Raw genomic sequence first — 71,033 nt, 5'->3', positions numbered from 1 at the left:
TATAATCTACATATATCCTAAGTTTATTTCCCTTTTTAGGTACGAGGAATATGTTAGCTAGCCAATCCGGGTATTTGACTTCTCGAATGGAACCAATTTTTAAAAGTTTAGATACATCGTCCTTGATGAATGTGTATTTAACCTCGGACTGTGGCCTCCTCTTCTGTTTAACCGGATGGAAGCTTGGATCCAAACTCAATTTGTGAGTCATTATCTCCGGTGGGATTCCTGTCATATCTAAGTGGGACCAGGAAAAACAATCAGCATTAGCTTAAGAAAATCAATGAGTTTTGTCCTGAGCTTGGGGGTTAACCTCGTACCCATGTATACCTTTCTATCCGGCAGATGTTCGAATAATATGACTTGTTCTAGTTCCTCGATTGTTGAATTGGTGGCATTAGCGTCATCAGGTTCTATGAAGGATCTTGGGACCCTGAAGTCATCTTCCTCATCTGTTAGATGTTCCTCCCATTTTTCTGGCTCGATCAAGGCTGAGACCTGTGATTGCTATTTAGTGCTTTTCTCTTCGATCAGTCCCTTATCTTTTGATGTCGTGATCACGGTATTGGGATCTCTTCTTCGACGGCGAACATCTCCTTTGCAGCCGGTTGTTCCCCGTAGACCGTTTTGATTCCACCTGGGGTTGGAAATTTCAACGCTTGGTGCAAGATCGAGGGTACCACCCTCTTGCTATGAACCCACGGTCACCCAAACAAGGCATTGTACCTTATGTCCCCCTCGATCACATTGAACTTTGTTTGTTAAGTGGTTCCACCCGTGTTGACCAGTAGGGTGATTTCACCCTTCTTTGTCTCGCGCACCATATAAAACCCGTTAAGTACTCGAACTGCTAGTACGATCTGATCCAACAACCCCCAATTTTCGACAACTCTCCATCGGATGATGTTGACCGAGCTACATAAATCAACTAACATGCACATAACTCAAGATTTATTAATAAGTACAGACATTACTAGTGCATCATTGTGAGGTTAAATGACGGCCTCAACATCCTCGTAACTAAACGAGATGGATCCTTCCGGAACATAATCTCGAGTTTATTTTTATCTCGTGATGGAGACTTTGGTGCGTTTTATCATTGGTCCTTGGGGAACATCTACTCCTCCGGTATCATTTTAATCACATGTTGGGTTTCCTCCTACTGGACCTGCTTGTTAGCGTCCCTGTTCTTGAAATAGTTTTTGGCCTGCTCACTTAGGAATTCTCGAAGATGACCATTATTGAACAAACGAGGCACTTCTTCCTTTAACTGCCAAAACTCCTCGGTTCTATGCCCGTGAGTACCATGATATTTGCATATAAAATTGTGATCCCTCTATGCCGAATTGGACTAGAGTGATCTCGGCTATTTGGTCTCCCTGATGCGACCGATGGCCGATATTATACTCGCTGTATCTACGTTGAAGTTATATTCTGATAGCCTCGAGGCATCTCTACCTCTAGTTGATCTGTCAAACCCATTTCTATTCATTAACCCTCGATTGCTTGGACCCTGATCATTCCTTCTTTCGTTCTTGGTCGGATAGCGACTGGGTTGGTTTCCCCTTCTATTTGAGTTGTATGGCTGGTATCGATCTTGGGGTGGCCTCGACTCCTGATCCATTACTCTTTTAGACTTGTTGTTCGCTCTACTAGGATAAACTGACCTCGAGGGGGTCCCTAATTGGTCGTCCTCGACTCTGATCTTTGACTGATACCTGTTGTGGACATCGGCCAAGGTAACCGCTGGATACTTTACCAAATGTTGCTTCAGTTGTTGAGACGCAACCAAACATCGGGGGTTGAGCCCCTGAATAAATGCTTGAACGGCCCAATCATCTGCAACCGGTGGCAGATCGATCTGTTCCATTTGGAATCTCGACACGAATTTCCTAAGCATCTCGTTATCCCTCTTCTTAACTTTGAATAGGTTCGACTTCCTCGTTCAACTTTAATGGCCCCAGCGTGAGCCTTAACAAAGGTATCTGTAGGCATAACAAATGAATCAATAGAGTTTTGAGCGTTGACGACCAATTTTGACCCTCTCTTTTTAAATTAATTTATTTATACTTAATAATTTATAATAAAAATATATAAAGTATTTTCTAGTAACAAATACTTATTTTTACAAATTAATTAAGTATTAGTTTTTAAAATCAATCGCGTAGTATTAACATTATGTAATTGCAAATGTATTCACTTTTTTAAGATTATTAAAATAATTCTTATATATACATTACATAGTTCCTATAATTAATTTGATAAATTACTCTTTAATTTCTAGTTGATTATATTATTATGTGAAATTCGAAATTAGTGTTGTAATTTAGGAAAAATAAAGTGTTTTACAAATAGTTAATTAAATAATTAGTAGTATATCTAGTATTATAATGTTTACCACATTTATTAAAATTTTTTAAGTTTATTTAAATTAAATTCAAGAAGGGATTAAAATACAAAAGGGCCACAATTGCAATTCTCAAACCAAAGGCAAAGTGGTCATTCATTAAATTATTTTTGGCACAATTAACAAGCCCAGTCTGAAAATACACCCAACCCGAACGCCCAACTCTTTCCACTTTGGCAATCCATGCCACCCTCTCTAAACCAATCAAATTGTGCCATGTCACTCTCTAATCCCATTCACAAAACAAATACAAGCAATCTTGGACGTCGATTCACACCAACAACGGACCTGGTTTAATCCTTCTTTTCTCATTATTTTAAACCACCGCAAGATTTTATCTTAACCGTTGGATCACAAGGATCCAACGGTCTCTATTTTTCCTTATTAAAACCCATTAAACCCCTAAATACCAGAACTGTTGATCTAAAAGATCAACGACCTTGATCTCTTCCCTAAACTTTAACCTCAGAGACCAACCCCTATCTCTCAAACCTTAAAACATTTTCCCCCTCACTCGGCCGCCCTAGTTTCCCAAAATGCTCTTTACTCTCCTCATGCCCTAACCCACCAGTCTCCAAAACCTTACACAAAATTGTGCAAGGTCATCTCAATCAAAGCCTGAAACGCCTATACGCCCCCTACTATACGCGAATCCTGCTATTCTTTCTCATTTTCGCCGATAGAATTCAAAATCCAAATCAAACCCTAAGACCCCAAATTGTGTTGTTGAGCTCGCCTGTTTCTTCCTTTGTGTTTTCAAATCCATGACATGCATGGTCGAATTTCTGCAGCACCATCATCATTATTCTTGTCCAGATGTCAAACGCAGTGACCTCTGGAAATTAGAGTTTTAATCACCAGTCCAAAGCCTTCAACGGTTGACCCTCCTCTCAGGTAAAATCAACATTGTTTTTTCCCTCTGTTTCTTTATGATTTTACTCAATCTTACTATCATCACCCACTATGCATCACCCTCCACTATTAATTTGAATTTGTGAAATCCTAGAGCCTTAAATGGCACTATAAAAAGGGCCTTTAATATTCTCACCAAACACACGAAAAACACACACCTAACATTGAAGAAAAACAATTACATTATCCTCTAAGAGTAATTCTGATTTTTTGAAACCTAGGTTTCTTACTGAATCCTTTTCTTTGTTTTTGAGTACTATCGCTGCTTCGAGCTTGAAGTCTATGAGGTCTTAAGCAACTAAGAGATATCCCTGTTTGGTGTGTTGCCCTCAAAAAGGTCAGTACATTTCTCATTTCTCTATTTTGCTCATCTTATCTCAACGCTATAAATGTGCTAGTTATCTTCTGAGAATTACAGTAGTTTATGATATTTGTAATTAGTATGGGAATGTTTATGTTCAGGTGATGATAGTATATTATCTGCTTGTGATCATTTCTCATGCCTTTTGAGTCTTTAATTAATGATTAATTAAGTTATTAAATGATTCTTGATGATTTTTCGTTTCTGAGTTCTAACAGTCTACATGTTTAAGTTGTAATGTACCATGAGTGACTGATCATGTCTTACTTGAACTTCATAATCTCATTGATGACTCTACTATGATCTTCACCTCTACCTATTATTTTCCATGTGTTCTGTTTGTCATGTGATTGAGTCTATGATTCAATAGTCCTAATTGAGATAAACTTGAAGGTTCCTAAGTTCAAATTATCTACCATTTAACCTAAGCATGAAAATATAAGTGTTTATATGCCCTTCTTCTCTATACTTGTATTTGTTAACTGTGAAAGCAACTTCTGGGTTATCACCATGGCATTCTTATGATCTCATCTAATTATTGGTTGCGTATGTTAACCCAGTCTTGTTTGAATTAAACTTTCTCCCTTTCATGAATACCAATAGCTCTACTGTACACATTTTGTTAAGATGGAGTTATCCTTTTCTTCATAGAATGAGTCATTATCCTGTATTGTTATAAGTAATTAATAATTATTGTTAAGCTAAACTCGGTTGTCTCATGATTAGTTAAAATCTTTAGTTACGTGTTTAATTCAAAAGTTACTTGGTGTAGTACTTCCTTGTGTTTAATCTCTTTTAACTACTGCTGACTTTGTGAAGCTCACGTGCATCTATCTTTAAGATTATCTTCCATAAATATAGGACTTAGTTATTCTATTATAATCAAGTGAAAATCTTTAAAAGCTGAAGCATGACTACTTCACATTTAGATATTAAGCTAGACTATATGTCTGAGTTAAACGTGTTTTGATACAATACCTTCTTTATCTGTAACTCTCTCTCTTCATGACATGTTTAACTTGATCCTGTAATGTGCAAAGCTCCCTTGTCTATATGAAGTCATAACCTAACTTGATGTGTTCATATATAACTGACTGAATATTGTATGTCCCTGTTTGATTCCTGATTTCATGCTTTGTTCTGAACCACCCCACCTCTTATTATTGTCAATCTGAAACTGAACCTGATCCTTAAACCTTGTGAGAAGCCCTTTTGTTGATACTGTCTGACCATGATGGCTTGTTTGGGATAATACCGTTAAGGATATGACTATGTTGACCCCTTAGGGATTTCATGTTTAAATCTGTGAACTTGTATTCATGTTGAGAGTTCAATCCTATTTCTGATATTTTCTGTAAAAGTGGCCAGTCATAACTGTTTTGCCTGAATATTTATTGATGACCCTTAAAGTGATAAGTAGTATTATCAACCCATGTATGTGCTAGAAGCAAACTAATCGGTTCACAGTTGGTTTGCCAGAGGCAGGAGCATCTGTATCTTTGTGTTGTTGCATATATGAACCCTATATAGCTTGCCTTCCCTTTGAGTGTGCTCTTCTCTAATGATCATACCTTTAACATTATGCTTATGATATTTTTGCTCCTCTCATGTGTGTGTTCGAAAGTCATACCTTTAAAGTCACTTGATATGTATTCTTTTATTTGGTATCAAATGTAGACTGTGTGTTCTTATGTTAGGAGGAAAAGTATATTTTGTGATAAGTAATACTATAGCATTTAGTTTACATTGAAAGGGCCTCATTGGCACTTAAACCCATAAGGAAAATAAGTCGTTAGTGGTTAAGGGTATTTGGGAGAGGAGTTTAGCTCTAGGTTGGGCTGCCCTCCCCGTCACAAGCATTGCCCCAGGCCTCGAGTCCCTTGGGAACTTTGAAGTGTTGGGGGATTCAAAAGGGGCATCGACCTTGAGTTGAACTTCCTTCTTAGCCTTTAATTCATTAACACTTTCTGTTCTTTAGGGGTTTAGTGTTTAATGACAACAAAAAGTTTTTAATATAAATTATTTTCCATATATAACTACAACATTAGTATAATTTCCCATAGTATTTGAATATTGATAATTTCTTGTTCCAATCGTTTGTTTATGTTTCATACATGTTTGGATATGTTGAATATATGGGGCATATATCTAACGACTTTATTTCTCTTTTGGGCATATACACATTTGGGCTTGGTGAGTTCCTAAGGAACTCAGACCCAAGTCCCAAGCCTTGTCGCATTTTTCTGGAGAGTCCGGTCAGTTGTTGCCGCATCTTTCAATTGATGGGCCTACCTTCTTGAGGCCCAACCATAAGAGTCTAGTCTTCTTTCCCTCATTTTCTTCGTTATTATTTTTTGCTTTATTAATCTAGCTTACTGCTTCATTACTTTTACCTATTGCCTTGTCATTTTATCGTATTTTATTATCATGTATTTAACACTCATATATTAGATTACGTATTTTATCTTCATGCTTTAATATCATATGAAACATAGGCAAGCTTTAAATAATATAGGATTTAAAAGGAATTAGTTGGTAACTAATCCTCATTTCGCTAATTCTAATCTGCATCGCTCACTTGCTTTTTCTTAAAGATTTTTGAAGCCCAAAATTTAGTCAAAACAATGCCCCGTTTATCATAAAGGAAATTTGAAAAGAATCGCCGGTTTTACTAACAAAAGGTAAATCAAATTTTTGTAAAACAGTAAAGCAGTGTCGCCAAAATGGATTTTTCAAAAGATCGCTCCTTTTCAGATTTTAAAAATCAAGGTACATTTAGGCTCACCTTCTTACAAATACCTTTCAGAGTTATATGAACAATATTCCCTAAATCAACAACTTCCATAACTTAATCTCATTTTACAAGCCTTATAATATAAACTACTTTCAGAACTCTTTTAACCTATCTCTAGACTCTTTTATAATTTCACATCCCTCTTAAGTCTTACATCCCTCTTAGATACCCTCCCTTAAATATATATAGTAAGCCGTGCTTTGAATTGTAATTGAGCATAGTATAAATAACTGATCCCTTAAAATTAGTCTAAGTCCTATGGAGCTACCTCACGTAGAATTTAAGGGGTGCCAAACACCTTTCCCTTAGAAGAACAAGAACCCTTACCCATAATCTCACCGGTTAGCAGACCAATAAAAAAATATGACTTATTAATTAAATAGGTACCCTAGTATACCTTTTAATATTAGGTGGCAACTCTTTTCATCAACAATAGAGAAATCACAAGTTGAATCTTGTCTTGACTAGTGCAAAAATAGAGAAACCACAAGTTGAATCCTGTCTTGACTAGTACAAAATAGAGAAACAATAAGTTGAATCCTAAAACTTATGCCTCGATTGCCGAGCCTCTAATACACCTAATTGAAGGAAGGGTTCTTGAACATCCCTCAAAGTATTTTGATGCCACTAAAATATGCGTGTACCATTCCAATGTACCTGGTCATGATACTGAAGATTGTTTTAAGCTGAAAAATGAAATTGAAACCCTGATCAAGAGCGGAGCCATTCAGTGCACTCCGGCACCGCCCAATGTGAATCGCAATCCGCTGCCAAATCATCAAAATCAGGGAGCTAACATGATCCGATTGGATGAAGAGTATGACCTAAAGGGAACGATTGTAACTATAGGAAATGTAGAAGCCGCCAGGATTCCTCCCTAAAAGGCTCTGATTATTACAGTACAACTGAGACCTACAGTAACGGTTCAGACTTATTCACAGCAACCTGCCGCTGCTACAGGAATACAAAACTGTCCCATGGACGTACCAGCAAAAGGGAAAGGCCAAAATGACAGACTCCTCACATGGTATGACTAGGTCTAGGAGATGCTACGCTCCTGAAGATGTCAATCGAGGAAATCCAGGGAGAGAACAAATTTGAAGGAGGAATATAACAGACTCAAAAGCCGCCAAGTTTTGGAAAAGAATATCAAGCAAATAGTATTCTGTGGAGGAGCAGCTGAAGAAAACTCCAGCATAGATATCAATCATGGATCTATTAATGAGTTCTGACAGTCATAAGGACGCCCTGTTGAAAGTACTAAGTGGGGCAAGTATACCAAGTAACACAACCGGTGAAGTGTTGGCCGCGACAATTGGGAAAATGATCAAAGCAAACATGATCACCTTCAGAAGAGACGAACTTCGTGTCGAAGGCGCAAGTGAGAACAAGGCTCTTCACATCACTATCAAATGCGAGGACAAAGTGGTGTCCCGGGTGCTGGTCGATGGAGGGTCAGGAGTCAACATTTGTCCACTCTCTACCCTACGAGAGTTAGGAATTCATTTGAGGGAAGTCAAGAAAAATAACGTAAGGGCGAGAGCCTTTGATGGTTCGCAAAAGGATGTTATTGGAGAAATTTATTTGGCCTTGCGGATCGGGCCGGTCGATTTTCCGGTGTTGTTTCAAGTAACGGATATCTCCTCTTCTTACAACTTATTATTGGGCAGGCCCTGGATACATATGGTAGGGGCTGTGCCATCCACTTTGCACCAATGCATAAAATTTGAGTGGGGATGTCAGGAGATCGTGGTTCATGGTGAGTGGGGTCATTCCGCCTATTTGGAGTATGATGTTCCGTTCATTGAAGGGCTAGACAGAGTTTTTTTCCATGCGGTGGAAATCATGCAGACTACCGAGATGGAGAAGAATGAACAAAACTTGGGAATGTAGTCACTCTATAGATCCAAGATAGCGATGAGGGAGATGATGAAATATGGATACAGGCAAGGAATAGGGTTGAGAGTTAAGTTAGATGGAATCACATAGCCAATTGAACATAATGGGCAGAAAGGAAGGGCTGGCATATGATATCAACCTCTGGAAGGGAAAGCTCGTACTGTTAGCTCTGGGAAAAAGGTTTTTGTGCCAGAGCATATTGCAAGTCTGGGACAGAGTTCAGTACCCGAAGATAATATCATTGACGGGATGGGAAAGCTATTCGTGAATATGATTGAAGAATACTGTGAAGGGACTGACATCAAGACACCGACTATTAGGGATGCCGAACTAGGGGAAGAGCTACGGAATTGGATTGCCAGTCAATCTTTGGTTCGTCGGGAGTCTTGGTAGTATGGAACTGTAAAATTTTTCTTTTGAAAAGTGCATGGTTAATTGAGGCATGCACCGTGTCTGTACCTTTTTGTCATTTGCCTCTTGTGAACGCTTTAGACGTTCCCTTTTTGATGAAATAAAAAGAATTATTTTCTCAAATATTGCAACTTTATTTACTGCTTTATTTTTAGTTAGCTTTTCTTTTCAGTAATCAACCTGCTAAAAACCCGCATTTCGCGATTATGACATGTAACGAAACCGCTGAGCACAACGACTCGTATTATGAGTAGTATGATGAGAGCATGATGCCCGACAATCTCCGGTAGGAGATTGAGTAGTTGGAGAGTCAGAAAAATCCCAACCTCGAAGATCTGAAAGTGGTCAATCTTGGAAGTGAAGAAGATGTAAAAGAAACCAGAATCAGCATTCACATAGAAGTCGAGCAGAAGAAAAAACTGATTAATCTCCTCTGACAGTACATCGATGTTTTCGCATATCCCTATGACGACATGCCCGGATTAAGTACTGACATTGTCTCACATCGACTACCCACCAATTCTACTAGACCGCCGGCCAAGCAGAAACCCAGAATGTTCAAACCTGATTTAAGTTTGAAGATAAAGGAAGAAGTGACCAAACAGATAGAAGCGAATGTAGTACGGGTCACTAACTATCCAAGCTGGTTGGCAAACATCGTCCCAGTACCCAAGAAAGAATCAGAATATGTGTGGACTACCGAGATCTCAACAAAGCTATTCTAAAAGATAATTTCCCTTTACCAAATATCCACATCCTCATCAACAACTGTGCGAAGCACGAACTACAGTCATTTGTAGATTGTTTCGTTGGGTACCATCAAATCTTGATGTACGAGGAAGATTCAGAGAAGACGTCTTTCACCATACCTTGGGAAGTCTACTGTTATAAAGTTATGCTGTTCAGTCTCAAGAACGTCGGCGCCACCTACATGAGGGTCATGCCGACCCTCTTTCACAATATGATTCATAAGGAGATCAAAGTGTATGTGGATGATGTCATCATAAAGTCTCAAAATAGTTCGGAGCACTTGGACGACTTGAGGAAATTTTTCGAAAGCCTGCGAAGGTACAGTTTGAAGTTGAAACCAACAAAGTATGTGTTCGGAGTTCCCGCTAGAAAATTATTAGGATTCATTGTAAGCAGGAAGGGGATAGAGCTAAACATATCAAAAATCAAGGCCATTCAGGAATTACCGCCACCGAAGAGCAAGAAAGATGTCATGAGTTTCCTGGGCAGATTGAATTACATTATTCATTTCATAGCCCAGTCCACGGTAATCTGTGAACCCATTTTCAAACTGTTGAGGAAAGATGCTGCCACAAAATGGACAAAAGAGTGCTAGAAAGCCTTCGACAGAGTCAAGGAGTATCTCTCAAACCCACTAGTGTTGGTTCCCCCCGAACAAGGAAAGCTATTGTTGCTCAATTTGTTAGTCTTGGATAATGCCTTCGGCTGTGTGTTGGGGCAGCTTGACGAAAACTGGGAGAAAGGAGCAGGCCATCTACTACTTAAGTAAGAAGTTCATGCCATGCGAGGCCAAGTATACCCTGATAAAACGCACTCGTTGTGCTCTGACTTGGATTTCTCATAAGCTAAGGCATTACATGTTAGCATACACTATGCATCTGATATCTCGGCTCGACCTGCTCAAGTACATTTTCTAGAAGCCAATGCCTACCGGAAAGCTAGCTAAATGGAAAATGATCCCCAGTGAATTTGACATTGTGTACTAACTCAAAAGGTTATCAAAGGGCAAACTTTAGCCAACCACCTCGCAGAGAATCCAGTGGATGGGGATTACGAACAACTTACCACTTATTTTCCCGATGAAGAAGTATTATTTGTTGGAGAAGATATTGCAGAATCATACGCTGGGTAGAGAATGTTTTTCGATGGAGCAACAAACTTCAAAGGAGTCGGAATTTGGGCAGTTCGGATTTCGGAATTTGGACAGCATTATCCAGCCACAACAAAGATAATCCCTTTCACCAATAATATGGCTGAATACGAAGCATGCATCCTTGGGATCAGAATGGCAGTCGACATGAACATCAAAGAACTTTTGGTCATAGGAGATTCCGATCTGTTGATACAACAAGTCCAAGGAGAATGGTCCACGAAGAATGTCAGGATACTTCCATACATGCACTACATTAAAGAGTTGTGCAAGAAGTTCACAAAGATTGAGTTCAAGCACATCCCCAGGATTCAGCACGAGTTCGCCGATGCGCTTGTAACCTTATCATCTATGATCCAGCATCCAGACAAGAACTACATCGACCCTATCGAGGTAGAGATCAGGGATCAACAAATACCTTTCACATTTATATGAACACCATTCCCTAAATCAGCTGCTTCCATAACTTAAATCTCATTTTACAAGCCTTATAAAATATGGACTACTTCCAGAACTCTTTTAACCTATCTCTAGACTCTTTTATAATTATATAGATATATATATATATATATATATATATGGTAAGATACACTCTTTGAACACTAGTTAAATCATAGTACAAACAATTAGTCTCAAATTTAGTCTGAGTCCTATGGAGCTACCTCAGGTAGATTTTAAGGAGTGCCTAACACCTTCCCCTTAGAAGAACAAGAACCCTTACCTATAATCTTACCGGTTAGCAGACTAATAAAAAATACGACTTAGTCATTAAATAGGTACCCTAGTATACCTTTAAATATAAGGTGGCGACTCTTTTCATTAACAACAGAGAAACCAAAAGTTGGATCCTGTCTTGACTAGTGCAAAATAAGGTGCAACATTGAGGTAATTAAATTGTGATACCATATTATCACTCCCTTGGAGAAGGTTTCCCCGAATTTCTTCATCAATAGTGACTCAATCTCATCATCCTTGAGGTCGTTGCCTTTTATTACACATATGTAGGAAGTCACATGCTCGTTTGGATCTGTGGTCCCATTTATTTGTGAATATCGGGCAATCAGAACCTTTTTGAAATAGGCTTTGTTGTCGCGCTCGGGGGGGAAAGGCTTCTGAATGAACTTTTTGGAATCCGATCCGTTCACTATCGGATGTGCCCCCGGGATCTGATTGACCCTCTAATTGTAAGTTTGCACTTTCTTATCGTTTGCCTCTATCTTCGTTTAGCCGGATTCTACCCATTTTGTCAGCGCCTCAAGCATTTTTATCACCTCAGAAGTTTCTCTTGGTCCGAACCCGTCGGGTTCTGTGACAATCCGTGCTTCCCTCCGAGTGCCTTCTCCAATCGGTTCGGGTTCATCCGCGTTGTGTGCGTGATTTTGATTCTGCAACTGTGCTATTTTAATTTGCTGAGCTTGAAACATCTCAAAAATTAAATGTAAGCTAACTCCATCGCCTCCCCCTTCTGGTGCCTCACGAGCCGATGGCCGAGGTGACCCGTGAATGCTGTTATTGGGATCAGTCAGTAGGTTTATATAGATAGCAACCTGTGAATTGGCATCGAATGGATCAGCGATTGGAACGACATTAGGGTCAACAAGGGGTACATTGTTGCTCGGCACCATGTTGTTATTTTCACTGTGATAGTCTGATTTGGCGTCAACACTTAAGTGAGCAGATTGAGAATCTGACATATTGAATAATCCTGAAATAGAATTTCAAAGAACAAGTGTAAAATAGAGTGTGTTATCAAGATTCGTATTACATCACCACTATTATCTTTGGCCCCACGGTGGACGCCAAACTGTTTACCCTTAAAATATAACAATTAAATTTATATGTGGATTAAAGGATACGTGATTTAATTTAATACAAATGATCAAAGAGTAGTAAATAATTCAATTGAAATTAGATAATACGATCAAACTAATGTGGCAAAATAATTAAACCTTGCGTTATGTTTAAACGTAAACGATCGGTTTCAATCAATCCCTCGAGATGGAGCTCGGGTCCAGCTAAATGAGTGAACAATTAAAGAACACTTAGAACAATTACTAAGAACCAAAATGAGTTCTATTGCCTTGATCTGCATGCAAAACACAACGTCAAAAAATAAAGGGGTCCTCCTCTTTATATAGTAGAGGAGTTTTAGCCCTAATACAAGTCTAAATAAGGTTAAAATCTTTCCCTTCCTTTTCTCCCACAAAATTATGATCCACAATCAGTACCAAGCATGATCCTAGCCATATTATCCGACTGATGGCGGATATTTTGGCTCCCTATTTATCTTCTTTAACCGGCTTTCCTTCATCATCGATTCTTCATCTCACTCGAGCTTGATTCTCCACGGGTTTGGCCGTGATTGAGACCTGATGTATCATTTATCTGCTTCTGGTTCTGATCTGTGGGTATCTTTGGTCTCACTCGGGCCTATAACAAGTAACGTCATTCCTCGCCTCACAATAGGAAATCGGAGGTAATTCTATCCTCGATTTTACCTGTATACAAACATATATAGTATGTCATTATATTGTTAAATTAAATGGATTACAATAATTAATTATGTTAGTTTTTAAACGATAATGTGTCATCCACTTTAATTTAATATGAAAGTAGTGGCATAGCCGCATACATTGAAGGATGATCAATCGAACACCCTTTATCGAAAAATAATATTGTATATATATAAACTTTTACTGTGTATATGGGTCAAAAATTATTTTATATATATGTATATTAAATTTTGAATACCTTTCGTGAAATTTTTGACTTCGCCACTAGATGAAAGTTGTACTAACTGATAACGACGTTTGACATAGATCGAAACGAAGTAATGGATCGATATGGAAAATTTAGTACATGTTTACCCGTAAAATGGTACAATTGAATTTATAATGTGATTTATAGACAAGTGAATCGATTTGATCCCAAAATGATAAATAAATTAAATAAAATACAAGACTTAGCGTTGAAAATGATATAAGACAACAATTAGCATGGTCCCGGGAGAAGAGCTTCTGAAGGCAGCAATATGAATATCAATGAAAAAGAAATGAAATGTTATTAAGCTTTTGAATAGTATATAGCATAAGATTGTCAGAAAATTCATGTCCTTTACATGGCTGTTGAAATCACTACTTATAGTTGCACCTAGAGAACAATGTCCTAGGATCAAACCCCTCTTAAATGAAAATTATGGGGGCCATTGAAGAATGTTTAACGGCAGGCTATGAATGTCAAAATTCTCTATAATGGACTGTGTATTTAATACTGCATAATATTCTTCATTTAATGCTATCGGGTGGCAGGCATTCATTTGTCTTCATTAGTAATATTCCCTTCGGGGGCTTCCTGGTGCCAACCGAAGTTGCTGCCCCCAGTCTTAGTTTCCACCTGTCTCGCTTTCTGTTTGTCTTCGGTTCCACGTGTTGCTCTATTATACAAGAATTTAATACGAACTGATTTTACCCTATACATATAGTTCCCCTACTTTCCGATGGCACATCTTTGTGTCATCAGGAAGTTGGTGAAGATACCTTTCTTCGCGGAATTTTTTTTGATCTCCTCTGAAAAGTTTTTGATGCTTGATTAGACACATGTTTCTTCATATTTAATGCCCCAAACACGCGTCACTCCATTATTTATCGGTTCTCGAGGTAATCACGGCCATGATTTTAGCCGGCTATTTCTTTACTTGTATGTCTCATTCTTCTTCTTTTACATTTCACAATTTTTCAAACTCTTTCAACTTTTCTTAGTCAACTCTCTCTTGCTTTTACTTTTCTTTAACCTTCTTCAAAGAATTCTTACTTCCTTCTACTACGATGAGCACCATTATTCCCATAAGGCTGAGTACCGCCAAGGATTTTGAAAAGAAGTTTCCTTCTGCTAACTCCCACACATGAGCTGGTGGTGTGTACCGTTCTTTCGTCCGTCCTTCTAGTATCCCTGCTGTGAAGGAAGACTGTGGCTGCCATGATTTGAACAGCATTTCTCCCGATCTGACGGAGCAAGTAACCTTCCCTAAGAAGGGTTTTACATATGTTTACACGTATCCGTTCACTTTGGGTCCATTCTCATTGAGTGGGGGACTTGACCCCCTAATCTTGTAGTTTTGCTATTGGTATCAAGTCTACTTGGCACAGGTAAGCCCCTCTGTGTGGCGGACGGTAGCATGTCTACGGCGGCTATGCCAGGAGACGGGGGAAGATCTCTCCTTGGCCCGCATGATGAATCTTTACTCTCCCAAGATCTTTCGTGGGGGAGTAATAAACTTCAGCAAACGTGGTCACCATACTTTGCTCACCAGCATGGATGATGACAATGACCGTGGATGGATGGAGCGGTTCGTTGTAGTTTCCACCAGGGACAGCATCTCGACCACAACTTCATCTTTTCCCAAGTCATGGACTTTTACACGTAAGTTCAACGTATGTATTTTCCCCAACTAAAGGTTATTTCAAGTTGTTACTAATCCTTCTCTTTTCACTATTTTAGCAACTCGGTGGACACCACCAAGGGTTGAAGGCTTCGTCCAGTGGGTGGAAGGCCTAAAGCCTACCGGTGGAAAGAACTGGCCCTTAAATATGGGTGGAAGGCCAAAAATTATGGTAAGGTGATTCTCGAACTAATCTTGTTTTTACCTCACGTATAAGATAATTGGCTAACTTCACTTTTCATTGAATTTAGGTCTTCTGCAGGGCTCTATTACCATCCCCGAGGAGGACATTTTAGATGATCCCATAGATGCGGCGAGGTTCCTGTAGGAGGCTTTCACCCGAACGAGCGCAATCGAACCTACTTCTGGTGTCAGTGCTTCTTCTCGGAGTTCCCGGTCGGAGAACAAGCAAACACAAGGTAATGTTCCTCTATGGCCGAGAGTAAAAATAAAAGGGTAAAGAACGTCGCGCCCGAGCCAGCCACAACCACTGTGGTGTTTGATGATGATGGGGGAGCCAGTGATGAAGGGGCTTCCCTAAAGAGGAGACGGCGACCTTCATCAGCTCAACAAAATGCTCAATCTGAAGAGCTAATAACACTAATCTAGGACGACGTCCAAGCACTCTAGGGAGAGTGATATAATGGAGGATTCCAATTCTCGCTTCCGAGCCCCAATCGTTGCTCCCGGTACTGTAAGGCTAGGTATCGGGCCTCTTCCGTCTTTGGTTGATGAGCAACAAATAACTAGCACTGCTTTTGCTGCAGCTTCTTCTCAACCCATAATACCATCAGCTTCATCTCCTTCTTCGCCAGCCATGCCTTCACCACCAAGAACCGTTACATCATCCCCACCATACATAGATACCTGAGGGCAGGATGTTCCCCCTCCCTAGTCCCCAGACCATGGGAATTTGGGGCATAACTATTCGCCCCCTATGCAGATCCTCAAAGGAGGAGGAAAGTGCCCCTCTTTGTCTCTACCGAGTGCCATATGATGTCTCGTCTGGTGGAATTAACAATTCATTGAATCCGCTGGCTTCAGAGAAAGATGAGAAAAAAATACACTCTCTTTCGGGGGGTGGGGTGTATGGTGAACAATGCCATGCATAACACAGCAACGGTATGATATTTGTTCTTTTTATTGATTTTTCTTTTCTTGTTATGACATGATTTCTGATTTGAGTTTTTGCTTTGTAGGCTAACTTCTTTGCTTTTAAGGTCCTTCAGAAGTTGATCCTTGATAAAGAAAAACTCACGTATAAGCGAGATCAACTGTTGGCCAAGCGGGATAAAATTGCTGCTCACCTCCTGGCACTGGAAGCACAAGCTGTCGAAGCCATTGAGTTGGAGGTTCAGTTGCATTGGAGTGAGCAGTAGGTGATGACCCTTACCCAAGAGGCCGTCCTGTTAAAGGTACAATTTCAAGGGGCCAAGGAAAAATGGTCTGAGGTCCAAGATGTTATTCTTGCTGTTACCAAGCGCGAGGTCGTCTCTATTGAGATGTTGAATAATTTGAAGGCAACCTTGAACTCCAAAGTTGAAGAGGCTGCAGCTACTGAGGAGAAGCGTGCCCAAATGGATAAAAAGTATAAGGGGGTCATGGAGCACAATAAAGTTTATAACTTCATTATCCGTGACCCACATCTTAGCCTTCAGGCCACAAGATCCGAGCAGAATAGCCTTTCGACCGAGGTTGATCGGCTTAAGTCAGAGCTTCAGCGCCAAGCGGATTCCCTCATTGTTGAAAAAATATATTCTATGTAGAGTATGAGGAGAAAAACCTTGGAATAGGCCAAAGCAGGCGTCATTGATTTTGATGCCGAGATCGCCAAAGCCTGTGAGCTGGAGTCAACTGCTCGAAGGAGCTTCCCGGTTCAACCTGATGCAACTGACTCTTCTGGTTCTGGTTCCGCTTTCTTGGGAACTGAGGAGGAACTTGAAGGGGATGATGATGAAGGCCAAGGCCTTGAGTCAGCGGCAGATCCGCCTTCTTCTTCTAGGGGCGCAAACGTTCTCTTCCCCCAAGTTATGGGGATGCAGTAGTTTAGTTTTTTTACTTTTTTTTTCCTTTTTTTTTCTTTTCATACTTTTGTATTTGTGGTGCTTGGCACGTTTGTTATATACAAATTCTTTTTCGTTTAAGCATTGCACATATTTTACTTTTTTGCGTCGAGTTATGCAAGGCTTCATGTGCATTTTTCCTCGATGGCATTTCGATTCCGGACATAAATTCTTTTAGAACCAACCCTTTACTGTGAGGGTTTCATAAGAGAGTGTCCTCTTATTTTTACCTTTCTCTTGAAGAGAACGTTGCATGTTCATTCCGGCACTAGCATTTGAAGTACTTGATTAACTTTCAAATGATAAAATTAATTCATCGTTCGGACAAGAAACAAGATAAAAATAAAAGGACTTTACTTTATTCCTTCCATTTTCAAAAGTACATAAGCATGCATTATGCTAAAATGAAATTGACATTACTTGTGGCTAATTTGTACAACTTGTTTCTACGGGGATGGCCGCGCAGTCCCCAGTTCCGATGATACAACTTTGTTCCCAGATTCTTAGTCCCGATTTATGTGCCAGCCAGGTTGTCGTATTCTCATATCAACCCCCCCCCCCCCCCACAGTGTTCGAACGCGAATAATACGAATTAGAACACCGGAAGTTTTGCTACTTTGATGATTCCACTAGTGAATGTTTAGATAATCTTTAGTCCGATAGAAAGCTTCATTTCCCGTTAGGAACTTTGCTATCGAGAAAAAGATTTTCTGACCACCCCCTAGTGGTAAAGGGACACTCGTGAACGGTCGGGTAGCCTTTTGTCCGATAGCAAGCTTTGTTTCCCGTTAGAAACTTTGCTATCGGGCAAAAGACTATCTAACCATCCCGTAGTGGTTCATTATTTCCATGCCTTGTCGTTTAAAGGTATTATTTCTACGGATGGTGCTTCCCTCGTAGTATGCTTTCCGTTGCTGCTTCATTAAAAACCTTCCCAAAAAAACCCAATTGGGACAAAAACTAGACGAAGAGAAAAAGAGTGCATCACATACTTTCAGTATAGGCGGTGCTCATCAACAATAATACCTTTTGAGGTATGCCACATTCCAGTTGCTCGGCAATTTTACTCTTTCTTGATTTTTCAATTCATATGATCCTTTCCCGATAACAACTGAAACCCGATAGGGGCCTTTCCACGTTGGACCCAACTTTCTTGCGTTGAGCTCTATGGTATTTTGAGTCACTTTCATTAAAACCAAGTCTCCCCCTTTGAAATAACAGAGACTGTCTCTTCGATTATAATAACTTTCCATTCTTTGTTTATGGACTGCCATCCTTATATGCGCCAAGTCCCTGCGTTCGTCGAGCAGCTCCAATCTGACTAACAATGTTTTGTTGTTTGCTTCTTCGTCTGCCCGGAAGTATCTCATGGTAGGCTCTCCTACTTCCACCGGGATCAGAGTTTCTACTCCGTATACGAGAGAGAAAGTTGTTGTTTGACATGGTCGTTGTTTGGTATGCCTATAACACTCCCGGTAAATCTTTGGGCCATTTGCCTTTGGCTGCTTCCAATCTCTTTTTGAGATTTTGAATGATCATTTTGTTTGTCGATTCCTCTTGGCCGTTTGCGCTTGGATGGTATGGCGAAGATGTGATTACTTTGATTTTCAAGTCTTCAAGGAATTTTGTGACCTTTGCGCCTATAAATTGTAGCTCGTTGTCACAGGTTATCCCAAACCTGCAAATTATGTTATCCCACAGGAAATCGACCATTTCGCGCTCACAGATTTTCTGGTAAGGACCTGTTTCGACCCACTTAGAAAAATAATCAGTTAAAATCAAAAGAAATCTTAACTTACCGAGAGCCGACAATAGCGGACCAACTATGTCCATCCTCTATTTCATGAATGGCCAGGGCGACAATACTTAATGCCATAGTTCTGCTGGTTGATGCACCAACGGTGCGTGGCACTGACACTTGTCTCATTTATGAACAAATATCTTAGCGTATTGTTCCATACGGGGCCGGTAGTATCCTACCCTAACTAACTTTAGCACTACTGAGTCCGCACTAGAGTGATTCCCCCAGATTCTTTCGTAGACTTCTCTTATGACGTAATTAGCCTCGGAGGCTCCTAAGCATCGGGCCAACGAGCCTTGTAAATACTTTCTATACAATTGGCCTCCCCTGAAGAAGTAACATGCTAGTTTAGTGTGTAGCGCCCGAGATGCCTTGGGATCTTTGGGTAGTTTGCCGTGCTCAATATAGTCAATGATCTCATTTCTCCAGTCCCAGACCAAATTGGAAGTGTTTACTTCATAATAACCGTCCATATCCAATACCAAATGTATAAGCCGCACGACCGTACCGGAGTTTGATCCTTTTATTTCCATGGACAAGCCTAGATTAGCCGGTGTGTTTGCTTACGCGTATTATTCTCTTGGGATATGGATGATTGACCATTCCCTAAACTGTATGAGCAGACTCTAGGTTTTCTACATATTGTTGTACGCACTCCACTTTAATGTCGAAGATCCCGTATACCTGATTTACTACCAATTGGGAAGCACATTTGATTTCTATGACGTCGGAGTCCTGTAACGACCCGACTTGTCATTTTGAGAATTAGTATCTCGTTCAATGGATTAAGGACCTAAGTAACTTCATAATATGTGTTATAACTTGCGCACCAGGTCGAGTTCGATTTTTGGATGATTCAGGATCAATTTGGAAGGACAATTCTTATTTTAGAAGTTTAAGTGAAAAGAGTTGATCTGAGTTTCACTTTTGTGTAGACGACTCCGGAGTGGAGTTTTGATGATTCCAATGGCTCCGTATGGCGATTTTAGACTTAGGCGTACGCCCGGGTTTGTATTTAGAAATCCGTAATATAATTCGGTGCATTTTGGCAAAAATTTGAAAAGTTGAAGTTTTGGAAGGTTGAGATGTTTGACTGGGAGTTGACATTTTAGATGTCGGGTTCGTATTTCGATTCCGAAAGTTGTAATAAGTCCGTACTGCCATTTATGACTTGTGTGCAAAATTTGAGATCATTCCGAGGTGTTTAGGCTTGTTGGCCGTCAGTTTTGAATTTTAAAAGTTTATTAGTTCATTAAGCTTGACTTGAGGTGTGATTCATGATTTTGATATTGTTAAGTGATATTTAAAATATCAAGTAGGTTTGAGTTATGATTTGGAACTTGCCTGCAAAATTGAGGGTCGTTCGGAGTTGGTTTGATAGCATTCAGACACTTGGTTGCAATTCTAGAAGTTCTTGAGTACTCCCTTCAAATTTCATGCGTGTTGATATCCGATTCATGATTTTGGATATTATTTTGGTGATTTGATCGTGCGAACAAGTTCGCATTATGTTTCTAGACTTATGTAGATGTTTGGCGTGGAGCCCCGAGGGCTCGGGTGAGTTTCGGGGTGATTTCGGGCCATTTTTAGGCCATTTTCAGCTGCTGGTCTTTTGGCTATAGGGGTGTGCATCGCGATCTCGAACATTTGGTCGCGTTCGCGAAGAGCAAACTGCAGTTTGGGGCCTTGTGAATCGCGATAACGTAAGCCTTTTCGCGATCGCGTAGGAGAAAATTTCTGCTGCACAAGGTTGACTTTGAAAGCTTATATCTTGCAATCTATAAGGAATTTGGAGATGATCTAAGCATGAAAGTTGTAGCCCTTCGTGTAAAGTTTTCAGAAAATTAAACCATTTAGCACTTGGAGTTTTGTAGAAAAGGTTATGGTGGATATACTACAGGCTATCTGGGAAGAGTTCGGAAATCGCTATTGAAGAATTTGTTCATCGCGGTCGCGAAGAAGGAAGCCTGGCCAGTGGATTTAATGTACAATTTCGGACCTTTGAGCCATTTATCCATATTTTGAGTTGGAGATCTCGAGATTTAGCGATTTTTAGATGATTTGCACCATATGGATTGGGTTAAGTGGTTCATACTCAATTTTCATTATATTTCATGATTCCGTGATTATTTTCATCCCTAATTAGTGAATCAAATGGAACAAATTGGAAAAATTGTAAAATCTTTCGAAATTGTAAAATTAAGATTTGAAGGGCGATTCGATACCGGAATTTGATGAATTTGGTATGGTTAGACTCGTATTGGAATGGGTGTTAAGATTTCGTGAATTTTTGTCAGATTTCGAGGTGCGGGCACTGGGTTGACTTTCGAGTTGACTTTTTAGAATAAAATTAAAAGTCGACGTTTTATTATTCAAAATTATTTCATATGAGTTTTAATTATTTTATGAAATTAATTTGGCTATATTTGAGCCGTTCGGAGGTCGTTTCCCGCGAGAAGGCCATTTTAAAGTATCGGCCTAACTTCGTTAAGGTAAGTATCTTGCCTAACCTTGTGTGGGGGAATTACCCCTTAGGTTTTTGATTGATGGTACTACTTGAATTATGTGGAAGGCATGTACATAAGGTGACGAGTATGTACATAGACTTATATGTGGTATTTGATTGGATTAGACCATTGGGCTTCTTTCATGCAATTAATTATAGCTATCGTTTCATGTTATATCTTCTGTCGTTAGGATTGTTCTTACGTGCTTTACTTGAAGTTGTTAGTACATGTTCCATCTCTTGTTGTCAAGTTCATCCTTATATGCTAATTGTTAAATTATAATTGCTTGTTGAATTCATGCTTTATCTCCTACATGCCTTAATTGTTAATTGATTCTCGAAAATTGTGTCTTGGTTTATGGATTGTCATTCCTTGCTATTTGATTTCGTGAGTTATCGCGTAACTTTTTCATCAGTTGTGATTTCTTTGTGTAGCCTCGTTATTCCTTTTGATTTTGTGGTACACCATAGTTGGTTGTAAATTATTTTCTTAATTTATATTGTTCGGGGAGCGGGTTGCACGCCGCAATAGTAATGAAAATGATGATATGTTGTGTTGCTTCAATATGCTAAATTTGTGCCTATGTTATTTATTGATAAATTGATCGTCAAGGTGAATATATGTGCACGGGGTCATTAGCTTATATCCGATTGAGTTGTTGGTAATTTAGTGGATTTAAATGAAAGAGTTCTTGAGGTGTTTCACTTGTGCGTCTTTCAAAAATAAAACTCGTATCTCATTCGGCATCTTACTAATTTAAATGGTTATTACACATTTACTTTAATTGATTTTCTAAATTTACTCATCACCTTATTGTTGTGTAATTTACTTTAAAATAGTTGTCACGTTTTATTTTAACAAATTCTATATTTAACTCGCTAAATTTAATTGATGTTTTACTTTGCTTAAATACGATATTGTGCTTCATCTCATTTATTTTCTAAAACTAAGTTTATCTCTTACTTTATTTGCACAATCTCTCCTTTATTTTACTTTATTTGAATCCTAAATTAGGCTTAATATCTCATTTGACGCTTAACTGTATTCAAGTTTGATTTGTGCTTAATTGTGTTTAAATTATTCATCGATCATCTTAGTTGATACTGACACAGATACTATATACATAGTAGTATGTGGATATTGCCGTGCGAAAGTGATTTGAAAAATGTGGGCACAAGGGGCCATGTGTGTAAGGTTTGGAAGTTGTGACTTATAATAAGAGATTACGAGATGTGGTACTTGGGGTAATTCTTGTTGAAATTCGTGCATTAGGAATGATTTGATTGACTAAGTTGTCATTGACTTCCCTTACTTGAACACATTCATATTTTATCTATACTCCTGACTATGTTATTGCTTAATTACTTGAGTGTTCTCGTTGCCATACGTGCTCCCCTTATTTTCATTGTTGATGGTGATTTGAAATCTTTCTGCTTGTGGCCTTATATTGATATTCCTTCCTTGTTAGTTTTATGTCATATCCTGCACAAGTTTTCATGTCCGGTAGGTATCTTGACCTGGCCTCGTCACTACTCTACCGAGGTTAGGCTTGATACTTACTGGGTACCGCTGTGGTGTACTCATGCTACACTTATGCATATTTTTATACAGATCCAGGTACTTATGATCGAATTGGTTTAAGACTTATGTCTGTGCTCCTGGATACTTCATGGTATACCTGTTCGACGTTCGCAGGCCCCGAAGTCACCTTCCGTTGTATTTTATTTCCATTGTCTTCTATTATTCTGTAACAATGACTTACTCCTTATTTATAGTTACTCTTAGAAAGGCTTGTGACTTGTACTATCGGTTTTGGGATTATGTAACTGAAGTTGGTTTGACTATGTTGTTACGGAATTTTCTTTTTAAATTATTGTAGTTAATTTAGTTGAATTCCACTAGTGATTAGTATATGTTAGGCTTACCTAGTCTTAGATACTAGGTGCCATCATGACTTCCTTGGACAAGTCCAGTCCCCGAGCCAGCTCAAGTCCTGCAATCAAAGCCTCATACTCGACTTCATTCTTAGTCAAGAGAACAATTCATATGGCCTGACTCAGGGTTTCTCCCGAGGGCGTAATTAGTACTACCCCGAGCCCGGACCCTTTCATGTTGGAAGCTCCATTCATTAACAAGGTCCAGACTCCCGATGTCGATTCTGACACCATCACCGCTTCTTTGGTGGCCAAAGACAGTAGTCCAGGACTAAAATCGGCCACGAAGTCGGCCAAAACTTGTGATTTGATCGCAGTGCTAGGTTTATACTCTATGTCAAATTTATTTATTTTGATTGCCCATTTGGCCAGTCGAACTGGAAGTTCAGGTTTGTGAAGGATATTCTGCAGGGGAAAGGTTGTCACCACGGCTATCGGGTGGCATTGAAAATAAGTCCTAGGCTTTCGAGCGGCGACTACGATAGCTAAGGCTAATTTTTGAGGTGTGGGTAGTGAGTTTCCGCTCCCGTTAAAATTTTACTAACATAATAGATAGGAGATTGCGTACATTCATCTTTACAGACTAAAATGACACTTATTGCTACCTCCAAGACTGCTAAATAAATCAACGATTGTTCACCTTTCTCCGGTTTTGATAGTAACGTAGGGCTCGATAAATACCTTTTCAAATCTTTCAAAGCCTGTTGGCATTCTGGAGTCCATTCAAAGTTGTTCTTCTTTTTCAGAAGTGAGAAGAAGTGATGATATTTTTCTGAAGACCGGTAAATGAATCTTCTTAAAGCGGCCAGTCTTCCTGTTAACCTCTGAACCTCTATCACATTTGATAGATGGTCGGGAATGTCCTCGATAGCTTTAATTTTATCGTGATTGACTTCGATCCTCCTTTTTTACACCAGGAACCCCAAGAACTTACCAGAGCTGACTTTGAATGCACATTTTTCGGGGTTAAGCTTCATGTCGTGCTTCTTTAGGATGTCAAAGTTTTCTTGGAGGTGTTTAAAATGATCACCTGCATTCAAAGACTTAACCAACAAATCATCTATGTAAACTTCCACTATTTTCCCTATTTGTTTTTCAAACATTTTGTTCACAAGCCTCTGAAAGGCATCACATTGTAGCAATGTGTGCCAAAGTTCGTTATGAACGAAGTCTTTTCCTAATCGTCCGGGTTCATTTTTATTTGGTTGCACCCGAAATAGGCATCGAGGAAACTCATCAACTCGTGCCCGGCCGTCGCATTAATCATTTGATCAATATTTGGAAATGGGAACGAGTCTTTTGATCACGCCTTATTTAGATCCTTATAACCCACGCACATGCGAAATTTATTATTCTTTTTTGGAACTACTACTACATTAGCTAGCCAGTCAGGATACTTTACCTCTTGGATTAAACCGATATCAAGAAATCGAATTACCTCTTCTTTAACAAACTTATTTCTGACCTTGGTAATAGGGCATTTCTTCTGCCTTACCGGAGGAATGTTAGGATCCAGGCTTAACTTGTGCATGGCCACCTCTAGTGGGATACATGTCATATCCGCATGTGACCACGCAAAGAAATCAATATTAAATTCAAGAAATTCTATAAATCTTGACCTGAGCTCGGGGTTTAGTCTTGTCCCCAAGTTGAATTTCCTCTCTAAGAATTTTTCGAACAATGTGACTTGTTCGAGTTCTTCTGCTGTGGATTTGGTTGCGTCTGCTTCTTCTAGTACCTGAAAATATCTTAGCACCTGATAGGACTCCGACGACTCCTCCCCCTTGTTGACTTCGTTTAGCTCCTGTAATTTCTAAGCCGCATGTTCCTTCCCTTTACTATAGGAAACCGAGATCGCATTCATCTCCCTTGTAGCCGTTTGATCTCCTCTTATTTATTTAAATCCCTCTAGAATTGGGAATTTCAGAAGTTGATGGTATGTTGACGGCACAACCTTCATCCCGTGTAGCCATGGTCTTCCAAGAATAATGTTGTAGCACATATCACCGTCTACTACTTCAAACATGGTCGTCTTTATTACCTCTTCGGCATTCGTGGGCAGCAGAATCTTCCCTAGGGTTTTCACGCTTGCTAAGTTGAATCCGATGAGGAGCTTTGTGGACGAAATGATGTTTTCAGTTAGCTTGGCTTTTTCCAGCACTCTCCATTGGATAATATTGGTTGAACTCCCTGAGTCCACTAAAATATATTAAATTTTAAAATCTAAAATATTAAGAGAAATTAATAGGGCATCATTGTGTGGTAGTAGTAGTCCATCTGCGTCCTCCTTCGTGAAGGTGATATCATTCTTGGCGACTTTTCGGAGTCCCAAAAATTATGTTTATCGTTAGACGATGAGGATTTTATCCTGATTTTGAGGGTTCCGTGTTATCCCAGTTACGGCCGTATTTATTCTTAGCCCAGTCGCTTAAGAACTCTCTGAGATTGCCATTTTTCAATAATATCGCCACCTCCTCGTGCAGATGTTGGCAGTCCCCAGTCCGGTAGCCGTTAGTCCCATGATACTCACAGTATAGATTAGGATCCCTATGACTGGGATCGGATCTCATCGGCCTCGGGAATCATGCTTCCTTAATGTTTCTCATCGTCGATACCAGTTCCATTATGCTGACATTAAAGTTATACTCGGACAATCTAGGGTAGGTAGAATCCTGGGAGCCCGATACCTCTTTATCCTACAATGATCTGTTGTTCCAGCCACGATCAGATCTCCTATCGATAGCGAACCTATCCGTAGATCGTAAACCTCTGCCGCGTTCTTTGGCCCTTTCGTAAGGCAAAACCCGACCTCTAGAAGACCGTCGATTTGCGTCGAAATCATCCTACAATTTTTCCTAATTCTTTTCTCGGTCCCGACCCTTGGTTGATGCCGGGAAACTGAGCTAGTCATCCTCTATTATAATCTTCGATTCATAGCGGTTGTGGATATCTGCCCATGTTGTTTCCTGGAACTCGAGCAGACTTTCTTTCAATTTCTGAGAAGCATCTGAACTCCTAGGATTCAGCCCTTTAGTAAATGCCTAAGCTGCCCATTCGTTTGGCACGGCTGGTAGCAACATCCTTTCCTTCTGAAATCTGGTCACAAACTCCCGCAGTAATCCGGACTCTCTTTGCGCAATTATGAATATGTCGGCCTTTCGGGCTTGTACCTTCCTGGCCCCAGCATGGGCCTTGATAAAAGAATTTGCGATCATCTCAAAAGAATCTATTGAGTTCTCGGGTAGAAGTGATATCATGTTAGGGCCCCCTTTGTGAGGGTCTCTCCAAACTTCTTCAGCAAGAATGACTCAATCTCGTGCAGAGCTAAGTCGTTTCCTTTCACCGCCGTTGTGTAAGTGTAATGTGCTCCTCAGGATCTGAAGTTCCATCATATTTTGCACGTCTGACATTTTGAACTGCTTCAGAATTAACTCTGGTGTCGTACTTGGTTTGAAAGGCAACTAGGTGTACTTCTTTGAGTCCGGTCCTTTTAACATTGGCGGTGCACCCGGGATTTGATCCATTCTGATATTTATTTCTCTCATAAACCGCATGAGTTCGATTTTAAAGGGATCATTCCCGTCATTGTTACCAGATCCACTGTCATTCCCCCCAGCCCCATCAGAGCCGACCTCACCCATCGGGTTGTTGTTATCAACCCTTTGTGTTGTTTGGTTTGCGGGAGCACCGAGAGGAATCGGACCTCTTCCATTCGCGTTTTTGGAAGCACCCGACAACACTTGCTTCAACTCTAACATGACCTGATCTTGTCGCGAGAGATGGCCCATAATAGCCTTTAGTTTCTCCCTTAGGATTCTCATTGTTTCCACAACGTGCTCGTCTTCAGCATCATCAGAAATTGCTTCTCGAACATGTCGTGGATATTGCCCGCCATGGACCGGCGTGGCTACGTCTTCCTCGTTGTGGCTATCACTGATCTAATCTTCGTGTCGAGGCGTATTTCCTTGTGCCTCAACGTTGTGTATAATGTTGACATCATCATCTGCCATGTTCTTACGATTTTTCGTTAAGAAACAAAGAATTAAACATGTTAGGAATAGATGCGGGGATCAATTCAATTACACAACTGTCTAAGCCACACAGTGAGCGCCGAATTGTTTATCCGTAAAACGGTACAGTTAAATTTATAACATGATTTATAGACAAGCGGATCGATTTGATCCCAAAATGATAAATAAATTAAGTAAAATGCAAGACTAAGCGTTGAAAACGATATAAGACAGCAATTAGCTTGGTCCCGGGAGTAGAGCTTCCGAAGGCAGCAATATGAATATCAATAAACAAGAAATGAAATGTTATTGAGCTTTTGAATAGTATATCGTATAAGTTTGTTAGAAAATTCGAGTCCTTACAATGGCTGTTGAAATCACTACTTATAGTTGCACCTAGGGAACAAGGTCCTAGGATCAAGCCTCTCTTAAATGACAATTATAGGGGTCATTGAAGAATATGTTACGACAGGCTATGAAAGCCAAAATTCTCTATAACGGACTGTGTATTTAAACGGGTGGCAGGCACTCGTTTGTCTTCATTAGTAATACTCCCTTCGGGGGCTTCCCAATGCCAACCGAAGTTGCTGCCCCCGGTCTTAGTTTCCACCTGTTTCGTTTTCCATCTGTCTCCGATTTCACGTGTCGCTCTATTATACGAGAATTTAATACGAATCGATTTTACCCGTACAGTGAAACTTTAATTTGTAGAGGTCTTCGGACTCTGGGAGTCGGTCGTTCTTGATAACCAAATTAAGTACTTCTGGACTGTTTTGCTTTGTGGCCGAGGCTACGTGTTTATATATACTTTACAGGGAATATGGTTATGAAAATGTGCATGTCTTGTACTAGAAGCTAAGAATTACATTATAATACATCAGAAAAAATAAATAAGTCTTTGATTTACTATGTTGTGTACTTAATAAACTATGTGAATAACATATCCTAGTAATTACACAACCTATAGCTAGTAATATTCGACGGTGTCAAAAAACATACTAAGGCTTGACTTCATTTTATCTATTAGCTTTGATAGGTTGCATTCTTTTTTCTCCTTTTTTTTAATATATCGAATCCACTTTCTATGTGTTTTTTGGGGGAGGTGTAGATGAAACTCAACCGCTCATCACATGAGATGACCCAAAATGTCATCTTTAAATTTAATTATTAATTCTGTGTTCTAAGACCTCAAAAAATATTATTTATTATTCCTCGACTCACGTACGCAGTCCGTACAATTTTCCGGAAAGTTTTTATGTGAAAAATGGATTAAAATGTGAAATAGAGCTTTAAAACTCAACTGAGTTGACTTTGGTCAACATTTTGAGAAAACGGACCCAGATCAGTATTTTGACAATTCCGGTAGGTCCGTATCGTGATTTGGGACTTGGGCGTATGCCCGGAATCGAATTTCGAGGTCCCTAGCCCGAGATATGAAATTTTGATGAAAAATTAAAAGCTTGAAAGCTTAATAATTTTTAAGAAATTACTGATGTTGGATTTATTGACCCCGGGTCTATATTTTAGTTTCGGAGCCCGGTATAGGTCCACTATAATATTTATGACTTTTCTGCCGAATTTGGTGCGAATCGGAGTTGATTTGACGTGATTCGGACGTCCGGTTGTGAAAATATAAGTTTTAAAATTTTCTTGAAAACTTCCTTTGATTTGATGTCCGATTCGTAGTTCTAGGTGTTATTTTGGCGATTTGATCGCGCGAACAAGTTCGTATGATATTTTGGAACTTGGGTGCATGTTTGGTTTGGAGCCCCGAGAGCTCGGGTGAGTTTCGGATAGGATACAGGATGATTTTGAACTTAGAAAAATCTGATTTTCTGCAACTTCAGGCTTCTGGTATTTCCTTCATCGCGTTCGCGAATGTACTCTCGCGAACGCGAAGAGCAAACTAGGTTGGTTGAATTTTCCTTCTTCGCGAACGCGAGGATTGGGTCGCAAACGCGAAACTATGGGGACTTTACCCTTCGCGAACGCGACCAGCTCAACGCGAATGCGAAGCTTTAGAGGCCTGGGGGAGGGGTCAGTTGTCCTTCTACGTGAGCGCGAGCACTGGCACGCGAACGCGAAGGCCAGGGGGGAAAAGCCTTCATGAACGCGAAGGAGGACTCGCGAACGCAAAATCCACGGGCTGCTACTCATTGCGAACGCGACAGGCCCTTCGCGAACGCGAAGAAGGCCTGACGCATGTGACTTAAAACAGAACCAAACTGGGAGTTTTCCCATTTTTCACAAACCCTCAATTAGAACTCGGTTTAGGGGCGATTTCAAAGGAGTTTTTCACGATTTCGAACTGGATAAGTGTTCTTTATAATATAGTGATTGTATTTCATAAATCTAAGTCTATATTTATCATTTATTTCAGATTTAGATGGAAGAAATTGGAATTTTTATAAAATCTTCCAAAAATAAAAATTTAAGATTTGAAGGTCCATTTGACATCGGAATTGGATAAATTTTGTATGGTTGAACTCGTATCGGAACGGGTGTTCGGATTTCGTAAGTTTTTTTGGGATTTGAAATGTGGGTCCCACTGTCGCATATTTAAATAAATTTCGAATTTTTATCCGGAAAATTAGTAAATTCATACGGAATTAATTCCTATGATTCGTATTGAGTATATCGAATTGTTTGTGAATAGATTTGAAACTTTTGGAGACAAATTTAAAAGGAAAAGTTGTGGTCGAGTAATTGATTGAAATTTGCAAAGCGAGGTAAGTGTCGTGGTTAACCTTGACTTGAGGGAATAGAACCCTTAAACTATTTGTTATGTGAAATGCATGGGAACGACGTATAGGCGAGGTGACGAGTGTCTATACGTCGCCAAATTAATTGTTTGCATAATTAATTTAAAAAATCATAAGTCGCTTTAAATTATGAATTAATTATTATAATAATTATTTCTCTCCTATTCTTTATCAAATATTAATTCTTGAATTCCTGCATTAATTGTTACATGCTATTTGAATTATGTGTCTTAATTGTTATTTGACATTTAGCATATTAAATATTAAACTGCTTATTTTCTCCCTCATTTTTATAATAATTTGCTATTTGTCATTGTTTATTTCATATTTAAATCATAATTATTGTATGCTTGTTGTCTTATAATTTTATATTAATTATTGTATTTATTGAAAAAATTTCTTCTATAAGAATTGGTAAATGGATATATTGGAAGATCGGGTTGCACGCCGCAACAGACTTATTAAAAAGTCCATATTGGAGGACCGGGTTACACGCCGTAACAGACTTATTAAAAGTCAATATTTGGGGGATCGGATTGCACGCCGCAATAGACTTATTTAAAAGTTAATATATATACATGATTAAAAATAATTATATGAGAGGATTGAAAATGAATATATTGTGAGAGCGGGTTGCATGCTGCAACAGAATTGAATGTGAATATATTGTGAGAGCGGGTTGCACGCTGCAACAGAATTGATGAAAATGATAATTGGTTATGACTGTTGAGTTGGCTTCAATTATTATAAATGAGTTACCCGATTTATTTCTATTATTGTTGTTGTTACTAATATTGCGTACAGATTAATGTAAGTGACCTGCCTTAGCCTCGTCACTACTTCGTCGAGGTTAGGCTCAACACTTACCAGAGGAGACTTGAGATATACACTGCACGGCATTCGCAGTTCTGAAGTCCCCGTCTACTTTACTTTAGCTGTGTGTTTATTTCCAGACAGCTTTATTTTATTAAGATCTTTATTTGTATTATTCTAGAAGCTCTTCCACTTGTGACACCAATTCTGGGATGGTATTTAGACACCGTTGATTTTATGAATTATTCACTATATTTCAGAATTTACTTTCGCAATTGTTCTTTGTTATTAATAAATTTAAAAATTATTTTAAAAATTGATAATATTATTCTAACGTTGGATTGCCTAACAAGTGAAATGTTAGGCGCCATCACGGTCCGAAGGTGGGAATTTCGGGTCGTGACATCACCTCATCATTAATAGCAATGGCAGATATACAACTATACATACGGGTTCACTTGAACCTATAACTTTCGATGTAGAACATAAACTTTTATATTAAAGATCAGTGGAATTATAATAAATAATAGATATGAAACCATAATTTTATAAATATAATGAGATCAATACTAAAAACCTTAAATTTTGAACCTATAAAATTTAAATATTGGATCCGCCTCTAATTAGTAGAAGCCAAAAGGTAAATGCATGACATGTTGCATTCAAAATAGGAGTTCATTTATTTCTAAGTGAGAAAACTTCCAAAATTCATTGTCTTGAATCATACTGAAAACTTTTGTGACGTGAATTTATCGTTTATTAGAAAGTCTTTTTACGGCAGGAAGGTAATAGGTCAAAACTCGTACATGCAGTATTAAATGGTTTTATAATGAAAATCATGTTATATTTCTTAACGAAAGCAAAACAATCCATGCCTAGAAAATCAATGCATTGTGTTACACAATGGTGTGAATAGAAATATGGGGGAAAAGAGTATATTAAATGAATCGTTTTCGACGTAGTTATTTAATAATATACTTGTCTCATCTATGGAAATTGAAACTCATGTATTTAATTTTCAAGAAATGTTTCACTTCTTACTTTGCATTTGGTGTCTTTGCCAATTCTTCCAAGTTAATATGCATTCCCCCTGAATCCCATATTTCCTGTTGACTTTCCAAATTCTTACATGCATTCCCATTCGTTTATTTTCACCTATAAAATGATACTAATCACAAGCTTTTCTTCATCATTTCTCATCATTCTTGAATACAATATCAACTCTCATAAACCCTTGTCACCAAAATGGTCAATACTAAATCTCACACTCTTTTTCCTACCATACTCTTTTTAGCTTTCTTTCATCTTTCTTTGATTTCTTGCCGAAAAATAATACGCACTTGTGGCGAAAATGGTTTCACCCTTGATCTTATGCACCTCGATTCTACTCTTTCACCCTCTACAACCCATCAAACAATCCATCAAAGCGTCTTCGAAACTCCTTCCACCGCTCATTTTCACGGGCATCTTTCTTCAAGAAAAATTCCTTTGCTAGTGCTAATGACACAATCCAATCGGATATTTTTCCAATCCCAGGAGAATATCTCATGAAAATCTCTATTGGAACTCCACCAGTTGAAATTGTAGCCATAGCTGACACTGGTAGTGACTTAACATGGACACAATATATGCCTTGCACTAATTGTTTCCAACAATCAGCCCCCCTTTTTGATTCCCAAAAAAACTCTACTTATAAAACTGTAGGGTGTAATGCTGAAGAATGTGCATCACTAGGGACTTCTTCTTGTGTAAGGAAATATTTGTGAATATCAAATGAGTTATGGTGCCAATCACAAATTATTGGTGACCTTGCTTTTGAGAAATTAACATTTCCTTCTACTTATGGAAATAATGTTTCCATTCCTAATGTTGTCTTTGGTTGCGGTCATGACAATAGTGGCGCGTTCAATAACTATACTTCTGGTATTATTGGCTTATGTGGCGGTGAAGTTTCAATTATCAACCAATTGGATAAAGAAATCAATGGAAAATTCTCTTATTGTTTAATCCCAATTCCATTACAATCATCAATTTCTAATGCCACCAGTCACATAAACTTAGTCAAGGGAACATTATAATTAATTCTGGTACGACATTAACATTGCTGCCTAGCGAATTTTACTCGAGTTTGGAATTAACGTTAGTGGATTCGATTAATGCTACTAAGAAAGATGATCCTTCGGGCACTTTTGGTCTCTGTTACGAGTCTGAGAATGGTACTATCGATGCTCCCAAGATTGTCGCGCATTTTACAGATGCAGATTTAGAGTTGTCGACTTCGAGCACGTTTACAGAAGTGGAGGAAGGTTTGGTTTGTCTTACAATAGTGCCAGCAGAGGAAGTTGCTATTTTTGGAAACTTGGCGCAGGCAAATTTCCTAATTGGATATGATCTTGTTGCAAACAAAATCTCCTTCTTGCCTACAGATTGCACTAGCTATTTGAAAAGTTTATGTAATGAATTTGGCTGGACTACCTAGTGTTATTTGTTTTCCTTCTTCGTTTGTTGGTCTTTTAATGTTATTAACAGTAATTAGAATGTTCTTGATCAATTCGTGATGACTTAATTATATTTACTTCATTCTAATGCTTACCAATTGAGATGGAATTATTTAATGTTTATAAGTAGTTCTTCTTAGTCCTGATGCTTTGTTTTGTTTTTCCTTATTGTTTATGCTTCTGAAAACTTAAAACAGTTTTTAGTAAAGACTAGTCTTAGGATACCCAACTTCAATAAGTAAACTTTTTTTTATAAAAACCAGATAAATAGTATATTCAAATTATATCTGAATTACAAAATAAAAGTTTAAACTTTTGAAATTGATGAATATTAATCCAATATAGATAACTCAATAAATAAAGAGAAATTGTCTCATAGAATTCCTCAAATATCATCATTCTATATATTCAACTTAAATTCATGGCCATCTCTTTAATTTTATCACTTTAATTTCACAAATTATCATACTTCCTTTTTAATTTCAGTAAGAACACATAGCATTTGAAGATTTAAGAGTTTTTTTTTTTTTTTTTTTGAAAAGCTATGTTCAAGTTCATTTTTTGTGTGGTAATTTTCAAGTTCGTTCTAATAGACACTAACATCTTCAACTAACTAACAAAAGACGGTCCATTTTTCTTTAATCAATAAGAACTACTATATGAATTGTTTCTAACAGATTAAAAAAGAATATATTACTGTAGCAAAAGTAGAATCCAACAGCTACATTTTGAACTATAAATTTTAGTTGATTTTAAAATCTTAAATATTAAGAGAATAATTAAAGGATAACTTTGTATAGTGTAAAATCTATTTTCAAAAGGATTTTTTATATAAATAGCCGGACGGATTCACTATTTACTCACTATTTACTTTTCCTACCTGGTAGACATATATTATACATTCGCTGGCTATGTTTAGTTAAGCGGTTGGATGACCGGCTATATAGGTTAAGTCTTCATTTTTTAAGTTGAAAAGCCTATCAACATTAAATTTAATTAAATATCTTCTATGACATACTTTTATCATAATTATTCAAAGATTTGTCAATAACATGAAAATAATCATAATTGTGTTTGTTTGAAATTTGGGAGTAAAGGTTGGTCCTACAACTCCTAGAAAATAAAATGAATAATTGACAATTTAGAGCCTACAAAATAACTAAGGAAAAATGACACTGTGTAACCGCTATAAAAATAATAGCCGAAAAAATATATAAAATTTGTATATTGTTTGTATATATATACATTTTTTATGTTATATATAAAATTATACAAGTTTTATATACTTTTTCGGCTACCAGATGTAAATAGTTTCTAACCTGAGCTAAAAGTTATAATACCCCAATAGCTAATGTCAAACCATTATACCACAAATTAGATGATATAAAGAACTACAATTAGCAGCCAATGGATTAAAGAACTAAAAAGGCGAAAAAAGTAATTTATGAGCCACATTTAATAAAAACATCTAACAAAAGATTGATGATAACTTTAAACTTATCAAAGTAATGATAAAATTTTTATTTCACTACATAATAAGAAACTAATCATGTAAAAGAAGCATAAATAACTTATAACATGCTTAATTTTAGTTGAACTGAGAAGTCTTGTATGCCTTGAGTTTCACATATAATACACTAATTTTTAACATACTTAACATCACGTATTCTAAAAAGCCAGCTTCAAGGTTTCACTTTTAACATATTTTACATCACACAATTATTCAAATAAATAAAGGATTTATATTAGTAAACCTTATTTTAAGTTATTAAATATTAAGAGTTTCTACATTGATCAAATAAGGAATGACTTAATGACCATAGTTTTAGTTGACTTCAAACTCCTAAACTTTAGGAAAATAATAAAATGACTATCTTGTCTAGTTTAAAATCAAATTTTAAGGATAAAAAACGCAAACAATATTTTTCTAAGAGTTTTCGTGCTTTTAATATAATATAGATTTGCGACAAGTTTGAAGCAATCTCACTGAATTAGACTTCAAAGAGAAGGACTTGAAAAGGTTACATTTGTTTGGCCAATTTCAGTAAGGGGAATATAGTTAATAAATTCTGCAATTCATAATTAAGGCGGACCAAAGATTTTAGTCACCATTACATCGGTTTCCCTACTCAATGGCCTTGTCCTAAAGGACGAGATCATTCTAGACCCGTCAACTTGGTTAGTTAGCTGAATTATTCCATCTATTTTGTTTTATGTAACTAGGCGTGAAGTTTAAAATAGTAAAGAGGATTTTTTTTTTATTTTGTGGTCTTATATGATAAAAATTACCAAAAATGAATTGAGAATATGTAGTAGTGATTAATATATAGGTGTCTGTATTAAATCAGGTTATTCAAATTCAATATATATACATATATATAAATATATATTTATAAATAAATATTTATATAATGTCAATAAATAAAACTTAAATACATTGAAAATAAGGTGGGAAGCTAAAGTCTTTATTCAACTTCTCTATATGAGATATAGTCTGTTGTAACTGATGTCTAAATTATTATACTTTCATACTTTTATTTACCCTAGCTATATTCTATATAAAATAATAATAATTTGTGCAACGTTTGAGCTTAATTGAGTTATTTTATGTGTATTAGACATGAAATAAATTGCAAAAATTGGCACCAAAATAATGATGTAGAGCACGCAGTGAAATTGGTGCCTTACACGGAGCAAGGCTCGGTGAAAATGGTTCCCCAGTACTAGGCAAGGAAAGAATGGTGCTCCAGACTCCAGAGGGTGCTAGGCAACCAAAAGTCGGCGCCTTACATGATGCCTTGTGAGGTTTAAGGCACCAAGAACCGAGCCCCGGACGGCGCTAGGCGAGCTCCAGGGCAAGGTTGATTGGGCACAACGCGCCAAGCCCTATTCCGAGACTTTTTGGATGCCTAGTCAGCTTAAGACATAATTATTTCGGCCCTAATTGTAGCATAGTATATAAATACCTATGTAACCTAGATTTTAGAGGTTATAACTTTTGAGGAGGAAAAGACGGCCAGAAGAATTGCACGCACCGGATCAAGAGTTTTTCTTCCACTCTTTCTTAGTTTATAGATTAATGCTTTCAATTGTTAATGTTATTGTTAGCATGACTATGAGTAGCTAAATTTCTTTCTAAGATTTTGATGGAACTTTTTGTAGGAACTCTTGATATGTTTTGTTATAACCAGTGTTTTAAAAGGCGTGGGCGTAAGCCCCGAGGCGCGGGGCGTAAGCCCCATAGGTATTTAATTTTTAATATTTTAAAAAATAATATAATGACAGTTAATATTTATAAACAAGTAAAATTGCATAAAAATTGAAGAAAACTATATATATGTGTGCTCCATCCTCACAAAAAACTAATCAAACAATCTATTATACGTTACTTACAAGCACAAGTAATTTGAATCTAAAAGAATAAAGTTTTCTATATGCAAGAACAAAAAGGATGATTAACCTGCAATTTGAACTTTGAATTTACTGCTATGAAGAAAAATGTAGTTCTCTTTGTATTTGTAAAAAAAATTAAATATTCGTTGCTTTTGGGAGATATTAGCAGACTAGCGGACAAGATAAAAAATTAAAAAAACTATGAATTAGAGCTTAAATCAATAAAAAAAGTCTTTACTTTTAAATTTAATACTTTTGAGTTCCTTTTTAAACCTTTTGAGTAATTACCAAACTGACTTTTGAAATTTTGAGTATTATATGAAGGACTAATTCAACAAATTTTGTTTTAATTTGAAAAATTCTCTAGGGCTTACTCCTTACTAAAAAAACGCGCCCCGAACTCCCGGGCGTACGCCCCAAATTGCGGGGCATACGCCTCTTGAGACTTTCGCCCCACACCATCGCCCCGACGCGTTTTTGGTACGCCTCGCCCCGGAGCTCGCCCCAGAAACGCCTTTTAAAACAGAGGTTATAACTGAGCCTTTAGATTCCTCTATTTGTTCAACTACATGCTTATTTTAGTTAATTGAAGAGCTTTCAATTAATGGTACCTATTTATTATATATTTCTCGAGTGAGAGTATGTATTTAGATAGGTCTTGAACAACGCCGTTGCCTTGGTATGTGAGAGATCAGTACTGCAGGTTTAAAAGCCGAATTAGAGATAACGAAGCTTTGGCATGATCGTAGTGAGCTGTGAGAAATTGTCAGCTAGAGTAGTTCGATAGAATATGTCTAATAAATTATCGAGATTGTTCGATAGAGAATTATTGTAAGTTGAATGCTCACAATCCGTAGAAAGTAAAGGCGAAATTATAGCTATTATAGCAAGAAAGATTCCGGCAATTGGGGAAATCATAAATCAAGGCCTCCTTAATTTTGTCTACAACCCTTACATTTTGTTTGGATGGTTGTTACTCATTTGTATCGTATTTTATTGTTATCCCAAAACAATGTTTGTTTTGATTGTTTCATTAAAATTGGTTGTATTGGATTGTTAAATCCATTGTTCCGCAACAATGAAAAGTCCCATTTTTTGAAACAACCGATTTGGTGTGGTGGGATTGTTTCCTATTTTTCTTTCCAATTATACCCTAACCTATTACTCCATAATTCTATTTTATCCTTTACCTTTTTTTAGTTTTTATTTTAACTCCATAATTTAGTTGCTCAATTTATTTACAAGACATATTTGGTGATAAATTAGTAGAAAGGGATTTTCTTAAATTATATTTATGCGTAATTCTTGATAAATTTAATATTTAAATAATTAAAGGTATTTTAATAAACTTATCAGTTACAGTACAGTACGATACAATCAAAACAAACAGCAAAATATTATTTAACAACAACAATATAATCTATCCAAACATTATATTTATAAAACGATACAATACAATATAATACAATACAATACAATACATTATAAAACGATGGGTAACAACCATCCAAACAAGCAATTGGTCTAGATCTTTAGTTGATAATATTTTACTGTTTTTTTCACAATCCTTATAACTTAAAAATTGTTTGAACTTGTTTTCTTAGTGATAGTGAACCGTTACAGCTAAATCTTAATTCTTTGTGAGATTCAACTCTGGACTATAAAATCGAATTATATTTGCAGCGACCGCTAGGTCCTTTTTATAAGACATAGTTGGGCACCATAAACCAAGCTAACGAAATGTTAATCGTTTAAACGGGAGCAAGTTAGCTGCGTCTTTAACAATGAGAAAATCCAGATTATTCAGAAAAATTGGTCCTGTTTTGGCTAAAACATAAGTAAACTCATTTTTACCATAGGAATTGACTAAATGTAGTCTTGATTTCGTTGACTCCCTTGTTCTAAATTATATTATACGTTCCTATAGTTTTGAAAATCATTACAAAAACCGCCTTGTCATTAAGTTTCTTGCATAACAATGTTAAAATTTATGAAGATATCATTTTGTTCCTCAACCTACAAAATTCCTTGTCATTATGTTCGTGAGGAATTCACTTGAATTTCGGAAGGGCCTGTTGTATTTGTGTACAACCTAAATTTTTTTGAAAAATAAAAATAATAATGTATAATCTTCATTAACCTTGATCAGAAGATTTGAGTTGTCTTCATTAATATAAACTTTTTGAATTTTTTTTTGTTAGAACCTCTTAAAATCTATTTGGGATTTAAGGATGATGCAAAGTTTACCCACATGGACCAAAGACATGCACAGCACTGGTTGTGGAGTACTGGAGTCCACATTGGGTTATTTAGGGTCCAGTGAAAATTCGACTAATCGATATGAACTGCTCCTATAACATAGGAGTAGCGCAAAATCACTTAGCAGTCGTTTGGTTACCGAGATTAGTATAAATTTGAGTTTATATTTATTTTGTGTTTAATTATTGGTATTAGTCAAAATGTTATAAATTTTATACCAAAATGTTGCTTTGTTTGTCCTTTTAATGATTGTTGGGATTATACTTTTCTTGAGTCGAGGGTCCATTGGAAATAATTTCTCTACCTTCACAAAGGTAAGGGTAAGGCTACGTATATACTACCTTCCACATACCCCACTTATGAGATTTCACTGTGTATGTTGTTGTTGTTGTAAGTTTTATACCAAAATTTTGATATTAATTATCCCATATGGGATTAATTCCAGAATATTTTTGTTTCGAACCAAACAACCCCTCGAAAGTCTGAAAAAGCAATTACTAGAGCCTTATGGAAAATAGTAACTTGAGTATGTTGGTATTTATATTTGGTAATGCAAAGTCAAAGATTTTTTTGTAGTTCCTTTTACTTCTTTACTTCTTTGTCTTTTGTGAAAGTTAAAGCGTCCCTCATTTATTGTGGAAAGTTTCTTTCTTCTCTTTATATTGAATTACTCTTTGTTGGGCTTGTAAAGAGCTAGTAAAAGAAAGTGTTCTCGTGCACATGAGAAATTAGTCCTGAAGACAAAACGAGTCAATTCCCCCTCCCCTCCTGTGCGCGAGATATACGTGAGGCCCATTCCAAATTCATTCTCTTTGAATTGAATTTGTAACGTCCCATTTATTTCTTTATAACTATCATGCTTTAATTTTTGTAACACACTCTGTATGTAACCCCTCCCCCCCGTAGAAACTTAGTTTCTGGTGCGATTCTCAACAAAGCAGGTCTTAAACTTGTTTTTGAATCTGATAAAGTAGTTATTTCTCGTGGAGAAGTCTTTGTTGGGAAGGGTTACCTTTGTAGAAAACCAATTAGATAGAAAAATCAAGAGACTACGATCTGACAGGGGTGATGAATACAGTACTAATACTCTAGAAGCCGTTTGTGAGAAAAATGGTATTATACATGAGGTTAGTGCTCCCTATACTACCCAACAAAATGGTGTAGCCGAACTGAAAAATAGAACCCTTAAGGAAATAATGAATTCTATGCTTTTGAGTTTGGGTTTATCTGATAATATGTTGAGGGAAGTTGTTTTATCTGCATGCTATGTTCTTAATAAAGTTCCTCATAAGAAGTTAGATAAAAACCCGTATGAGTTATGGAAAGGGTTTACCTCTAACTTGAAAATTCTGAAAGTATGGGGATGTTTGGCTAAGGTTGGTCTACCTGATTTTAAACAAGTAACTGTTGAACCCAAGACTTTTGATGTTATTTTTATTGGTTATGCTCAAAATAGTGTAGTGTATAGATTTGTGTCTTTGAATGATGGTTCTATTTGTGAATCTAGAAATGCAGAATTTTTGAGCATGTTTTTCCATTGGAAATATAATTTGCCTAGTGATGTGCCTAATAATGCTTCTACATCTATGTCTGTTAATTCTAGTATTACTGCTAATGAGCATGAAAATGAACTTAGAAGGAGTAAGAGACGTAGAATTGAAGCTAGCTTTGGTCTTGACTTTATCAGTACTTTCGTGACTGAAAATATTGATTTTGATGTTTTGAGTGATGAATTAGTGTCAATCTATTTAATAGAAGAAAACCCTAAGACTTATAATGAAGCAATGAGGTCAATAGATGCTACTTTTTGGAAAGAGGCCATTAAAAATGAATTAGACTTTATAGTTTCTAATCACACTTGGGACTTGTCTGATTTGCCTAAAGGTTGTAAACCCATAAGTAGCAAGTGGATATTTAAGAAGAAATTGAGACCTGATGGTACAATTGAGAAATATAAGGCTAGACTTCTTATTAGGGATTTTAACCAAAAGAAAGGCATTGATTACTTTGACACTTATTCTCCTGTGACTAAGATAGCGACTATTAGAATTCTTGTTGCTTTAGCCGCTATTCATAATTTAGTGATAAATCAAATGGATGTTAAAACGACTTTCCTAAATGGTGATTTAGAGGAAGAGATCTATATGTCTCAACCTGAGAGATTTGTAATCCAAGTACAGGAGAATAAAGTATGCAAATTGAGCAAGTTTCTGTATGGTTTAAAGCAGGTACCTAAGCAATGGTATGAAAAGTTTAATAGCACATTAGTGGATAATGATTTTGTTGTTAATGCATCTGATACTTGTGTTAATTCCAAGACGATAGGATCAGATTGTGTGATTATATTTATGTATGTGGATGACATGTTAATCTTTGGCCCTAATGTGAATGTTGTTAATGAGACTAAATATTTTTTGTCTTCTAAATTTGAAATGAAAGATCATGGAGAAGCAAATGTGATTTTAGGGATTAAAATTAAAAGAACTTCTAATGGTTTTTTGTTGTCTCAGTCTCATTATATTGAGAAAACATTGAAAAGGTTTAATTGATTTGATGTAGCTTCTGTGAGAACTCCTTACGATCCTAGCATACACTTGAGAAAGAATAAAGAATCCAGTATTTTTCAAACTGAATATGCTAAGATAATTGGTAGTGTAATATTTCTCAAGAATTATACACGACCTGATATTGCTTATGCTGTTAGTAGATTGAGTAGATATACTCACAATCCCAGTAGTGAATACTGGAATACTCTTCATCGTTTGCCAAGGTATTTGAGAGGTACTATGGATTGGTGTTTGCATTTTTGCTAAGGTATTTGAGAGGTACAGTGGATTGATGTTTGCATTTTAATAAATTTCCTGCTGTTTTAGAAAGATTTTGTTATACAAATTGGGTTACTGACAATGATGAAGTTAGCTCCACTAGTGGCTATATATTTACTTTGGGTGCCAGTGTTATTTTATAGAAGTTTTCAAAACAGACTTGTATAGCACGATCTACTATGGAGTCTGGATGCATTGCTTTTGAGTTGGCAGGGCGAGAAGGCGAGTGGTTGAGAAACTTATTGGCAGACGTGCCTTTGTGGGGAAGACAAGTGTCACGACCTAATTTTTTCTATTGGCCGTGATGGCGCCTAACGTCGCCGCTAGGCAAGCCTACGGTGAAGTTACTACGTGATTTCTTCTTTTAACCAATTTCCAAGTAATTAAATCCCATTTGTTTAGAATTTTGAGAGATAGAGATTCAAATGGTTAAAAATGAAGATAACTGAATGCAAGCATAAATATGTAACTACCCCAAAACTGTAAAGTCTACTAGAGTGTGTGCTAAGATCCGGTGTCACAAGTGTATGAGCGCTAGTAGAATATACAAAACTCTAACTACTGTCTGAAATAACATAGACATAAAATAAGTACAAAAGAAAGGCTCTAGGTGCTGCAGAACGACTCAGGATGCAGCTCACCACTAGGCCTCCGGGTAACGGGGGTGTGTGCCGGTATGTCCACCAGATGCACCTGCCTCAGATCCTGCACGGTCAGTGCAGAAGTGTAGCGTGAGTACATAAACAACATGTACCCAGTAAGTATCAAGTCTAACCTCGAAGAAGTAGTGACGAGGGGTCGACATCGACACTTACTATGGGCTATAAATAAAATGCGAAAAATCATAAATAAGCATGGATTATGTAAGCAACTAACACTACAAAGCAGTGAATAATAATTCTCTTTACTAATAATAACTTCAAATAAATTCCTGTCCTTTAAATAATAGTGACCGCTCAAGCCATAAATTAATATCAAATAAAAGTTAAGTTCCGAGTATTATCACGCACGATTTATGCCGAGGTCGTACGACCCGATCCAGAAATATACTGTGTACTGCCGAGGGTCGAACGACACAAACCATAGATGCATCTATTAACCTGCCGAGGTAAACGGCCCGCTCCTATGAGAGAAGAGAAAAGTTTACCTCGCTCGCGGAAATACTTGCGACGCGAGTAAACATAAAATTGTCAGAGTTCTCATAAAATCCTTAAATTCTTTCCAAACATAAGAAATCTAAACTAGAGACTATAAATATTTAAATCCTTAATCTCAGCTCATTTCAAAGCAGTTAATGTGCATAACCAACATAACAGTGCAAATAAGGTATGGTGTAAACCTAAGTCTACCCGTACATCACATAAAATACAGCTATGCACGGACTCTCGTCACCTAGTGCGTACGTAGCTCCCCACACATAAAATTCACAGCAAAAATACACCTAAGGGGGAGAGTTCCCACTTACAAGGTTAGGCAAGAGACTTACCTCGTCTCAAAGCTTACTTTTCGGTCCACAACTGTGCTCTAAACCCTCAACTCGGTGCCAAACGACTCGAAACTAGTCAAATATTATATAAAATAATTAATACGTGCTCAAAAGTTCATATTCTACCTATTAAAGTGATTACCTAATCCCAATTGAAGAATTCCTAAAATTCATCCCGGGTCCACGTGCCCGGATTTCGAAAATTTTTGAAGAAAGTTGTTACCCATAACCTCATGAACTCAAATATATAATTTTTACTCAATTCCATAACCATTTTCGTGGTTAAATCTCATTTTTATCAAAACCTATATTTTTCATCTAAACCCATGATTTCACAAATTTTTCATGTTAAATCTACCCATAATCTATGTATTTAACTCACATTGTAAGGAAATTACTTACCTTAAAGTGATTAGTGAAAACCCCTCTCTAAGAGCTCCAAAACTCTCCCAAAGAATGAAATAAAAGAACCCAAAATGGTTGAGTCCCGACATTAAATGAGGGTTCTGCCCAGCAGAATATCCGTATCTGCGGTCACTGGGCTGCATTTGCAGTACTGCTTTTGAGGCACAAGGCCCGCTTCTGCGGAATGCCACAGGACCAGCGTAGGCCGCATCTGTGGACAGGCTTCCGCTTTTGCAGTCTCGGTTCTGCGACTCCTCATCGCAGAAGCGACCCGCTTCTGCGCTCAACCCTTTGCTTCTGCGTACCACTGGCCAAGGCTCCAAAGCTGCTTCTGCGGCCTAGAGGACGCATCTACGGGCTTGCACCTGCGGCCAAAAGCTCGCAGGTGCGGGCACACCAGAACTGGTGCACCAGCAGCCCTTTTTGAGTCCTAACTCAATCTGCGCATCATCCGAATGGCGTCCGGGGCCACCGAGGCCCCATCCAAATATACCAACGAGTTTGAAATCATAAAACGGACTCGCTCGTACCCTCGGAATGCGGAAAACAATATTAAAACTAAGAATCGCAACCCAAAATCAATAGGATCAACTTATGAACTTCAAGTTCTTCCAACTTACTCCGAGCGCGCCGAAACATACTTAAACTACTCGGAATGACACCAAATTTTGCGTGCAAGTCTTAAATCATCATACGGAACTATTCCCGAGCTCGAAACTCCGAACGGACCTCAATAACAAAAAAACCTACTCCAAACCAAATTTAAAGAATTTTAAAACCTTCAAATAGTCAACTTTCACTATCAAGCGCCGAAACGCTCCCGGGTCATCCAAAACCCCGATTTGAACATACGCTCAAGTCCAAATTCATTATACAAACTTATTGGAACCGTCGAATCTTGATTCCAAGGTCATTTACCCAAAACGTTGACCGAAGTCAAACTTAGCCTTTCTAAAGACAAACTAAGGAACCAAGTGTTCCGATTTCAACCCGAACCCTTCCAAATCCCGAACTAACCATCCCTGCAAGTCATAAAATAGTAAGAGCGCATACGGGGAGTCTTATTTAGAGGAACGTGGTTCTAGAAAGAAAAATGATTGGTTAGGTCGTTACATTCTCCACTTCTTAAATAAACGTTCATCCTCTAACGGGTCTATAATTATATCTGAAGTGCCGAATAAGTGTGGATATCTACTCTGCATGTCCTTCTCGGCCTCCCAAGTTGACTTTTCAACTGGTTGGCTTCTCCACTGAACTTTTACCACAGAAATCTTCTTGGACCTCAACTTGCGAACCTGCCTATCAACAATGGCAACTGGCTCCTCCTCATAACCCAGGCTCTTATCTAACTGAACCATGCTGAAGTCTAACACATGCGACCTGTCAGCATGATACCTCCGGAGCATAGACACGTGGAAAATCGGATGAACTCCCAATAGACTGGGGACAAGGCAAGCTCATAAGCAACCTCCCCAACTCGCCTCAACACCTCAAAGGGGCCTATAAATCTTGGGCTCAACTTGCCCTTCTTCCCGAACCTCATGATCCCCTTCATCGGTGAGACCTTCAAGAGAACTTTATCGCCCACCATAAATGATAAATCATGTGCCTTCTAATCCGCGTAACTCTTCTGTCTGGACTGTGCTGTGCGGTCACTCCTGAATCAACTTTACCTTTTCCAAGGCATCCTTCACCAAATCGTTACCATATAACTTAGCCTCGCCGGGCTCAAACCATCATATGGGTGAACGACATCGTCGACCATATAATGCCTCAAATGGAGCCATCTTGATGCTGGACTTATAACTGTTGTTGTAAGAAAACTCGACCAAAGGCAAGAACCGATCCCACTGCCCTCCAAAGTCAATCACACATTTTATGAGCATGTCCTCCAAGATTTGAACTGTCCACTCCGACTGCCCGTCGGTCTGCGGGTGAAAGGTTGTGCTGAGCTCTACACGGGTCCCCAATTCACTCTGTACTGCTCTCCATAAATATGAAGTAAACTGAGGGCCTCTATCTGATATGATAGAAATTGGCACACCGTGCAACCGAACTATCTCCTTAATATAAATCTAGGCCAACCTCTCTGAAGTATATGTGGTCATAACCGGAATGAAGTGTGCCGACTTGGTCAACCTGTCGACAATGACCCAAACTGCATCAAACTTCTGCAAGGTCCACGGCAACCCAATTACAAATTCCATAGTAATGCGCTTCCATTTCCACTCAAGTATAGTCATTCGCTGAAGTAGGCCACCTGGCCTCTGATGTTCATACTTGACCTGCTGGCAATTTAGACACCTTGTAACATACTCAACTATGTCCTTCTTCATCCGACGCCACCAATAATGCTGCCTCAGGTCGCGATACATCTTCGAAGCACCTGGATAAATAGAATACCGAGAACTGTGTGCTTTATCTAAGATCTTCTCCCTCAAACCATCAACATTAGGAACACATAGGTGACCATGAAGTCGCAGAACATCATCCTCACCGATAATAACCTCCCTGGCACCACCATGTAGTACCGTCTCTCTGAGAACCAAGAAGTGCAGATCATCAAACTGGCAAGCCTTGATCTGCTCGAATAGTGAAGATTGGGCGACGACGCATGCAAGAACTCGGCTGGGCTCTGAAACACCCAACCTCACAAGTCTGTTAGACAAGGACTGAATGTCCAAATCTAGTGGCCTCTCCTCCGCTGAAATGAATGCCAAACTACTCATTCTCTCCGCCTTTCTTATCAAGGCATCTGCAACTACATTCGCCTTGCTCGGGTGATAAAGGATGGTGATATCATAATCCTTCAGTAACTTAAGCCAACTGTGCTGCCTCAAATTGAGATCCCTCTGCTTGAACAAATGTTGCAGGCTGCGATGATCAGTGTAAACCTCACAGGACACATCATAAAGATAATGCCTCCAGATCTTAATAGCATGAACAATCGCGGCCAACTCCAAATCATGTGCAGGGTAATTCTTCTCGTGGGTCTTCAGCTGATGTAAAGAATATGCAATAACTCGCCCCACCTGCATCAATACACAACCCAAGCCAACGTGTGAAGTGTCGCAATACATAATATACATCCGTTAATCGGAAGGCAACACTAATACCGGTGCTAAGGTCAAGGCGGTCTTGAGCTTCTGAAAGCTTGCCTCATAATTGTCGGACCATCGGAACATAGCACCCTTCTGGGTAAATCTAGTCAAAGGTGCTATAATAGACGAGAAACCCTCAACAAACCGACGATAATAACCTGCTAACACCAGGAAGCTCCTGATCTCAGTCGATGTGGTAGGACGAGGCCAATTCTGAACTACCTCGATCTTCTTGGGATCAATCTTAATACCTTCGCCCGATACAACATGTCCCAAGAATTCCACAAAATCTAGCCAGAACTCACACTTGGAGAACTTAGCATATAGCTTATGTTCCCACAAGTTCTGGAGTACCACTCTTAGATGCTGCTCGTGCTCCTCCATGCTACGCGAGAAGATCAAAATGTCATCAATGAAGACAATGACAAATGAATCAATATACGGCCTGAACACCCTATTCATCAAATCCATAAACGCTTTCGGGGCATTAGTCAAACCAAAAGACATCACTAAAAACTCATAATTGCCATATCTAGTCCGAAAAGCCATTTTCGGGACATCGAAATCCCGAATCTTCAACTGATGGTACCCAGATCTCAAGTCGGTCTTAGAGAACACCCTAGCACCCTGTAGCTGGTCGAACAAATCATCAATACGCGGCAACGGGTACTTGTTCTTAATCGTAACCTTGTTCAACTGGAGGTAATCAATGCACATCCGCATAGTCCCATCTTTATTTTTAACAAATAACACTGGTGTACCCCAGGGCGATACACTCGGTCTGACGAACCTTTTTGCTAGCAACTCCTCAATCTTCTCCTTCAACTCCTTCATCTCTCTCGGAGCCATGAGGTACGGCGAAATAGATATAGGCTGGGTGGCATGATCTGATCTGGTGGCATGCCTGGAAGATCAGAAGAAAACACATTGGAGAACTCCCGAACCACGGGCACGGAATCAATCACCAGAGACTCTGTGGTAGTATCCCGAACATAGGCTAGATAAGCCAAGCACCCCTTCTCAACCATGTGTCGAGCCTTCAGAAAAGAGATAACCCGACTAGGTGTACTGACAGACGAACCCTTCCACTTTAATCTAGGCAACTCTAGCATCGGCAAGGTAACAGTCTTGGCATGGAAATCAAGGATGGCGTGATATGGAGATAACCAATCCATGCCCAGGATGACCTCAAAGTCGGTCATATCAAGCAATAGAAGATCCGCTCTGGTCTCATAACCACAAAAAGTAATAATGCAGGACTGGTAGATTCGATCCACAATAACAAAATCGCCCACTGGAGTGGACACATAAACAGGAGTACCAAGGACTCCTAAGAAACACCCAGGAAATGAGCAAACAAAGATAAAACATATGAATAGGTAGACCCTGGATCAAATAGTACCGAAGCATCCTTACCGCAAACAGAAATAATACATGTGATCACGGCATCTGAGGCCACTGCATATGGTCTGGCCGGAAAAGCATAGAATCTAGATGGAGCGCCACCTGACTGGCCTCCTCCTGTGTGGCCTCCACCTCTAGGACGGCCCCTACCCACCTGCCCTCTGCCTCTAGGCGGCTGGACGGCTGGTGGGGCGGCTGGTGTTGTAATCATAGGCCGGTGTCCCTGTTGCACTGCCTTGCCCCGAAGTTTGGAACAAAACCTCTTTATGTGGCCAGGATCCCCACATTCACAACAACCTCTCGGAATGGCGGACTGCTGACCGGAAGGCTGACCCTGATGGCCTGAACACCCACTGAGGATCCCTGAATAGCTGGCGGACGGTAAGAACTCTATGGCATGACACTGAAATAAGGTCGCACTGGAGCACCCCGAGGAGGTGGCGGTGCTGGATATGTAGTCTTGCTAGACCAACCCCTCACGAACTGACCCCTGCCACCAGTCGGGGCTCCACTGAACTCTCCAGAATACCGAAACCGCTTATCCCTCGTAGCCTGCTCCCGATCACGCTGACGTGCGCCCTCGATCCTCCGAGCTATCTCTACAACTAGCTCGTAAGAAGTCCCCATCTCAACCTCCCCGGCCATAATGGCCTGGCTGGTAGAGTGCAATCCTGCAACAAACCTCCGCACTCTCTCTGCATCGGTCGGAAGTATCATAACATCATGACGAGATAACTCAGAGAATCTCGCCTCATAGCCGATCACTGACATATGGCTCTGCTGGAGCTGCTCAAACTGAAGTCGCAACTCTTCCCTCTGAGAGGGCGGAATATATCTGTCCAAAAAGAGGCGTGTGAACTGGTCTCAAGTCATAGGAGGAGAACCTCCTGGTCTGCCACAAAGATAAGACTGCCACCATCTACGGGCCCTGCCCTCCAGCTGGAAAGTAGTAAAATCCACCCCGTGAGATTCCAATATCTTCATGTTGTGCAGTCTGTCCCTACACCGGTCAATAAAGTCCTGGGGGTCCTCGTGTCGCTCACCTCCAAAGAAAGGAGGCTGTAGTCGGGTCCATCTCTCCAATAGCCTATGTGGATCGCCGGCCACAGCTGGTATGGGCTCGGGTATGGCTGCTGCAACTGGCTAAGCTTCGCCCATGGGCAGTGCGCCTGGGGTCTGATATACGGCAGTTGCGTGCCCTGGAGCCTCAGCTGTAGGGGTCTGTGCTCTCCCTCCCGCTTGAGATGTGGCAGGGTCTGCTGGAAATAAACCAGCTTGAGTCATAGAATCCATGAACCATAGCATACGGCCCATGACCTCCTGGAATCCCGATGCGTACATAAAATCCACTGGAGCTGGTCCTAGTGCAGGCACCTCACCCTGTTCCTCAACAATGGGATCCTCTACTGGATCCACTGGTGGTGTAACTGGAGCAACTCTAGGACGCCCTCATCCTCTACCACAAACTGGAGCCCTCCCTCGGCCTCTAGCGACAGGAGGAGCAGCTCCTTCATGGTCTGGTACATCCGATGTGCGCGTTCTCACCATCTGTGAGAGAATGAGAGAAAACAATATTTAGTACTACATCAATTATACGATAGGAGATGAAGAAAGAGTAGTTTCCTAACACCCTATAGCCTCTCGAAGATGAGTACGAACGTCTCCGCACCGATCCGCAAGACTCTATTAGGCTTGCTCATAACTTGTGAGACCTACGTGAACCTAATGCTCTGATACCATATTGTCACGACCCAATTTCTCCTATACGTCGTGATAGCGCCTAACATCGCCGCTAGGCAAGCCTACGGTGAAGTTACTACGTGATTTCTTCTTTTAACCAATTTCCAAGTAATTAAATCCCATTTGTTTAGAATTTTGAGAGATAGAGATTCAAATGGTTAAAAATGAAGACAACTGAAAGCAAGCATAAATATATAACTACCCCAAAACCGTAAAGTCTACTAGAGTGTGTGCCAAGATCTGGTGTCACAAGTATATGAGCACTAGTAGAATATACAAAACTCTAACTAGTGTCTGAAATAACATAGACAGAAAATAAGTACAAAATAAAGGCTCTAGGTGCTGAAGAACGACTCAGGATGCAGCTCACCACTAGGCCTCCAGGTAACGGGGGTGTGCTCCGGTATGTCCACCAGATGCACCTGCCTTAGATCCTGCACGGTCAGTGCAGAAGTGTAGCGTGAATACATAAACAACATGTACCCAGTAAGTATCAAGTCTAACCTCGAAAAAGTAGTGACGAGGGGTCGACATCGACACTTACTATGCGCTATAAATAAAATGCGAAAATCATAAATAAATATGGATTATATACACAATTAATACCACACAGTAACAAGCAGTGAATAATAATTCCCTTTACTAACAATAACTTCAAATAAATTCCTGTCCTTTCAATAATAGTGACTGCTCAAGCCATAAATTAATATCAAATAAAAGTTAGGCTCCGAGTATTATCACGCACGATTTATGCCGAGGTCGTACGGCCCGATCCAAAAATATACTGTGCATTGTCGAGGGTCGAACGACACGAACCATAAATGCATCTATTAACTTGTCGAGGCAAACGCCCCGCTCCCATGTGAGTAGAGGAAAGTTTACTTCGCTCACGGAAATACTTGCGATGCGAGTGAACGTAAAATTGTCAGAGTTCTCATAAAATCCTTAAATTCTTTCCAAACACAAAAAATCTAAACTAGAGACTTTAAATATTTAAATCCTTAATCTCAGCTCATTTCAAAGCAGTTAATGTGTATAACCAACATAGCAGTGCAAACAAGACATGGTGTAAGCCTAAGTCTACCCGGACATCACATAGAATACAACTACGCACGGACTCTCGTGAAAACCCCTCTCTAAGAGCTCCAAAAATCGCCCAAAGAATGAAATAAATGAACCCAAAATAGTTGAGTCCCGACCTTAAATGAGGGTTCTGCCCAGCAGAACTTCCGCATTTGTGGTCACTGGGCCGCATTTACGGTACTGTTTCTGTGGCACAAGGCCCACTTCTACGGAACTCCACAGGCCCAGCGTAGGCCGCAACTGCGGACGGGTTTCCGCTTTTGCAGTCTTGCTTCTGCGGCTCCTCATTGCAGAAGCGGGGGGTCGCTTCTGCGCTCAACCCTTCGCTTCTGCGGACCACAGGCCAAGTCTCCAAATCCGCTTCTGCGGCCAAGAGGACGCATCTGCGGGCTCGCACCTGCGGCCAAAAGCTCGCAGGTGCGGGCACACCAGAACTAGTGCACCAGCATCCCTTTTTGAGTCTTAACTCAATCCGTGCATCGTCCGAATGGCGTCCGGGCCCCCAAAGGCCCCGTCCAAACATATCAAAAAGTTTAAAATCATAAAATGGACTCGCTCGCACCCTAGAAACGCGAAAAAAAACATTAAAACTAAGAATCGCAACTCAAAACCAATAGGATCAACTTATGAACTTCAAGTTCTTCCAACTTACTCTGAGCAAGCCGAAACATACTTAAACTACTCGGAATGATACCAAATTTTCGTACAAGTCTTAAATCACCATACGGAACTATTCCTAGGCTTGGAACTCCGAACAGACCTTGATAACATAAAAATCTACTCCAAACCAAATTTAAAGAACTTTAAAACCTTCAAATAGTCAACTTTCACTATCAAGCGCTGAAACGTTCCTGGGTCATCCAAAACCCGATTCGAACATACGCTCAAGTCCAAATTCATCATACAAACCTAATTGAATCGTCGAATCTCGATTCGGAATTCATTTATTTAAAATATTGATCGAAGTCAAACTTAGCCTTTCTACAGCCAAACTAAGAAACCAAGTGTTCCGATTTCAACCTGAACCTTTCCAAATCCCTAACTAACCATCCCCACAAGTCATAAAACACTAAGAGCGTATACCGGGAGTCTTATTTAGGGGAATGGCGTTCTAGAAAGTAAAACGACCGGTTGGGTCATTACAACAAGCTTCACCAGCTTCTCTACATTATGACTCACAGGCGGCAATTACCATAAATAGTGTGTACAATGAAAAAAGAAGATATATCCGCATTAGACATGGTGCGATAAAACATTTGTTGAAACATGGTGTTATTTCCTTGGAATATGTAAGATCCGCAAGAACTTTGGCGAATCCTTTAACCAAGGGTTTGGCAAGGAGAGTTATCCTTGAAACATCAAGAGGATGGGGCTAAAGTCCATTGATTGAGGAAGTATGTGTCACGACCCCAAATTCCCTCCGTAGGATGTCGTGATGGCACTTAGTCTCTAAGACTAGGTAAGCCTATTAATGCAGAATAATAATAAATATCTGAAATAAATAAACTACAATTCAAACAATTTCAACTCCCAAAACCCAGTAGAAATAAGTCACAAGCTTCTAAGAATTTATTCTCAATGTCTCTATATGTCAAGGTCTAAATAAAATATAAGGAAGCAACATAAAATGATAGAAGGGGACTCCGGAGTCTGCGGACGCTGGTAGATATACCTCGAAGTCTCCGTGCACAAGTAACTCACTGACGTCTAGGCTGGTAAAATGTACCTGGATCTGCACAAAAAGATGTGCAAAAGCATAGTATGAGTACACCACAGCGGTACCCAGTAAATGCCAAGCCTAACCTCGGTAGAGTAGTGACGAGGTCAGGTGAGGCCCTACTGGAATATAATAATGGCATGGCAAAATATTTATCAATGTAGTAAAATAAAATAACATTGAAAATGAATCAAATAGTATGTCACATTTAATGACACCAAATAATTGCAAATAATATCTCGTGGAAATCAAAACAGAATTTCCTTCAACTTTATGAAAATCACAATAATAATCAAAGGCAACTACGACCATAAATCAATATCAACAAGGGCACTCCCGAGGTACCGCCTCGTAGTCCCAAATCATAAATAAATTCACAATATCTCATTTCCTTATATCACCGCGGGAACCTTCACAATTTATTTAAAGAAAATATTTTTTTTTCCGAAATAGCATCCCGCGTTTTAGCTACCCTTATCACACCGCATGACTTCTAGTAGTTCCCCTACTAGTCACACGTATCAAGCCACCCTTATCTCACCGCATGCGTTTCAACACCCAGACCTTATACCACCGCATGCGTATCAATATCACAATATATCATAATTTGCACCTCAAGTGCTCAAATAATTTAACTTGCCAAAATAATTCAACAACAATATTTTTTCACAATAAAGAGCTCACGGCTCATGCCAAAATAAATCATCAATAATAGTTTGCCACAATAAAGAGCTCACGGCTCATGTCAAAATAATTCATCAATAATATTCTTCCACAATAAAGAGCTCACAGCTCCCTTACAATGAGTATAAAAATATTCAGGAGTAAATAATTTAGGAAAATAATATTTCAAAATCTTTACTACGTTGCTTCAATATCAAGTTTTAAAATGTCAAATACTTCATATTAATAATATTTAATTTTAAAAAAATCAACCTTCAAATAATGCACAGAATAAAAGAAACCAAGTTTTAACTAAACAGGTAAAACCATTAGTAAGAAAAGATCAAACAAATTTGAAGTATATATCTCACATCAATGATGAAGAATATAACAAGATAAAATAATTTAATAAATGCGCAACAGTGATCTACACAATTTAAAAATATAATCTTTCGCAATTTAACCCGTGTACACACTCGTCACCTCGTGCACATGACTTTCAATACATTTCAATAATCACATCAATACCAATCCTAGGAAAAATTTCCCCCACACAAGATAGACAAGTCACTTACCTCGACTTGCTCCAATTTAATCAAGTATTATGCTTTTTCCTCGATTTTCCGATTTCGGTCGACTCGTATCTAGTCATAATTAATTCGATACAGTCAACAAAAATTATAGTAATCAATTTCATAAGAAAATATTACATTTTCATTAAAATCCGAAATTAGCTCAAAATTTGCCCGTGGGGCCCACATCTCGGAATCCGGCGAAACTTATAAAATCCGACAACCCATTCAATTACGAGTCCACCCATACCAATTTTACCAAAATCCGATAACAACTCGACCTCCAAATCTTAAATTTTCGTTTTTGGAAGATTTTGCAAAAATCTTGATTTCTTCCATTTAAATCCGAAATAAATGATGAATATGACCATGGATTTATGAAATATAATCACATTTGGATATAGGACACTTACCCAGGTTGAAGTCTTGAAGAAATCCTCAAAATCGCCCAAGAACCGTGCTCCAAAACTCCAAAACGAAATGAAGGAAATGACCATTTTTTGTCCTTAAGTTTTTGCCCAAAAAACACTATTTTGGTCGCTAAAAGTCCAATCCCATCGCTAAAAGTGTCACATCTGGTCGCTAAAGGTGCACACCAGGACTATTTACACCAACAGTTTTATTTCACTAAAAAGGCTCTAACTCTATCATACGAACTCGGAATTCGACGATTCTTGTTCCTATGAGTCACAAATAAAACTACGAACCCATTCGTTCAATCGAAACTCAATTCGGAGCTCATTTGCTCAATATGATATCAATTTCGCTCGTTAAACAATTAACTCATATTTCGTGCTTAAAACTCAATCGCGACTTGATGAAATTAGACCAAACTTTCCAGATCACTCCTATAATTTATTATCAAAATGTAGAAAGTCTCGAAATCGAATTTCAATCTCTAGAACTAAAAATGGACTTTTGAATCATTACATGCTTATGTTGAAAACATCAAACTCTTCCTCGACAGCCTGTAGTATATCAATCATAACTTCTTGTACTCAACTCTAACTGCCAAACGGTTTAAAGTTCTGCAAACTAGATACAAAGTACTACAACTTTCATGTTTTGCTCATCGCCCAACTCCTTATAGATTACGAGATATAAGCTCCCAAAATCAGCCCTGTGCAGCAGAAATTTCTGGCGATGCACACTGCTGTAGCAAAAATCTACAGTAGCAGCTTCGGTCAATCGATCATAACATTTTGTATAAATGTCTGAATGATAAATGGTTTATCATTCTGGAAACTAAAATCAAAGGGCTACAACTTTCATGTTTTAAAAATGTTCAGATTCCTTATAGATTTCGAGATATAAGCTTCCAAAGTCAGCTCTGCGATTGCACCGGTTGCTGTCCAAAAACAGCTTCTGCAGCAGAAAAATTCCAGCAGTTCCTTTTTGTCCGAAATTCATTCCGTTAACCTTCCGAAATCCACCCGAGGCCCTCGGTACCTTAACCAAATATACCAACATGTCCCAAAATACAATATGAACTTAGTTGAGGCTTCAAACCATGCCAAACAATGCCGAAATTACGAATTGCGCATCGAAACGAATTATGAGTTTTCAAATCTTCCAACTTCTATATTTTGCGCCGAAACATATCAAATCAATTCCGATTGACCTCAAATTTTGCACACAAGTCATAAATGACATAAATGAGTTATAAAAATTTTCAGAATCAGATTTCGACCCCGATATCAAAAAGTCAACCCCTCGGTCAAACTTCCCAAAAATTCAATTTTCGCATTTCAAGCCTAATTCTACTACGGACTTCCAAATAAAATTTCGGTCATGCTCCTAAGTCTAAAATCACCATACGGAGCTGTTGGAATTATCAAAATTCTATTCCAGGGTCATTTGCACATAATTTGATATCCGATCACTATTTGAACTTAAACTTTTAATTTTTCATCAAAATTCCATATCTATGGCTAGGGACCTCGGAATTTGATTCCGGGCATACACCTAAGTCCCAAATCACGATACAGACCTATCAAAATTGTCAAAACACTGATCCGAGTCTGTTTGCTCAAACTGTTGACCAAAGTCAACTCAATTGAGTTTTAAAACTCTAATTCACATTTTAATTCATTTTTCACCTGAAAACTTTCCGAAATATTTTTTACGGACTGCACACTCAAGTCGAGTAATGGTAAATAGTGCTTAGATCACATAATTAATCATTAAATTTAAAGATGATATTTTGGGTCATCACATTCTCCACCTCTAAAACAAACGTTCGTCCTCGAACGGAGTTAGAAAAAGTAACTGAGCTTGTGAATAAGTGTGGATAACGGCTGCGTATATCATGCTCGGTCTCCCAAGTCGCCTCCTCGACCGGATGACCCCTCCACTGAACCTTCACGGAAGTAATGTTCTTTGACCTCAGCTTTCGAACCTGTCTATCTAAAATAGCCACTGGTTCCTCAATATAAGATAGATCCTTATCCAAGTGAACCGAACTGAAGTCTAGCACATGAGACGGATAGCCGTGATATTTTCGAAGCATGGAAACATGGAATACCGGATGACCGGCAAGGAGACTAGGTGGTAGTGCAAGTTTGTAAGCCACCTCTCCAACTTTATCAAGAATCTCAAAAGGCCCAATATACCTAGGGCTCAAATTGCCCCTTCTTCCCGAAACTCATCACACCCTTCATAGGCGAAACCCGGAGTAATACCCGCTCACCAACCATGAATGCAACATCACGAACCTTCCGATTTGCATAACTCTTCTGTCTAGATTGGGCTGTACGAAGTCAATCCTGAATCAAGTCTGTACCCAATAGCCTAGCCTCGCCCGGTTCGAACTAACCCACTAGGGATTGGCACCACCTACCATACAAGGCCTCATACGGAGCCATCTGAATGCTTGACTGACAACTGTTGTTGTAAGCAAGCTACGCAAGTGGTAAGAACTGATCCCAAGCACCCCCAAAATCTATCACACACGCACGAAGCATATCCTCCAGTATCTGAATAGTGCGTTTGAACTGCTCGTCCGTCTGAGGGTGAAATGTTGTACTGAACTCTACCCGAGCACCCAACTCATGTTGTACTACCCTCTAGAACCGTGATGTAAATTGCATACCCCGGTCAAAGATGATAGATACCGGTATGCCATGAAATCTGGCAATCTCGCGAATATAGATTCGAGCCAACTGCTCGGAAGAGTAGGCAGTCATCATAGGATTGCAATGAGCTGACTTGGTCAATCTATCCACAATCACCCAAGCTACATTGAACTTCCTCTGAGTTCGAGGGAGCCCAACAACGAAATCCATAGTGATCCTCTCCCATTTCCATTTTGGAATCTCTAACTTCTGAAGCAATCCACTCAGTCGTTGATGCTCATATTTCACTTGTTGACAATTTAGACATCGAGCTACATACTCCACTATGTCTTTCTTCATCTTCCTCTACCAATAATGTTGCCTCAAGTCCTGCTACATCTTCGCAGCACCCGGATGTATGGAGTACCGCGAACTGTGAGCCTCCTGGAGAATCAATTCACAAAAATCACCTACATTAGGCACACATAGCCTGCCTTGCATCCGTAATACACCGTCATCTCCAATTGCTACTTCTTTGGCATCACCGTGCTGAACTGTTTCCTTAAGGACAAGCAAATGGGGGTCATCATACTGACGCTCCCTGATACGATCATAAAGAGAAGACTGAGAAACCACACAAGCCAAAACTCGACAAAGCTCGAAAACATCCAATCCGACAAACTGGTTGGCCAAGGCCTGAATATCCAAGGCCAAAGGCCTCTCTACTACCGGTAAATATGCTAAGCTGCCCAAACTCTCTGCCTTATAACTCAAGGCATCGGCCACTACATTGGCCTTCCCAGGATGATAGAGAATGGTGATATCATAATCCTTAAGCAACTCCAACCATCTCCGCTGCCGCAAATTAAGATCCTTCTGTTTAAACAGATGTTGTAGACTTCGGTGATCGGTGTAGACCTCACAATGGACACCGTACAAATAATGCCGCCAAATTCTTCAAGACACGAACAATAACTGCAAACTCAAGGCCGTGGACCAATTTTTTTTTTTTCATGTACCTTTAACTGTCTGGACGCGTAGGCAATCACCCTACCGTCTTGCATCAACATCGCGCCGAGACCAATACGCGACGCGTCACAATACACAGTATAAGACCTTGAATATGTAAGTAATACCAACGCTTGTGTCGGAGTCAAAGTGATCTTAAGCTTCTGAAAGCTTAACTCACACTCGTCTGACCCTGCAAATGGGGCACCCTCTTGGATCAATTTGGTCTTAATAGTTCAGCAGAAATTTCTGGCGATGCACACTGCTGTAGCAAAAATCTACAGTAGCAGCTTCGGTCAATCGATCATAACATTTTGTATAAATGTCTGAATGATAAATGGTTTATCAAAGGGCTACAACTTTCATGTTTTAAAAATGTTCAGATTCCTTATAGATTTCGAGATATAAGCTTCCAAAGTCAGCTCTGCGATTGCACCGGTTGCTGTCCAAAAACAGCTTCTGCAGCAGAAAAATTCCAGCAGTTCCTTTTTGTCCGAAATTCATTTCGTTAACCTTCCGAAATCCACCCGAGGCCCTCGGTACCTTAACCAAATATACCAACATGTCCCAAAATACAATATGAACTTAGTTGAGGCTTCAAACCATGCCAAACAACGCCGAAATTACGAATCGCGCATCGAAACGAATTATGAGTTTTCAAATCTTCCAACTTCTATATTTTGCGCCGAAACATATCAAATCAATTCCGATTGACCTCAAATTTTGCACACAAGTTATAAATGACATAAATGAGTTATGAAAATTTTCAGAATCAGATTTCGACCCCGATATCAAAAAGTCAACCTCTCAGTCAAACTTCCCAAAAATTTAATTTTCGGCATTTCAAGCCTAATTCTACTACGGACTTCCAAATAAAATTCCGGTCATGCTCCTAAGTTCAAAATCACCATACGGAGCTGTTGGAATCATCAAAATTCTATTCCGGGGTCATTTGCACATAATTTGATATCCAATCACTATTTGAACTTAAACTTTTAATTTTTCATCAAAATTCCATATCTATGACTAGGGACCTCGGAATTTGATTCCGGGCATACACCTAAGTCGCAAATCACGATACAGACCTACCAAAATTGTCAAAACACTGATCCGAGTCTGTTTGCTCAAACTGTTGACCAAAGTCAACTCAATTGAGTTTTAAAGCTCTAATTCACATTTTAATTCATTTTTCACCTGAAAAATTTCCGAAATATTTTTTACGGACTGCACACTCAAGTCGAGTAATGATAAATAGTGCTTAGATCACATAATTAATCATTAAATTTAAAGATGATATTTTGGGTCATCACAGTATGGTGGATACCCATTTGTGGTCAAACGAAGCCATATGATACCTCAATATGCACTACATTTTCTATTTCTATGGCGTGTGGTAGTGCTTTATAAGGTTGAGCTTATTTTGTTCTTAATGATTCCCTAGCCTTAAGGTAGTTTATGTGTAGATAGACTTGATGGAATTACCTACGTAAGCGTAAAAGTGCGGTCGCCTTTTATGGAAAATTTTGGATGACTTTCTAGAGCACTCATGAAACCTAAGGTATGTGCATGATCACAAAAGCACTTTATTAGTATTGCGGAGTTTGCATAAAATTAAGGATATAGTATGTGTTGTGGGGGTCTAAACTAATGTTCATTCAGTTCAAGAGTACTTCACTTTGTGGATATTAGTTGTTGCCTCATTTCACTACGTGTCAATTCAAATCGAAAGATATTGACACTTAAGTAAACCTTCCTTCTTTTGCCCAGAATTGCTCCTATTGTATTTTTGTCTTTGCATTAGTGGGGGATTGTTGGTATTATTTATATTTGGTAATGCAAAATCAAAGATTTCTTTGTAGTCCCTTTTCCTTCTTTACTTCTTTGTCTTTTGTGAAAGACAAATTGTCCCTCGTATATTGTGGAAAGTTTCTTTCTTCTCTTATATTGAATTACTCTTTGTTGAACTTGTAAAGAGCTAGTAAAAGGGAGTGGTCCCGCGCACATGAAAAATTGGTCCTGAAGACAAAACGGGTCGATTTGTCGCCCCTCTCCCCTATGCGCGAGATATACGTGAGGCCTATTCCAAATCTGGTTTTGCTAAAATTATTTCTTCATTTTTTGAGCTTACCATAATATATCCAAATTCATTCTATTTGAATTGAATTTGTAACGTCCCATTTATTTTTTTGTAACTGTCATGCTTTAATTTTTGTAACAGTTGTGGTTAATTTTTGTATCAGCTCCATCTTTAATTTATGTAACAGCTACAGATTAATTTCTTCATTTGTTATTATCCAACAGCTTTGCCTATAAAAGGCAGTCTTCTTTGCAAATTATCCAGCACAGAAAATACCTTCATCTTCTCTTCTTTCTTAGCAATTATTTTGTGCAAATTTCAGACTTTCAGCCATGAGTGCACGTGTTTGGAGGTGCTGTGAAACCTTGGGAAACGACCGGTCTTAACGATTTGCACCCAGTCGGGCCGAAATCACTTTCAAGGCAATGACTTGCCACGACACAGTAATTTTCGATAAGCTGTTCTTGTTTCCTTCTTCTTTTTGGTCAATATTATCTACTCATATTTTTTACATATTAAAGTGCGTTCAAGTGAACAGTAGTGGCCTCGAATTGAATTAGCACAGTGTAACTTGAATTGTAGTCTTTTGTTTATTGAACCGTTTTTCTGGAAAATGAGAGAGAGACTTTTTTCCTCCCTCTCTTCCCCCTTAAAGCAGGGGCGGAGCCCACTAGATGCAGGTTTGACCGAACCCAGTCAATTTTTCTTTGATATAATATATGTATAAATATTGAAGTTTTAAAACCAATAATAAAGACGAGCTATGAGTTTTATGGCAAATTCAGAACTCATAAACTTCAAATTCTAGATCCGCCTTTATCTTAAAGTACTTTCGGATGGTTTGCTTGATTGTATTGAATGATTAACTCCAACATAAAATTTCATATAAAATGATACAATGTTTTGTTAGCTTCATAGTGATAAAATAATCTCGCCATAATTAATAGTACAATGTTTGGTTAACGGTATTAAATAATATCCTCATTAAATTATGCAGGAATAAGATATGTATCAATTTGTACGAGATATAATGCGGATAAATTATGTAAAGACAAAAAATACCCTTTTGAAGTTAATAATTCATGTATATATTACAATCTCTATTATTTCACATTCAATTCCTGCATTATTTACGATATAAACAATCACAACATTATGATTTGCATAACTAGAGTTAAACCAAACGACTCCTTAGTCAAAGAAATGATTTTAAAAGTGGTTAGTACGCTACATGTACGTTGGTAGGGGCTGGGCTTTTTTGTCCTCTTCTTGTCAGGAAGTTGAAGTTTCCGTGCCTAAACAACACGAGCAATAAGTGAAGCCATGAGAAAAAAAAGAGACACAGTACACTGCGGTTTGGACGGTTGAGCTACGGACAAATGCAGGGTAAATCACGTGATTATAGTCTAGCCAGATGCCACAAGCTCAGACACAAACTCAAAGTTAAAATGATAAAATAAAGACCAAATCTTAAATCAATAAGAAAATAATTGGATAGAAATCAAAATTTGCCCAATGTAAATGGATTTTAGTCATAAACAAAATATGTACATCCACAATTTATATAGCACTAGGAAATTGGAAATATACACTTATTAGTCCTCATATAAAGCAACTTAGGAGTAGTTTGGTACGATGGATAAGCAAAAATAATTTAGTATTATCTTATTTGTTGTTTTGTTACTAACTCTGAGATAAATTATTCCAGCATTAAAAATAGTATCGGGATAACTTATACCTGTTAGAGGGTGGAACAGTAATTACAGGATAAATTACCCAGAATAAAGGTGTAAAATTGACAATCTCAAAATTAATACAACATAATAAATATTCAATAACTAATTACAGCATAACTTGTATTCAAATCAAAGGACCCCGGATGATCAGAAATTTTTGCAAGATATTTAACTTTTCTACCCTTTTTGAATTTTATAAATTGGAAATATTAATATTGCATTGATGAGAACTTTAAGTGTACTGACATTAGGACAGCTGCAACTTTGAAGTGAAGTAACAGAAAGCCTAGTTATGGTGGGGGCAACAGTCCAAAATTATGCATGTCTCTGGCTCTTTGGAGCTTTTTCTAATAATACTACCCCAAGTAATGATTTCAAACAGCATATTTGTTTTTCTACATAAACAAGGACTCTGCAAAATCTACTCTCCAAATATCACTAGTATATATAATATTTAAAAAGTTTTCAATTCTTCTACTACTAAGTAGTAGTTCTTATAAATCCCTTACTGGTTCTCAATAATACTAGCACTGATCTGTGAGACTGACTATCTTAACTATTACCCTCTAATTAAAGGTCCAAAGAGAAAAGCTAGAATATGATATCTGAAGGAAATACAGATGCAAAATGGAGGTATTTTCTTTGATCTTCATCATCCCCAGCACCAACCCCTTCTTCTTTTATTGTGTTTGTCTAAATTTTCTTACTTATTCTCTTTTCTTGACACATTTTATGACATGGGTGCTTTTCTTTTTTCCTTTTTTTAGTGAGAAGAAAATGGAAAAAGAAGATGGTTTGAGGACAGTGGAATGTCTAAGAGGAAGATTACTTGCAGAGAGGGCAGCTTCAAGAAAAGCAAAAGAGGATGCTGAGCTTCTTGGAAACAAGGTTTATTTTTTCCTCATATCTCTGCTTGTTTTTGAGTGAAAATGCTATCAACATTGTGCTGTAGTTCTACTGTTTTCTTATTATACGAGGCAGAATTTCCGGTGACGGGTTTAAAAAAGAAAAAGTTAAAAAATTTAAAAAGACTGGCCAGTGGAAATTGAACAAGTGATCTCACAAAGTTTTTGAAATCCTTGGCCAATGAGTTATGCTTTTGGGCTGTGTTAAGAAAATTTAAAATTGGGCTGTATTAAGAGAAAATAAAATATAATATATAGAGGTATAAAATAAATTTTGTCTTATATTTATAGTGTAATTTTCAGCGAACTCCTTCCGACCCCCTAAATCTACCCTGATTAGATTGGCTTAGTTATAAGGGAATTGTTCTGTTTCCCATTTGGAATAAAGTTCCCAACTTTTTTTCCACTAGAAGTGTAACTCCTTAAATCTTTGAAATTTCAGCTGATTGAGCTGGAGAATAAGTTGAAGGAAGAGACAAGATCAAGAAACAAAGCTGAGAAGAAGCTCAATTTTTTTATAAAGAAACTCGAGTCGTTGAACATATCTTATGTTTCAGATGAATCAGAACACTCAAGCTTATTGGACACAAGTGAAATTTCATCTATAACATCCGCAACTGTTAGCAGCACCAAACCCTCTGAAGATAAAGAGCAAAATTCTCAATTTACAGGTTCTATGGTCAGTGAGTTTGTAGAGTCAATTGGACGTAGAAAATCCAGCTCTGAATATCTTGATGATCATTCTCAAGAGCTCATATCCCAAAAATGTGAGAAAAAGGAACCAATTCAGAAGGGAATATCTCAAGAAAAATCAATCAATTTGGAGCAAAATGCCACACAAATGACTATTTCTAGCAAAGATGATCACAGTCATTCTAAGGGTGAACAACATCTTGGAAAATCAAGTGAGCTTCAAATCTCAAATTCAGATGTCAATAGGTATGTAAACTCAACATTGAAAATCTTACACAAAAGAAAGTACAATTTAAATATGTTCAGTTGTTGGAAGGGGAGCTTTGGAGCAACGGTAAAATTATCTCAGTGTCACCTATAGGTCACAGGTTCGAACCGTGGAAGAAGCCACTAATGCTTGCATTAGGGTAGGCATTCTATATCACACCCCTTTGAGGTGCGATGTTTCTCCATATCTTGGATGAACGTGGGATGCTTTGTGCATCGGGCTGCCCCCTTTAAATATGTTATGTTCTTGGAAGGAGAGCTTTGGAGCAACGGTAAAATTGTCTCAGTGTCACCTATAGACCAAAGGTTCGAGCCGTGAAAGCAGCACTAATGCTTGCATTAGGGTAGGCTATCTACATCACACCCCTTAAGGTGTGACTTTTCCGGGTCCTTCGTAAACATGAAATGGCTTGTGCATCGGACTGCCACCTTTAAGTATGTTCAGTTCTTTATTACTCTAGTATGTAATATCACCAAAGCTGGTCTAACTTTTAATCTATTATTGTTCTAGCTCAAAATCTTCACTCAAAGAGCAAGAGAAAAATGGAGAAGATGAAACACATCAGCAAGAGGAGAATGTCAGTAACTCTTTGGCATTAGTTCCTATAGATTTGCCAAAGCCAAAGGAAACCATTGATCCAGTTGTTCTTGACACTACTGTGAGAGAAGTTCTTGATGCATTAAGGCATGCTAAAGAGAAATTGCAGACTCAATTGGAGAGAAGAAGTATGATTAGAGTTGGCTAATTTATATGACAATTTGTTCATGGATTAATCAGTAGATGCCTATGAGACATTAGAAATCTGATTCTGCCTGATTTTTTTTTCTTATAATCATGGTATCCGGGTCAACTTGCGCGTACCTCGACTAATTTCACGGGTTATCAGCCACCTCCCACCATCAACAGGTATTATGTAACTCTATCCACCAAGGCCTGAACAGATGGGAAAAAATACCCCTGATTTTACCACATTACAGTAACATTTTAGTTGTTAAGCATATATTAATCAAGATTTGAGGTGGTTGAGATTTATTGTAGAGATGGATGTACAAAACTATATATATTGAAGCATCAAGCTTGATGATATTATATTATGTTCGAGCCAACTGAGGTTGACTGCTGCCATGTAATATTCTTGCAATAAAGGACATAATTTGGTGATGAACTTTCTATCCCAATTGAAAGGTCAAGGCTCTGTCCTACGGGTGAAAATATTAAAGTAATAATTTGCCATATTTGGTTGGTAAGTAAAAAATATTTTTTGTAAAAGAAAATGTATTGTGTGTACTAAAGATAAATAATAATAATATTAACAAATTGGATAGTATTTTTATGAAATATTTTTTAGTATTAAAGATTGATAATGCACCTAAATGTTGGTTGGAGCAAGTGATACCAAATTAAAAGTTAAAGATAATTATAAGTAAAATAACTTTTTCATGAAAAAAGTTTTCTTGAAAAATGACTTCTATCGTACCAAACACACCAAACATTTTGATTTTCAAGTATGAAGAAAAAGGAAACAAAAACAAGTGCGACGCAATAAAATTGGTCACCTAAAGCTAAACTTTATTAAAAGACCTTTAATTTTTTTTCAATAAACTTTCATATAGATTTTCATTTGAAGTTTATTCTTCTAAATTTTTGAGATGCAAGTTATTTTATAGTCGAACTTTTCTAATTACTTTTTCAATTGAAAATCATTCTTGAAACATTATTAATCTTAGCTAAGAATCTAATAATTTTAAACTTAAAAAGTTTCTTTTAGCTAAGACAACTATTACACGAACTAACAAAATTTTATAAGCCGATAAGAATCTGAATTAGTATACTAATTAGAACTTTATCTTCAAATTCTAATTTCAAAAGTAAGTCTAAATCATCAACATCAGAGTAACTTTATGTATTAAGGTAAAAAAGTTAAGAAAATGAAACTTTAGCCCTGTGATAGAAGGCTCTAGAGAGCCCATGACCACAACTACAATAACTCAAATGTCAAAATTATAACAACCAAGAAACATAGAGGAACTGAAATAGAGAGAAATGTGGAGGTTCGCTATGTATTACATAGACACAAAAAAGATTGTCTTCAAACAATCTGAGATCTCATCTGACATCAAATTACCAAAAAAGACCATTTGGAAAGAAATTCCAAAACTCAGTTTTGTTTTTGTTGCGCATAACCTCTTTTGATCATCCTTCTGATTCAGCAACAAACTCTGTCACCATCACATCTTTTATGGGTTTTTACAGCTAAGGCTGTAGTTGAAAGTTGACACATTCATAAAAGGACCACAGAGTTTGTACATAGGTTCATAGTATTCAAGAATCAAGACCAGAACACCTCCATATTCTCTGAACTCACATAAAAACTATTACTTTCTTGTCTTGGGACACAACTATTGCTTCAATTCTGCCCATACAAATTTGGTTTTTTCTTACCTTTCTTTGGAGTTTTGCTACGTATTCAATGGTCTCTAAGCCTTTTAGTACTTGCGAGTATGGAACGTTAAGAATTGAGTTGGAGTCAGTTATATGAATCCTCGCGACAAATACAGAAATTGAGGATTGTTAGACCATTTGGATAAGCCCCATATTCATGTATAAAAGATGGTTACATTGTGCTGGAGACCTTCTGTAAAGGGGGATGGTAGTAAGCGAGGAGGAGATACGAATGGGAGGTTTGATGGATTAATGTGGTATAAGGATCTTGGAGTTCATACAAATGGAGAATTTTCCATGGCAGTGATACAAGCCAATAATTTGATGGAGGATCGGAGTCAGCTCGAATCAGGGCCATTGAGTTCTCTTAAATCAGGACCTCATGGAACATTTATAGGAGTTTATGATGGACATGGAGGACCAGAGACATCGCGGTTTATAAACAAAACTCTGTTCTCCAATCTCAAGAGTATGTAATGTTATTATTATTTGAATGCATGATGCTTTATTCTGTGAATTGGTTTATGAATGAATTGTGTGAATTGGTTGATTTGATTCACAAAAAAGTGCTAATTAGTTTATGTCTCCAATATGTAACTTCTTTAGCTCGAAAACAGAAAAGTACTATATACACTTCTTATAGAAAAGATCAGGCTCAGAATTATTAGAAGAATTCTTAATATCGGAAGAACAAGTTCTTTCTTTGACCTTCCCACGAGCTTCTTCTAGTTTGTGGGGAGTATAAAGAAATTCGATTTGGTATTTGGATATTTTTGTTTTGTATCAATGATCTGGCGATTTTCTAAGATTTTCATCTAGGGGACTCTAATAGACTAGAAGTCCTTTCGTGCCTCTTGTGACTGTGAATTGAATGAATAAGCATATGAAATTATAAGAAATAGTTCAACTAATAATTAGAACCAAGAAATGGAAGAATGAATGTTCTGTATGCCCTAGAGTCTAGACCTTTGCTAATCGTAACATATTATCCTCTAGAGGTATTTGAGTTTCAGACCTAAAATTCAATTTCTTGTGGAAGTCTAGGCTCATCTATATAATATACAATAAACACTATTAGTTCTTCAATTTAACTGCATCTCATTCTTATTATCAGAATTTACATCAGAGCATCAAGAAATTTTTGCTGATGCAATAAGGAAAGCTTTCTTGACAACTGAAGAGGAGTTTCTGTCACTTGTAAAGCAACAGTGGAATGAGAAGCCACAGATTGCATCAGTAGGATCATGCTGTTTGGCGGGCACAATATGCAATGGACTACTATATATCGCGAATGTAGGAGATTCGCGTGCAGTACTAGGTAGAGTAGATAAAGCTACAAAGAGTATAACAGCTATTCAATTGTCAACAGAGCATAATGCTAGTATTGAGTCTGTAAGAGATGAACTTCGCTCGTTGCATCCTCAGGATTCGCGAATTGTTGTTCTCAAACACAAAGTTTGGCGTGTGAAAGGTCTCATACAGGTAATTGTTGTATGTTATGCTTTCTTATGTTATGTGACCTGTTAAGAAAATATGTAGTTTGAGCTTCAACGACATTTAATTGATGGTGATGTTCCTAATATATATTCTTTACAGGTTTCAAGGTCAATTGGTGATGCCTATCTTAAGAAGTCGGAGTTCAACCAAGCACCATTATTGGCAAGATTTAGGTTGCCTGAACCCTTCTCGAAACCAATCCTCAGCGCGGAGCCATCAATATCCGTTCACAGACTCAGTTCCAAAGATCAATTCGTCATATTTGCTTCAGATGGTCTATGGGATCATCTTAGCAACCAGGAGGCTGTTGATATTGTCCACACTCATCCTAGAAATGTAAGCTTTTCAATCTCTAATTACAGTCAAACTTCTTTATAGCAGACTCGTTCGTTCCGATATTTTTTGGCTGATATAGTGATAACATAATATAAAAATCGATTCCGAGATAATGAATGTTGTTATACAGGGATGCTGTTATAGAGAGATCTGACTTTATGACCTTTATGTTCATTTGCACTTCTGATTTATCTGGTGATTAGCCAAGAAGTCACAATTCAAACCACAGTGCACGAGTTCAATCTCAATATTCCTATATATATTGAATGCACAACTTTTTGATCAAATTTTACCACATACTGAACATATACTTCTCTTTACGCTAAGCAGGGAATTGCTAGAAGACTTATTGAAGCTGCTCTACATGTAGCTGCCAAGAAAAGAGAAATGCGATATTCAGACCTAATGAAGATTGATCGAGGCGTAAGAAGGCATTTCCATGATGATATTACAGTTGTAATTGTGTTTGTTGATCCATATTCCATGAATAGAAGTTCTTCTCGTGGTTCAATTATTTCCCTTAGAGGAGGTACTCCCTCCTCCCCAGAGTCCTAAAAGGGCAGGACAGCTCGGTGCACAAGGCATTCTGCATTCATGCAGAGTTCGGACAAGGGCCGCAAGCGTTGATAACTGTTTCCACTGTTCAAACCTGTAACTTATAGGTCACACAGAGACAAATTTACCCTCCCAAAGTCCTAGTTCTAACATTTTCCAAAGTTCACACTCCAGAAAATTCACCTGGAGAAATGCAAATGTCTATTTGTCTTCTTTCATTTCTTTGTAGTTTTAGGGTTGTAGCGTGTTGCCCCCTTCATTGTTTTCAATTGAAGGTTACTTTCTGAGTAGCCAAAAACCTAGGGACCCATTTGAAGAGGAATCTTGTTGCACTGTGCAAAGTAGCAGAAGAGTATGTGATATTTTGGAGTCTAATATTAGGTGTAGTGCAATCGCTTACAGCAAAGAATGAAAGCTTTGAGGGAGTTAACTTATTTCTCTTTCTCATTATGTTTTCACTTATTATTTGAACCTATCTACCTTAGTTTGTTTCATCATATTATGAGTTCTATACGGTTGCTGCTCTTGGGTTGAATAGAAATTTCTAGTACTTCTCTTCCTTCTTATGCAATCATTACCACGACTTGGTCATAACTTTTTTGTTACTTTGTGAAATCATTTCTCGTCACCAATGGCAGCTAAGTATTTTCATTAAGGGGTTCAGAGGTAAATCCATGAATAAATTAAGGGAAGTAAATATATAGTTATTTACCCATAAAACGGTACTGTTGAATTTATATGTAGGTTCTAGACAAGTGAACTAATTTCATCCTGAAATAATATAATAATTGAAGAAATACGCAATACTTAGCCTTATAATGTAGATGAAATAGCAAAGATGATGATTCCGTGAACACGGTTCCCGAACACAGTAATGATGAGATCTAAAAGCAAGAAAGTGAAATTGTATATAGCTTTGTATAAAATATAGTATATGTTCTTGCTAGGAAATTCGTGTCCTTTACAATGGTAACTGAGCTCACTATTTATAGCTATGCCTCGGAAAAAGGTCTTAGGATCATGCCCTCCTTTAATGCCAATTATGAGGGTCATTGATGAAGATGTAACGTTGAATATAAATGCCAAATTCCCTATAACACTTTTATGAACGTTATCCGTTCCGGTGACAAGCGCAGTGGCTGTGTTCGGTCCTCATCTTGGATTCCACGTGTCCTCTTTTTAGTCAGCCATGTGTCATATCATATTTTACCCTATACAGATAGTCCCCCTACTTTCCGGTGACATAACTTTGTGTTACTGAAAAGTTGGTAGAAATACTTTTTTGGCGAAAATTACTATAACTCCCTCTGAAGGTCTCTGATAGTTGATTAGACGCACGTCTCTCCGCATTTAATGCCCCGAACACGTATCATCCCATAATTTAACACAGCTTTTGCCGATTATCGAGGTAATCATGGGCATGAATTTAGCCACCAGAATTATTTATACGCAACTTTCTTTTCCTTTACATTTTTCAATTGCTTGAGTTTCTGATTTGCATCCTTGTTTTCCATCCTTTTCCTAATTTTCTTCAAACACAAACTCTTTACCTTCTTCTTTTCCAATGGCTTCTTCTTCCAAACGTGCTGGTTCTTCAAAGAATAAGAACAAAATCGAGGACTCCATTCCTCCAACAGTGGATTCCATCATCCCAAGGAGGCTTAGTACTACTAAGGATTTTGAAGAGAAATTCCTTACTCCTAATCCTCGTACATGGGTTGTTAGTAGGTACCCTTCTTCCATTCGTCCTTCCAGTATCCCTGCTGTGAAGGAGGACTATCGCTGCAATGAGTTGGAAATCATTGCTCCCGATCTATCGGAGCAAGTGACCCTTCCCGAGGAAGGTTTTACATACTTTTTCACGTATCCCTTTATTTTGGGTGTATTTTCTTTGAGCGGAGAGCTTGATTCCATGATTGCGGAGTTTTGCCTTTGCTACCAGGTAAGTTTGGCACAGATAAGTCCTTCAGTGTGGAGGACGATCGCCTGCCTCGGACACTTATGCCAAGAAACTGGAGAGGAGCTAACCTTAGCTCATGTGATGAATCTCTATTCCCCTAAAATCTTCCGCGGGGGAATGATAAACCTTTGCAAGCGTGGCCACCATGCTTTGTTGTCTAGCATGGATGATGACAACGACCGTGGATGGATGAAACAGTTCGTTGTAGTTTCCACCAATGACATTATTCCGACAACGGCTTCGTCCTTTCCGATTGCTTGGAATCTCATTTGTAAGTTCTTTGTATAATATTCCTCTTACTAGATATTCTTTTATGGCCGTATCATCTCTTCACCCTTCGCATAT

At 38.3% G+C, this 71,033-nt stretch overlaps 3 protein-coding genes and 1 pseudogene across 3 annotated transcripts; all 4 read left to right on the top strand.

Moving 5' to 3' along the window:
• The first annotated feature begins 10,669 nt into the window (after window positions 1-10,669).
• On the top strand, window positions 10,670-11,119 carry LOC142178325 (uncharacterized). The gene has a single exon (XM_075247656.1). It carries the CDS (start codon window positions 10,670-10,672, stop codon window positions 11,117-11,119), a length of 450 nt encoding a protein of 149 aa, XP_075103757.1.
• A 21,103-nt stretch (window positions 11,120-32,222) lies between these two features.
• On the top strand, window positions 32,223-33,491 carry LOC142178324 (aspartic proteinase CDR1-like; annotated as a pseudogene).
• Window positions 33,492-62,303: 28,812 nt separating this feature from the next.
• LOC107770511 (uncharacterized) lies at window positions 62,304-65,063 on the top strand. The gene is made up of 4 exons (XM_016589831.2): window positions 62,304-62,665; window positions 62,800-62,920; window positions 63,380-63,876; window positions 64,409-65,063. The coding sequence occupies exons 1-4, from the start codon at window positions 62,631-62,633 to the stop codon at window positions 64,641-64,643; spliced, it is 888 nt and encodes a 295-aa protein (XP_016445317.1). The 5' UTR covers window positions 62,304-62,630; the 3' UTR covers window positions 64,644-65,063.
• An 847-nt stretch (window positions 65,064-65,910) lies between these two features.
• LOC107770510 (putative protein phosphatase 2C 38) lies at window positions 65,911-69,159 on the top strand. The gene is made up of 4 exons (XM_016589830.2): window positions 65,911-66,809; window positions 67,455-67,822; window positions 67,937-68,173; window positions 68,504-69,159. The coding sequence occupies exons 1-4, from the start codon at window positions 66,509-66,511 to the stop codon at window positions 68,726-68,728; spliced, it is 1,131 nt and encodes a 376-aa protein (XP_016445316.2). The 5' UTR covers window positions 65,911-66,508; the 3' UTR covers window positions 68,729-69,159.
• The last annotated feature ends 1,874 nt before the right edge of the window (window positions 69,160-71,033 follow it).

Source organism: Nicotiana tabacum, chromosome 24 (genome assembly GCF_000715075.1).
Source record: "Nicotiana tabacum cultivar K326 chromosome 24, ASM71507v2, whole genome shotgun sequence".
Classification (NCBI taxonomy): domain Eukaryota; kingdom Viridiplantae; phylum Streptophyta; class Magnoliopsida; order Solanales; family Solanaceae; genus Nicotiana; species Nicotiana tabacum.
This window is presented reverse-complemented; position numbering and strand designations above follow the sequence as displayed.

Coding starts and splice junctions, on each gene's coding strand:
- LOC142178325 (XM_075247656.1), top strand. CDS start 10,670: ATGTTTTTCGATGGAGCAACAAACTTCAAAGGAGTCGGAATTTGGGCA.
- LOC107770511 (XM_016589831.2), top strand. CDS start 62,631: ATGATATCTGAAGGAAATACAGATGCAAAATGGAG. Junction 62,921..63,379: donor CTGAGCTTCTTGGAAACAAG/GTTTATTTTTTC, acceptor TTGAAATTTCAG/CTGATTGAGCTGGAGAATAA. Junction 63,877..64,408: donor TCAAATTCAGATGTCAATAG/GTATGTAAACTC, acceptor TTATTGTTCTAG/CTCAAAATCTTCACTCAAAG.
- LOC107770510 (XM_016589830.2), top strand. CDS start 66,509: ATGGTTACATTGTGCTGGAGACCTTCTGTAAAGGGGGATGGTAGTAAG. Junction 67,823..67,936: donor GTGTGAAAGGTCTCATACAG/GTAATTGTTGTA, acceptor TATTCTTTACAG/GTTTCAAGGTCAATTGGTGA. Junction 68,174..68,503: donor TCCACACTCATCCTAGAAAT/GTAAGCTTTTCA, acceptor TACGCTAAGCAG/GGAATTGCTAGAAGACTTAT.